General features: G+C 39.3%; 2 protein-coding genes across 3 annotated transcripts; both read left to right on the top strand.

The window, feature by feature from the left end:
- The first annotated feature begins 23441 nt into the window (after positions 1 to 23441).
- Positions 23442 to 32192, top strand: nfil3 (nuclear factor, interleukin 3 regulated). Its single transcript, XM_049604089.1, has 2 exons — positions 23442 to 23633; positions 29594 to 32192. The coding sequence occupies exon 2, from the start codon at positions 29709 to 29711 to the stop codon at positions 31083 to 31085; it is 1377 nt and encodes a 458-aa protein (XP_049460046.1). The 5' UTR covers positions 23442 to 23633; positions 29594 to 29708; the 3' UTR covers positions 31086 to 32192.
- A 5424-nt stretch (positions 32193 to 37616) lies between these two features.
- Positions 37617 to 52866, top strand: auh (AU RNA binding protein/enoyl-CoA hydratase). Of its 2 annotated transcripts, XM_049604109.1 has the most exons (10): positions 37617 to 37882; positions 40052 to 40119; positions 40497 to 40584; positions 41640 to 41726; positions 42718 to 42810; positions 45106 to 45162; positions 45855 to 46042; positions 48241 to 48291; positions 50459 to 50506; positions 52289 to 52866. In XM_049604109.1, exons 1-10 carry the CDS (start codon positions 37651 to 37653, stop codon positions 52364 to 52366), a joined length of 990 nt encoding a protein of 329 aa, XP_049460066.1. In that variant the 5' UTR covers positions 37617 to 37650; the 3' UTR covers positions 52367 to 52866. The 2 variants fall into 2 exon arrangements, with proteins under 2 accessions (XP_049460066.1, XP_049460067.1); XM_049604110.1 differs by lacking the exons at positions 50459 to 50506; positions 52289 to 52866 and adding an exon at positions 50257 to 50436.
- The last annotated feature ends 19223 nt before the right edge of the window (positions 52867 to 72089 follow it).

Raw genomic sequence — 72089 nt, 5'->3', positions numbered from 1 at the left:
GGCGCTTTTCCTCCTGATGATATATCTCCCCAACAATGGCAGCAGTAGCACCGAATTCCATTTTGAGGATTCAGCCTCTCTTCTCGCCCGCTCAGCATCCAACACATGGAGTTCCTCATCTGTATGCTCCAGCTCAAACAGGTATGGCTCTGGGTCTGTGTCCGCTACAAGAAACTCTTCAAAATCGCGTTCAAAGTCGTCCATTGCAGCAACTATAGTCCGGAGATATCGCTAGGCTAAATAAACAGCTGAGTTTTGTGTACAGGCTACGCTGTCAGTCAGTGTGCGGGCTGGAGATTGGTGGAGCAGAGAGGGGAGGGGGTCCCCACTGGGTACTGTAAGCGAATACATGTGTATGAAGTGTGTGTCTTACGCTAGAAGAGTCAGAGTTTGGGACGGAGTCTTTTACAAGCTACCCCCTGGAGTGTTACCGGAGTTTTTGGAGTGCTTAAATAAACTGGCCTTTTTCCTGAACGCTCCTCTGGTCTCCTGCTCGTGAGGGATTCATTACAATATCGTAACATGGTTTAGATTTCTAAATAAATATTCACCTCGTCGCTAGATAGACCTAGTCCTGAAAAACTCGTGTCTGTGCAAGGCTTTTTGTCCCTATGAGGCCACCGTCATTTACCCGACGGGAGGGGTTGACCACTGATTTCACTGTTTTCAACTGTTTTCAACCCATTTTACACACTGGCTCTTTAATGTAGAAACAGAAGAGGAACAGGATGTATAGCCTATATTCAAATATTATCTTTTTAACTTTGAACACAGACTCTCTCCTGAAATAGGCTATGTTTTCTTTTGCAATAAAGAAATTTGTGCATTTTTCTGGTCAGCCAGTATGGATTTATTTTTGATTGATAAAGCAGATTAATGATTTATGCAGGTATGGTGTAACATTGCTGATAGGCTACCTTTAATGTTCTGTGTGCCCTGAACACATCCAAAAACACAAACTAGAGATGTCAATGGACCTGAAAATTACAACCCGACCCAACCTGGCCTGTGGAATTTTAAGCCCAGACCCGACGCAGCCGACACACCAGCATTAGCCTAATTGTCTGCCCAAAAAAAAGGAAGCCCGAGGCCCGACCCAGCCCGAGTCATTTGCATATTTTTTCGGCCCGAACCCAGCCCGACACGTCTGGGATGATAGGGCCATGTAGGCAGTGCTTGCTAACCGCACATATCCCCCCTTAATATGCAAAATATTAGATGGACCCAGTCTGACGTTCCACTCTGTGCCACTGCCACCTGCGGCTGCGAGGGCAGGCTACTGCTCTCAACCACGGCTGGAACAGAACCGGCCGTTCGGGAATACTCCCGAACCTCCCTATGGCCAGCCCGCCCCTGTATGCAACCCTCCTTCACTCCAGTCACCTCCACTCTCCATTACAGCCAGCAAATAGAGGTCTTTCAGCTGACCCCCGTCGGAAGTCACACCCATCCAGATTGGTGGTGGTCATCCCATGACCAATGTCTAGACTCCATCAGGGGGATATTACTGTACCAATCTGGAAATCCATTGGTAAAAAAATAAATAAATAAATAAATACATTTCTTCCTTTACCTCTGGAGGCACTGCCCGGTAGTTTTTGACTAACCGAAGTGCAGGGGCCTTGGGGATCGCTCACCCCCTTCACTACCGGTGGTGCCCCCAATGTTACACTCCTACCTGCAACTCAAACCAAACGGCGGTAAAAACGTTGCCGCTAATGCCCTTTTTTTTCTGTCGTGAGGAGTGGAAGGTGTGCTGGTGGATGCACAACGCTTGTAAGTTGTGCTGTTGTTCATGTTTTTCACATTGACAAGATGGCGTTTTGGGTGGAGCGGTCGCCATGGACACGGAGCTTGCTGTTTGTGTAGGTACACATTTCCTGGGGACATCTGCACGTCTTGGCCCCGCCCCCTCCATTGTGATTGGCTTAAGTGCAGCATCCTTCAACCTCAAAGCCCCACCCTCCCCCCCTCTGTAGTTGTCTTTCACACAGGGCTGCCGACAGATTCTACAATGTAAACTGCAGAATCTGTCTTGAGAGATTATTACTGTACAGCTCATGGCATCATTACCTTACAGTGATAACGTCACTCTGCCTTCATGTATTTTCAACTTTCCTATTGTGCACTATGTCATACATTTATTTATTTATCATAAAGCCTCTTTTCAATCAGTTAAATCAGTCTCTCCTGATTGAAATGATACACCAGACTAAGTACAACTCCAGTTCACTGTGTCACAACTTCCTCCAGACGTTAGTGTTTTGTGTTTGTCTTGTTATTTCCTGTTTTATTTTGGTATTATCCCTCCTGTGTCATGTCTGGTGTCTTTACTTCCTCCTGCGTGATTGCCTCCCTCCTCCCTAATGTGTTTCACCTGTGTCTCGTTAACCTGCCTCCCTGCAGTATATATGCCCTGTGTTCCCCTGTCTCCGTTGCCAGTTTGTTATCGATTCCAGAGAGAGAGATACTTACTAGCGTTTTCTGCCTGCCGTCCTGTGAGAGATCTGTTTGTGACCCGTTTCCTGAGACCTGCCTATTCCCTGTCGGTACCGTTGCCAGTTCCCTGTTCATCCTGTGAATGATCCTTCCTGCTCTCACCTCTGTACCTCTGCATTACTCTCTGGATTCCTGGTTCTGACTCTGCCTGCCTGACCAACATCTCTCGTCTGACCCCTCCCTTTGGATCCCCAGCCTGTTTCCTTCGGGCCTGCCAGCTCCCCAGGAACCCCTATTCAGTATTTTTGAAGTGTTAAATAAACTGTGTGTGTTAACTTTGAACGTGTCTATCTGGCCGTGCTTTTGGGTCCAACCTCCTGTGCTCAGTTCTGACACACTAAGAGGCTGTTTACACGTACACGGTAATTTTGATTAACGGAGACATCTTCCTTCGTTTGTGCCCTTTGTTTATACACAAACGGGCGGCTGTGGCTCAGAGGTAGAGCGGGTCATCCACCAATCGAAAGATCAGCGGTTCGATCCCAGGCTCCTCCAGGCTGCATGTCGAAGTATCCTTGAGCAAGATACTGAACCCCAAATTGCTCCCGATGGCTGTTCCATCGGTGTGTGAGTGTGTTAAAAACTGAGTAGCAGGTGGCACCTTGTATGGTAGCCTCGGCCACCAGTGTATGAATGTGTGTGTGAATGGGTGAACGTGACTCGTAGTGTAAAAAGCGCTTTGAGTGGTCACTAGATGACTAGAAAGGCGCTATACAAATGCAGGTCCATTTACCATTACAAACGGAGATTTCTCCTCTGAAAACGAGTCTTTCTAAAAACTCCGGCCAGAGTGGAGATTTTGGAAAACTCCGGTTCCGCGTTTGCATGTAAACTGAGATAAACGGAAATAACAGAGTTATAGGCAGCCGATGTCACAGTATGCATCGGAACTTGCGCCTGTGTAAAAAATGCGACCTATGTTGCTATGGTGACAATGGATACATGGAAGGCTTGAGCTTCTCGTTACACTGCCACTTACAGGTTTGGCATGCTCTTGTGTGTATATATACACAGGTAAGTCTGAACGAAGATCTTTTTGAAAACGGAGACGGTGAAATGTCCGTTTATGAAAATAGCCAGCAACGTGTAAACAGCCTCTAAGGACCAGGGCATGTGATGAAAAAAGCTTAACTGAACCATGATTTCCCAAATGGCGCCTTATGTTATTTATCTTGGTTACACCACGGCATGTCATTTCTGTCTCTACATGGTCGCCCTTTACAAATCTCTTCTACTCTCTGTATCTCGCACGGCGGAGTTCTGCCCCAGTGCGCACACACACACACACACACAGACACACGCACGCACTTACAGGTGAGCACACTAGAACGCGGCTCGGGCCGCATTTTCCTGACTGAACCCTCCCAAGTCTGACGCAGTTTGTTACCTGACATAGTTATTGTTACAGACAGTGTGTAACATGGTGCTCACACAACAGCACAGCACAGCACTGGACACACACACACTCAATTGGAGCAGAGCCTGTGTTGCGTTAAGGCGTTGTCATGTAAAATAACAAATTCCAGCACTTGAATAGGCCAGAGCAGCTCCTGCCGCCCCCCACACGTTGTGAAAGTGCTGCCCTGAGCAAATGCCCATTCAGCCCATATCAAGATCCGCTACTGTGCCCGACAACCATCCGACACGTAGCAGAGGCTGTTAAAAAGTGATAATGAACATCTCAAAGGGCATTTCAATCAGGAGATGGCTCACCATACCCTGGACAGTCTTTGGTGATAAGACCCCATAGGGATGGTATGGTTTAAGGAGGGTGATGAATCCATAGTCGAATAGGGAACCCCCTTTCAAAGTTTGATTGGAAAACTAAAGGAGTGGACACCCACAGTCAGCTGATTAGAGGAAGCAGTAGGGAGAGAATTATGAATGGATGAGCACAAAGAAAGTCTTCTTGATTGAACTTACGTTGAGCTTTATTATCCCACTTATACCATGGTCACTTACCAAAGAAACAAAAAGTAAAAATATTCTTTCATATTTTTATGCTTCCTGCTGTCAAAATCTGAGATTTTTCACAAGCCATAACCAGGTTTCCTTGGTAACGCCTGAGGGTTTACCTAATACCTGGAGCAATCATTGCTGCCCTGTAAGGTTCTTATTCAATGGAAACATTATTCACTACTCCAGTTAATAGGGAGAACCTTGGGTATGACATAGCAATGGGAGATATTCTAGTCCGCCCAGCTCATGGAACCCTTTGGTCCAGCTATTAGCCAGTAAGCTGACATTACATTAGCAAGATTCAAAATCAATAAAACTGCATACAGTTGACAAACAGCAAATATAATCTGACAGTATGGCTAGCTATCATGGTCTCTCTGTGTCATATGGATTACTGTTAATTTATTATGCTGATCTGTTCTGTACGACATCTATTGCACGTCTGTCCGTCCTGGAAGAGGGATCCCTCCTCAGTTGCTCTTCCTGAGGTTTCTACCGTTTTTTTTCCCCGTTAAAGGGTTTTTTTTGGGGAGTTTTTCCTTATCCGCTGTGAGGGTCTTAAGGACAGAGGGATGTCGTATGCTGTAAAGCCCTGTGAGGCAAATTGTGATTTGTGATATTGGGCTTTATAAATAAAATTGATTGATTGATTGATCAGCCATGTCTCTGGGCTCTAGTTTCCTGGCGCAGCGCAGGGTGGCGCAGGGTGGTGAACCCCGCGCAGAGCTAGTTTTGAGCAGCACAACCCGAGGTGCGCTCGGTTTGGTAGTTTGGCAGACCAAGGTGCGCTGAGATGGGTGTGGCGGCGCAGCAGGGGGAGGTGTCGACAGATCCAGCTTGGCGCAGTGACAGTTTTGTGCCAAAAGGCTTCGCCGAAGGTGCGCTAAAAGCTCGCCAGCTGAAAGCAAGTCTACTGTCAGCGCAGGCGGAGCGCAGCCGTTTGGCTGACCGGTGGACAGTGCGCACACGTCACCAAAACCTCACAGGTAGGTTTCCAGAATATCAGGCACATTAATAATGCAATAAATACCCATCATCAGCCAGTGGAGGTCTGCTCGCAGTTCCGTATATTTGGACACTGCGAGCTTGGACCTCCCGGACCAAAACATCAGTTTCCTCCTGGGAGAAGTTTGGCCATCTGACGCTGCTGCTCTCTTCTGCCATGGCGAACTGTGTAAACTCTCATTAGGCCTTTGCGCAGCGCATTTAAGGGCGAGGAGAGGGGCTCATTTGATTGGTGTGATGTGAATTGGCTGTGTAAAACCCACTCCACGCCTTCTCTCCTCCCTCTTTCCGACTTGCGCAGGTAGGAGGGACGGAGGTGGGAAAGAGGAGTAGCTGCGCCAGGCGCACGGTGTGCCAAACTTGCAAAATCTGCCTGGCCACACCCAGTTGGTGAAATGCAGGTGTGTTGCGCCCCCGCCTCGCCCGGTCTGCGAAACTAGAGCCCATTGTCTCCAAATCAGTATCAAGATTTTCCCAAACAAACATTACCATGTGCAGCATGTATAATGTTACTGTCGGCCGCAGCCTGAAGAAGCAAGTTGAATAGTGGACAGGATGTGAAATGACATTGGTATAATGTAAAATTATCTTTTCAGTCTGCTATTACCAAGGTCAAGGATAATCTTTAATGATACAGGAGACTGGGGCTATGAAGGGATTGAAATACCATCCCAGATATCCATAATTTAATTCTGAATATCCAAAATACATTTTGACATGTAAAAATGTCATTATGGATATCCACAATTGTCCTTATGACTGGTAAAAATGCAGTTTTAGATATCTGTAATTAGAATAATGACAGGGAACAATGCAATTGCAGATATCCACAAATGTATTGTCAATGATAGAAAGAATGTCATTGTGGATATGCGCAATCTTCTTTTTGACCAGGAAGAATTGAATTTGGGATATCTAAATGTCCAGTCTAGTTATTAAGTCTAAAAATGGCCACTTATACTTCTCAAGTATTTACTTATATCTAAAATGTAGTTTTTACAAGTACAACCAAAGTTTTAGACATCTTGAATTACCATTTATACCATTCTGCCTAAAATGACAGCTGACAGCAGCAGAGGAGAGAGCATATTTAAAATTTTGAAATAATGTGTTGTGGATATCTTTAATTGCCATTCTGACCATTGAGAATACAATATTAATTAGGAAAAATGCTATTATGGATATCTAAAATGTAATTGCAGATAGGAGCGTGGTTAAAATTTTTAAAAACTCAAACCCTCACCCTGATGGATTTTTTCCCCCAAAATTATTATTAAGAGTTTTAAAGAAATCAGATGGGTGCTTATTCTTTTAGGGTGATTGCAATGAGCTGTCAAAAATCGAGAGCCCTTAATATTAAAGGACATATTGATTGAAGGTTGTTTATTTCTCAAAATATCAACTGTGCATTCATTTGGAAACACTGGTTTATCTCCTGATTTCAATACACGGTGTATGACCGGAGAGACATAAAAAACAGCACGATGTTGGCTTGCTATGTTGAACAGAAGAATGAATATTCTCTACCAGACACACGGTGAATGTCAAGTTTGTTTAAAAAGTAACAGACAAAGCAGAAAAAACTCAAACATGGCAAATTGTATATAGATAATGAAACATAACATGAGGTCATCAGAGTATTTCAACTGCAGAAAGAATCTTTGGCTCATGTCTCCCAGGCGTAGAGTCTCTATGTGTATACCAACCACTGCAGGAACTAAGTACACACTCGTGGCTCGATACCAAATACAGGCATCACAAAGCAGAGAGACTCACAACCCACTGAAGTAGATTCAGTGGAAGTGCCCTCTACAATCACTGCCAAGGACATTCAGGCTGTAGAAAGACAGGGCCTCCTCTAAACCCATGGCTCACCTTAAGTCACCCCACCCTCTAAACACTGGGAACAGCACTCTCACTGATTTCTGACCCCTCTAACCCATCCCCATTCTCCCACACACATTATTATACAGTCTATGATTTCACAGTGAGATACTGCAAACAGGGTTTTACACTTACAGACTCACTAAACATGTTTTTTTCTGAACATTTCTTATAAAAAAGTAAAGTGCATAACTTGTAAGCATTTATCTTTCTTTCCTTTTTAACAACTCCGACAACAATATTGTCAACTGTAGGTTGTCATATTGTTTTATGATTTATAATATGTACTGTATGCCAAATAATATAGCATTGTTGTGTCCACCTCAGAGAAGAGAATCAGCCCTTGTGGGCAATACTGTGGAATCAGCTGATATCTATTTTTAACTTAAATGCATAAAACAAACATTTTTATCATTTCCCCCGAATTTTGTAATAAACAGCTGCGACCAAGATATGTAGTAGGTAGGACATCTAACAGTCTGAAAAATAAACTTGTCAGTGCTCCTTGGTAGAGACACTGTATCTGAATTACATACCTTTCAGTACTAACATGTCATGTCACTTATCTACAATAAGCTGAAATTGGCATATAGCTAACACTGCTGTATCAGTTGACTAAAAAGAAGACCAGATATTTTACTGTTTAAAACATTTAAACTGTGAAGTGACAAGGTGGCAAGATCATCTAGTCAGGGTCATTTTGATGTTCAGCGACAACCAAATACACTTTGTAGCCAGAGATACATACTGTATATCAGTCAGTCTAATTACCTCATTACATTATGGAGAGTTTTTATTAGGAATAACTCTTTGAAATGTACCATTTCATTTTCAAGGGGGTCCTAAACAAAAATCATACAACATAAACATAAATATTAAAAAATATATTTAACAGAAAATTATAAGTGAGCAATACCAGATATGACCAAAACAGTCAACAATGCCAAAAAACCCCAAAAAGCAACAACAACAAAAGACAAAACAGTAAATATCAAGTAATAAGACATACACAATCAGGAGAACATACTGTAAACAGAGCATTAAATGGATCATTCAATGTGAGATAATAGAAAAGTGTTGTTGTCAGTGATATCATTAGGTGATAGAGTTATAAAACTTAATTTATAAAAAAAATATATAGAGAGGTGTTATTATGGACATGTATAACTGATCCTATAGTTAGAAGACAGGGTATTTTTGAACAAGTGGAAAGATGATATGAATACTAAGGGTAATTAAAATGTATGAATTTGAAAATAAGTTGCAGCCAATGAAAGGCACTCTTGCGCTTCAGCCAAAAATAAAACTGGATCGGTGCTCACAGTACAGGACAAAATAGTAGACACTGCATCAAGCGGGCCACTTCAAAAAATGACTGAACCCAAATGAAAGGAGGCTGGAGCACTCGATAAAATTGCAGAGCTTTTAATAAGGTGCAAACAGACTGACGTTTCGACGCTACTGTGTCTTCTTCAGAGTCAAACAGGTAATGATAGAACAATGGCAGTTTAATACACACATCCTGAAACCCAAACGAAACCCAGTTCGGAAAATTGCAAAAACTTTAAATGTGTCCCCAAGTGGAGTCACAAAAACCATCAAGCGCTACAACGAAACTGGCACACATGAGGACCGACCCAGGAAAGGAAGACCAAGAGTCACCTCTGCTTCTGAGGATAAGTTCATCCGAGTCACCAGCCTCAGAAATCGCAAGTTAACAGCAGCTCAGATCAGAGACCAGATGAATGCCACACAGAGTTCTAGCAGCAGACCCATCTCTAGAACAACTGTTAAGAGGAGACTGCGTGAATCAGGCCTTCATGGTCAAATAGCTGCTAGGAAACCACTGCTAAGGAGAGGCAACAAGCAGAAGAGATTTGTTTGGGCCAAGAAACACAAGGAATGGACATTAGACCAGTGGAAATCTGTGCTTTGGTCTGATGAGTCCAAATTTGAGATCTTTGGTTCCAACCGCCGTGTCTTTGTGAGATGCAGAAAAGGTGAACGGATGGATTCCACATGCCTGGTTCCCACTTTGAAGCATGGAGGAGGAGGTGTGATGGTGTGGGGGTGTTTTGCTGGTGACACTGTTGGGGATTTATTCAAAATTGAAGGCACACTGAACCAGCATGGCTACCACAGCATCCTGCAGCGACATGCCATCCCATCCGCTTTGCGTTTAGTTGGACGATCATTTATTTTTCAACAGGACAATGACTCCAAACACACCTCCAGGCTGTGTAAGGGCTATCAAGAAGGAGAGTGATGGAGTGCTGCGGCAGATGACCTGGCCTCCACAGTCACCGGACCTGAACCCAATGGAGATGGTTTGGGGTGAGCTGGACCACAGAGTGAAGGCAAAGGGGCCAACAAGTGCTAAACACCTCTGGGAACTCCTTCAAGACTGTTGGAAAACCATTTCAGGTGACTACCTCTTGAAGTTCATCGAGAGAATGCCAAGAGTGTGCAAAGCAGTAATCAGAGCAAAGGGTGGCTATTTTGAAGAAACTAGAATATAAAACATGTTTTCAGTTATTTCACCTTTTTTTGTTAAGTACATAACTCCACATGTGTTCATTCATAGTTTTGATGCCTTCAGTGAGAATCTACAATGTAAATAGTCATGAAAATAAAGAAAACGCATTGAATGAGAAGGTGCGTCCAAACTTTTGGCCTGTACTGTATATATATATATATATAAAATAAAATTAATAATAACCCGATGTTTTACAGAAAACATGAAAAATTCAATTCTTCATTCAGTCCATGCGTTTCAACAGTGTTCAGTGTGTAAATCCAATAAGCTTCTCTTCTGAGGAGTTTGGTGACAATATCTCCACCTCTCTGTGGGGGGGGGGAGACTTTTTCGATGCAGTAGAAGCGGAGAGAAGCACAAGAACCATGATTAGCTTTAACATAATGGTGTGCTATTGCATAATCAATGTTATGATTGCGAATAGCAGCCTTATGTTCAGCTATCCTGGCTTTAAGAGGGCGTTTAGTCTGTCCCACATAAACCTTACCGCGTGGACATTTCAGAATGTAAATAACATGGGTAGTGCTGCAGTTGATAAATGAATTCATTGTGTACTTTTTCCCCGTACGCAGATGACAGAAATATTTAGAGTCAGTTGAGCTGGAGCAGTGGGTACAGTGACCACATCTATAAAAACCTAGAGGTGGGGAGGGCAACCACGTAGTCCTGGGAGAGGACCCTCAAGACCGTATGGACCAGTCTGTTGTCTTCTTATTGTGGGAGAGAGCAAATTCAGAGTTTCATACATTGTACAATGATGAGTTGTTGCAGGACAACCACCGCACCACCCAGCTTAGTCTTGGCAAAGTGCTGGAAACATCAGTGAGTCCAGACTGGTAGAAAAGATCACCACACATTTACATCTATGCAGTGTTTCACATTATTGTTGAGATAAAGGTAATCAATCTCAGTCTAATCACTGGCAGTATGCAATACACATGTACACAACCCTGCTGGTAGAAGCTCCACCTCCTGGGAACTGTAGTTCTTAAGTACTGAATGGAGCACTGTGAGGGATACAAATGGAAGCTATACTTATCATACAACACCAAAATACAAACAGGAGTGCACCACAGTGAATACCGAAAAACATACAATATCACAAAGCACCTTATAAAAGCATCACACAATTACAATTCCATCACATAGTAAATGAGGCTTTGAGAGGAATCGGGCCGAAGCCATCGTTATTCAGAGATCCCCGAATCTATAAAACACACATCCCAAAACAAAAGTACAACAAATGGCTGTGAAGGGGTATCAGGTGAGATCCATCAAGAATCATAAACCCCAAATTCTACGAAAAATGGAAAAACATCTGGGATCACAGCATAACACTCACATCAAATCTTCATTAAGGCCTGTAGGCTGAAGTGCATCTAAAATGTCAATCCAAAGAAAGCTCCCTTTGGCATATAATTTTTTCCATATCTCCCCCTCTCAGCAATTCAATGTGTTCAATGCCCTGGAGTCGCAGAGAGGAGACAGGGTGTGAAAATTCATTGAAATGGCAGGCAACAGGATAGTTTGCATCACTGCATCTGATTGAGCTCTTGTGCTCACTAATCCATTGTTTTAGCATGTGTGTAGTTTTACCCATTATACATTTGTCACATGGACATTTTAGTGGATAAATGATATTCTCTGTGCTGCGTGTGATAAAACCCTTAACATGAAAGCTTTTGCTTGATCTTAGATGTCTAAAAACAGGAGTTTTCCATGTGTTGTGACATTGGGCACAATTGCCACATGGATATTTCCCATCTTTTAAAATAGCTAAAATAGTCTGTTTTGGGTCTGCGTTAATGCTGGCCCTAACCAGATTAGTGTGTAAATTAGGACCTCTTCTATAGACAAAGAGGAGAGGATCCCTAAAATGCCAGGCTAATCCTTCTTCTAAACTTTTTGTAGGTTAGCTGAGCAAGAAACCCACTCAATGTTTCTCTAATTTCAGTTTAGTTTAGTTTATTTCAATTAGCATTCAGAAAAACACCCTCAACAAAATACATAGAAGATTTACCCCAACCACAAACATAATACAACAAGGGATGAAGCTAATCAAAAAGGTGTAGGCTGAAGCTCATGCTTATTATGCCTATTTACAAAAAACAACTTCTGCAAGGCAAGTCTTTAACTTCATGATCTGAGTTAGACTATAAAGCTCCAGAACAAACAAGCTTTCAACATCCAACAGAAATAAATAAAATTCCATAACAAAAATCCAAGCAAATACAACCAAGAGTTTCAGTATTTTCATAGCTGATTTTTATATTTTTTTAGGACTTTAGTTTTAAACATATTTTTAAATGTGGAAAGTGAACTACACATTTTTAATTCATCTTCACATCTATTCCACAAGTTGACACCTCTGACAGAAACACATCTCTGCTTTATACTTGTTCTTATCTTGATTTTTTTTGAAAAACCCTGTTCCCCTGAGATCATAGCGACTCTCTCTGATTTCAAACAGCCTCTGAGTACTGCAGCACAGTAAACCATTATGTACTTTACACATTATCTGTGCCATTTTAAATTCAACTAAATCATAAAATTTAAGGGTTTTTAAATCAATAAACAATTCATTAGTTGGTTCATTGTAGTTTGATCGATTTATAATTCGTATAGCTCTTTTTTGTAACTTAAAAAATAGGATGAGTGTTAGTTTAGTATGCGTTACCCCATATCTCCACACAGTAAGTCATAGATGGAAGTAACAGAGAACAGTAAAGCGTGTATAATGACTTTTTGTTAAGGACATCCTTTGTTTTATAAAGTATAGCAATGGTTTTTGACATTTTAGTTTTCACATTATTTATATGTGGCTTCCAGCAAAGTTTATTATCACAACAAGAATTTTTTTTATACACTCTTTCAATTTCACTGCAATTTACCTTGATTTTAACCTGGTTTTTAATTTTAAAAAATTATAAACTTTGTTTTGTTTAGGTTCAGTGATAACTTATTAATGTCAAACCAGTTTTTCAGTACATTTAATTTCTTTTCAGGTGTACTCAGAAGCTGTTCTAGATTTTTACCAGGGATGTAGAGAGTAGTGTCATCAGCAAATAAACCACATTTTAACAGTTTGGAAACATTGCAAATGTCATTGATATATTATGAATAATTTAGGGCCTAACACAGACTCTTGAGGGACCCCACAAGTGACCTTCAATTGATCTGATTTTACAGTGTGTGCACATATTTATATCTGTCATCCAAGTAACTTTTCATCCACATGTATGCTAACATGTGTAATTTTTTTATTAATATATCATGATCAATAGTATCAAACACCTTTTTTTAAGTCTATAAAAACACCAACAGTATATTCCTTGTTATCTATTGCAGTAGATATCCCTTCCACAAGTTCCATCACTGCCATAGAGGTGGACCCTTTTGCTCTAAAGCCATATTGGCTGTCACTTAAAAGATTGTGTTTCTCAATAAATGTATCAAGTCTATGGATAAATAATCTTTCTAAAATTTTTGAGAATTGTGGGAGTAGGGATATTGGTCTGTAGTTAGTAAATTGATGTTTTTCTCCACTTTTATAGATAGGAATGACTTTTGCTGTTTTCATGTTTGAAGGACACGTACCAGTTTGAAAGGACAGATTACAGATGTATGTAAATGGTTGCACTATATATTCTATAATATGTTTTACTAATACCATGTCAATATCAAAACAATCAGTGGACTTTTTATTCTTAAGTGTTTTCACAATATCAAGTATTTCTCTATCATTTACAGCATTAATAAACATAGAAGAGGAGTTTCTGGTAATATGTTTATCTATTTCATTGTTCAATTTTTTGGCTCAGGAATTTCTTTTGCTAGGTTATAACCAACCTGTACAAAGAAAGCATTGAATTCATTCGCTATTTCTTCAATTTTATCAATGATAATATTTTCATCTTTTATAAAGTATTCTGGATAATCAATTTTTTTTAGAGTCCTTTCTAATTATACTATTTAATACTCTCCATATTTCTTGTGTATTGCTCCTGTTTTGCTCCAATAATAAATGATAATAATCTTTCTTACTTGTTCTTATAATATTTACTAATTTATTTTTATATGACTTATACTTTATTTCAGCCTCGTTTGTCCTCTGTTTTATAAATCTCTTATATAAAATATTTTTGTTTTTACATGCATCCTGTATCCCCTTTGTGATCCATGGCTTATTTAAACACTGGTGCTTCCTGGTTACTTTCATTAAAGGACAATGTTTCTCATATAACGAAACTAAAGTTGACAAGAATGCACTGTACGCATTATTAGGATCTTCATTTACATAAACCTCATTCCAGTTTTGTTCCCCTAGATCCACCTTTAGGGCAGCAATGGCTCTTGATGTTCTATGTCTTATCATTTCAAATGTATAGGTCTTTTGTTTAGTTTTTAACCCAAAATAATTTTGAAAAATTGCAAAAACAGGAAGATGATCACTTATGTCATTTATGAGAAGTCCACCTACTATTTTACTGTCAATTTTATTTGTGACTATATTATCTATTAATGTAGCTGTGTCTAATGTTATTCTGCTTGGTTTTATATTTACTGAGAAAAGGCAGTGACTATACATTCTATGTATCAAGTCTGTTGTTTTTTTGGTGTCCATTTGGGTTTAACAAATCTATATTAAAATCACCACAAATTATTTGCACTTTTTTATCATTTGTATTGCTAAATATGGCAGCTAGTTTTTCATTGAATGTGTCAAGGCATGATCCTGGTGTTCTATAAATGCAACTTATGATTATATTATTAGCTTTTTTAATATGAATTTCAATTGTTAAACATTCCAATACATTATCAATAGTGTATGACATACATTCAATCTGGCTGCATCTCAAAGCTCTATCCACATATAAGGCAACCCCACCCCTTTTTTTTTGCCCTGTTCATTGTAAATAATTCATATCCTTCTAGTCCCATATCACTGACTTTCTCATTATCAAGCCATGTTTCTGAAATTGCAATTATGTTGAACTTGTTAAGTTTACCCAAGTATTCTTTAATTTTAGAAAATTTTTTATAAAGGCTTCTGCTATTGAAATGTATGGCTGATAATGCCTTTTCCATTTTAATATTCATATTGAATTGGTCATTTGTGTAGTACTCACAAGTATTGTTGTTGTTGTTGTTGTTGTTGTTGTAGAAATGATTGTCTGGGTCAAGATTACTTTCAGGATCATACATCTTGTGCTCTGCATAGTCAAAGGTTTTAAAGTTCATTTTTTCAACGTGTGCTCTCGATAACTCAGTCATGATGAACTTTTGGCTGTACAAGAACTTTAGCAAGACTCTATAAGTCTTGCTTATTATAAGATCTGTCAACAAAGGGGGTGCTATAGTTTTCAGAGCATGCCAGACTACAAAGAAGAGGCCGACCGGCAATTAACTGATAAACATTTTTACAGAAAACTGAAGGCTAACCCCACACTTGACTTCCAAATAATAATCTCAGATGTCACAGGCCAAGCTCTTGAACTGAATTGGATTCCAAAGAACGGATATGGACATGAATTTCCAAAATGTAAACATCTTGTCACTCTGGTGTTCTATATGCTGCCCAAAATCCATAAAAGCTTGGTTAACCCCAAAGGCAGACCTATTATAGCCAGCAATGGTTCTCTACTAGAAACATTATCTATGCTGATTATTTCCTTAAACCATTTGTTCAGAAGCTTCCATCATATATCAAAGACTCTACTGACTCATTCAACAAATATCAACATTAAAAGAGTTACCTAATGATATAATTCTGGCCACATTTGCGGAAAGCTTCCATACATGACAGAGGCCTTGAGGCTCTTGAGTACTACTGTAAAGACCGCACTGAGGAAGCACTCCACCCAACACAGTTATTTGCGAGCTGGCTGCTTTGATCCTTAAATTGAACTACTTTTCCTTCACTGGACATTTCTTTTTACAGCTTAAAGGTATATCAATGAGTTCTATTGCTCCAGATGCTATGCTAATATATATGTGGGTTTCTAGATGATGTCTTTTGAATTTTCCAAGGGACTAGTAATGATTTGAAAGACTGTGTTAATCTCCTCAATAGTATGAATCCTGACCTTAAGTTCTCAGTTAAATGTGATCATGTCTTTTTTGGATATGTAGATTGAATTATGCAATGGCAGCCTCATCACTACCTTATATAAAAAAAAGATAGGAATACATTCCTCCTACCCAGCAGTGTTCATCCTAGAGCTCGTCAGTATGGTCTACCTAAGAGTCAGTTGTACAGGCTCAGATGCTGAGGGATTTATTGATAAAGCTGCTGCCATGAAAAAACACTTTCTGGAGAGAGGCTACTGTTTACAGTGTGTTGATGAGGCCTACCAAGTTTCACTCTCTAAAGCCAACTCTGATCTTTTACAAAGTGTCAAAAAAGTTAAAAGCTATTCTGTCTTCTTTATCACCACTTACACTCCTCAGGCCTGTATCCTTAAGAACACCATTCTATTTCAGCCTCTGATCAAGGATTAACCCAGCTTTTTAGAGATCTCCCCTCTTTGTCTATAGAAGAGGTTGTAATTTATGCACTAATCTGCTGAGGGCCAACATTAAGGCACCAAACAGACTCTTTTTGCTCTTTTAAAAGATGGGAATTATCCATGTGGCAATTGAGAATGCAGCACAAAGAATGTCATTTATCCACTAAAATGACCATGCGATAAAATTTATCTAGGTAAAATTACACACATGCTAAAACAATGGATTAGTGAGCACAAGAGCTCAATCAGATTCAGTGATGCAAACTATCCTGTTGCCTGCCATTTCAATGAATTTTCACACCCTGTCTCCTCTCTACGACTCCAGGGCATTGAACACATTGAATTGCTGAGAGGGGGAGATACGGAAAGAAAGATATGCCAAAGGTAGCTTTTCTCGTTTTACTGTACATTTTAGATGCACTTCAGCCTACAGGCCTTAATGAAAATTTGATGTGAGTGTTTTGTAATCCCAGATGTTTTTCTATTTTTTTATAGAGTTTGGGGTTTTGATGGATCTCACCTGATACCCCTTCACAGCCCTTTGTTGTACTTTTGTTTTGAGATGTGTGTTTTATAGATTCGGGGATCTCTGAATAACGATGGCTTCGGCCTGATTCCTCTCAAAGCCTCATTTACTATGTGATGGAATTGTAATTGTTTGATGCTGTTATAAGGTGCTTTGTGATTTAATATGTTTTTCAGTATTCACTGTGTTGCACTCCTGTTTGTATTTTGGTGATGTATGACAAGTATGGCTTTCATTTGTATGTCTTTCAGTGCTCCATCAGTATTTAAGAACTGCATTTCCCAGGAGGTGGAGCTTCTACCAGCAGGGGTGTACACAGGTGTGCTGCATACTGCCAGTGAAAAGACTGAAATTGGTTACCCTTATCTGCCTGTCTGCTGTTGACTCGTGTGCTCTGATGAAGGTCGAATAGACCGAAATCTCAACAATAATGTCAAACACTATATAGATGTAAGTGTGTGGAAATCGTTCCACCAGTTTGGACACAATAATGAATTGTAGAAGTACAGCCCAAATCTGCATAGTTTGTACATCTGCATTACAGTAAATTACACAGTGGGTGAGGCCTCTGCCCTCTTTGCTCAGACTGCCTTTTTCTGATAAAATCAAGATGTCTGTCTAGTGCACACCAGTGGGACACTATGGTTTATTTTTGCTTGATCAAGCGGGAGGCTGATAAGCCTGAGTACCTCCGCCTCTCTGGTTGTGACCATTGGGCCAAGCTGAACTGTTACCAAAGCTAGTGATTTCAACTTATTGTACTGTAAGATGAATTTGGGGGACATGCCATTTCATCAATGGTGTAACTCTGGGACATAGTACTGTCAAGGAACGTGTCTGTGGCTCGAATATGGAACTTTTAGCAGAGGCTCTTCATCTCTACTATCTGCTCAGGGAATTATCATATAATGCTATAGCTGTTAATAGCCCCTTTTCCACCAATACTTCCAGGAACTTTTATTACCAGGAATTTGTTTACCTGGTGTGGCAGCGGGGTGTGGTTGAGTTGCCGGCTGCTGGAGGAGGGAGGAGGAGTGTCTCAGCCAGCGATCGGACAGCTGGACAGAATCAGGTAATCACAGTCAAACCATAAAAGCATGCTGGTAACCTGGTTCTCGTTTCTCTCTTGCAGTACACTGGGTCCGGAAGAGAGCGGGCGGTAGGGCACGAGAGCGAGAGAGAGAGGGCGAAAGCCTGAGCCGGCTCGTGTGTATGTGTGCGTTGTATACGAGCCACAATATAGATTGTTTAGCATTACGACTGCCTTCCATCTGTACCGTGCATGTGAGTGTGTGTGACCTCACACCTGGTTAAAATAATTCCTGGTTATCTGTTTGGTTTGCATTTCCACCTCACCTCAAGTTCGGAAAAATTATTCAAATTAGCGTGATGATGTAGATGATTAGGCGTGTGCCCTGTATTTTGCTCCGCCAGCTTGGCTGGTTACATACTGGTAGAGAGTTGGGGCTGTTTGTCTCAGCCAGCAGCTAAGTTTAAAAGTATTTTAAGATAGGCTAAGTGTCAAACTAAGTTGGTCTACATACAGACAGCTGTCATTTGAGCTTATTAGTAACAATTCGCTATCAGCTGAACTAGCGTGCTGTCCTTGTGTAAGACATAACGTTCATGTCGGTGGACGAGAGACTGTGGACGGAGCATATTGAATATTGCTGTACATGTTTACATGTTCATGCTTGCTGAACACATGTAGCTATTGATAAATTATTGGCTTCTTACCCCCTAAAATTTAATGTCACTTTCAGTAACGAGTGTAGCTGCTGTCAAGCTGCCGTCGAGTCATTTTCAAGTTCTCTTCACTTTGTTTCCACCACGGCTGCTCGGCTGTTCACTGGTTACCGTGTCACATCAGTGTGTGTGTAGAGGAGATCAGCGTCGGCACAAAAGAACCGATACTGTTAGCTCTTATCAGTACTAGGCTATGGTCTTTAATAATTTTGCCCGGGATTCTGTACCCAAACACAAACAAAGTGAAGCTTGTAGAAATGAAATAGAGTGCCGAAGTCACGCCCCTTCCGGTGAAGCTCATGGGACCTTAGATCAGAAAAAATATGAATATGTCGTTAATGAATTTAAAACATAATTTATATTTTAAATTTGTTAACGACATATTTGGAGTTCATGTCATAACTCAAACGGGACCAAAAGATAATATTTCTCTCCTCATTCACTGCCATTCATTTTTTTTCCAATTTAAGGTCCCACGAGCTTCGCTGGAAGGGGCGTGACTTCGGCACTCTATAAAGTTTTCAGCGGCTGCCCGTGCCAGGAAATGCGGTACGCTGCGTGTGTGTTCCACCGATAAGCGTTCTTCGGCACACAGCCCCGCCCCTCCAGGTAATCTGAAAAGTCCTACGCCCCTACTAGGTACTTTTACAGGGTAAATTTGGCGTTGAGGGAAAGTTTTTTTACCTGGGTAATTTGGGTGGAAACGTGCTTAGGTTTTTCAAATTTCCGGGTAGCCTAATTAATAAAAGCTTCTGCAATGTTAATGGGGCTAATGTTTACATTTTGCCCTGGAAACCCCAATTCACTCACAGAACTTTATTTTTTCTTTTCTTTTTTTGTGGAAACAGCTTGCACACACAACTTTTAGTTTAGCACAATACAGTAACATAAAAGTTCTGAGTATGCCAGACACAAAATAAATGTGTTACATGACTCTTGCCTGTAAGGAATCTTATGTCACTTTAGCATTAGTTTTTCATTGTTGTTTAAGCATTTAATTCTATGTCAAATGAACATAAAAATATTGTGTGTACAAATGACATCTTCTCAGATGATGTATTTCAGAAAACCCAAGTTCAACAATCAGGGTCAATTACTCTGGAAGTAGTCTTATTAGTCCCACCCTCAGCTCCATTATTTTTGACAAAATTCTATTGCCTTATACAGGCAGGTCACTCAACTCATGGTGCAAAATGTCTTTTACCACAACATTAACTGTAACCTGTTGGAACCATTGTGAAATTCATAAACATTAATCACTGTGTAATGGGTTACATGAGTGATTTAAAACATATTTAAACACATTTTTCTTCGGCTTATGATCTTAAACACTTTGTCTCACGACATGCTGGGAAACTCCACCCATTTAGCCCCAGCACATCACAATATGTAAGTGTACAGTGACAGTGTTGTTTATTGGCCTTAAACTAATTAGGTGAAATTGGCTCAATACATTTTAGTCAAATTAACTGAAAACTCAAAAATTGTTGACTTGTCATAAATAAATGATGTCAAGCTAACAAGGGACGAATTTTTATGTAAGTGAACATATGATTTTGATGTCATTTTGACAATCCAGGGTAATTGTGTAGACTTTACATTAAAATTTTGCGTCATGGGCATTTGGGTTTACAGTGTAGGTCAACAGTTCCTCACAGTACGCAGCCTGGCCCAACCAAAGCATAACCAACCCACCAGTACCTACCAATCAGACAGTTATTATAACCATATGTAATGTATGCCTAATGCAGTGCTGCTCAGACACACATTTTGTGGAGGTACTAAATTTAACAAAATACCACATAGGCCTACATGAAACAGCATTGTGGTAAAATTCATTCAGTTATTCTTTTTTTTTTTTTTTCAACTCAAAAATACACTGAGGTAGAGACCTCATTCACAATATAGCCAATGGAAACAAATAAACAAAAGATCATAGGCACAAAGAACACAAATTAGAAACTAAGATAGAAATGGCAATAAAAACTAATCACGGAGTAATAAGCCAAACTAGTAAAACAATAAAACCTTAAGACTAAATACAACAATTTAACCCCCAAGTGGATGAATAATTTAAAACAAGAACAGCTGAAAGTAAAACAAGATGGAATAAAAACACTAAAATGCCATAAAGTTAGAAGTGAGGCAAGCTTTAGGTTTTTCTGAATGTTTTTCGAAGTCAACATGTGAAATGTGTACTATTTTTTCCATTTGACTGCAGGGTGCAACCACTAAATAGGCAACATGATATATTATGAGTTTGAATGATTTATATGAAGCTGCAGTGAAGTGTTAGGACAATGATGTAGTATTTGTCCTGTAGTATTATAGTGTTTTCTCTCTGTTGTTTTGTTTTCCTGATATGGTTGGAAACGTTTAAGGGGGAAAACGATCATGAACAGGGTTCAGTCCACTGTTAATACTTCTATAAGAGCTCCTTTAATGTCCCATGTGAGTAGGTCATTGCAGGAGCAGTGATACAACGGACGGCCTCACAAACTGCGCTCACATTCAAACAAGTATGTGAACCTCACGGGAACACATATTTGAGCTGGGACTCATGTGCAGCAGCCATCTTAACTCTGAACTTCCAGGTACAAACGCTACTCAAATTTACACCAGTTATCCAACAGTGACCCCTAGAGCTCTTTGACAGTATGAACAAACAGTGCTGAAACACTACAGTTCTCGATAGTAACGGGACCCCAAGACATTTGTATTGCTCCATCTGGGTTGCACACATGCACAAATAGATAAATAGATAAATAAAAAATAAATAAAAAATATTATTTTTTATTATTCTAGTATGCAGAGTATTTTGCAATGGATCTAAGTGTAACTTCTGTAAATTATTATTTTCCTAATGTTCTTTTATTGAGCACAGTAATGCCAATGTATCCAAATTCATGTAAATCTGAAATTTCAAGCTATAATATATTTTGCTTATAATAATTATGGACATTATCATAAGTAAAATTTTGAATAGAACTTTCACTTATATTGAAATATTTCTACACTGTGGTAGGCTATTGCTAATTTGGATTGATGAAGACTCTGAAAGTGTCCTCCACCACTTCATATTTGTACAACATTATGAAGGTTGTGCAGTTCCTGGTGGTTTAATTGTGGTATCTTGCCAAGAATTGTATTTACATCTTCATTTAACAATACTTAAATAATACCTTTTACTATCCTTGTTATTCTTATTGTTATTGTTAATAGTAATAGCATTAGTAACAGATATGGAGCTGTTGCATAGGGCATAAGTTTATTCTTTATAAGTCACATATAGTTTTACATTCTGGCTGGTAGAGCACCATCATGTAGGCTAATTTAACACAGTGGTTCAACAACATTTGATATATTTGATATAAATGATATAACTAGATTGGGCTGACTACATATAAAACAGTCTGACTATATTACAAGCAGAGTTGGGGAGTAACTAGTTACATGTAACCATGAGCCGTGTGTAACTGTGTGAATGCATGTTTTTTTCTGTGAATTGATATTTTTCCTATGCTGTCGTCTTTGTTCACAGAACAATTTCACACTGCACTAGGTCCCAAGACTATTGTTAATGATTGTTTTGTTGTTCAGAAAATCATGATGTTAAGACAGAGACCAGGAAACTGGCTCTTAAACAGTATGCACTACACAAGTGGAATAATCTGCAGAAGCTTATAAAATTAGATAAAATAATTCATTTTAATCAATCAAAAAAAATCTTACTTGGAGCAGTGTGAATGCATGTGTTTTTCTGTGAATTTATGGTTTTTCCCATACTGATGTCTTTGTCCATACATATTGTAACCTTTATATTATTCGATTGTTTTATAACTTGTTGATGTATTCTGTTATTTTTGTGTGCTTTTATTGTTTTTGATGTACTGTAATCAGGGTGTCCTTGCAAAAGAGAGCTTGCTCTCAATGGTCTTCCCTGTTTCAATAAAGGTTAGGCTAATAATAAATAATAATGATAACTAGCTACATATAATTGTAATCAGATAATGACAAAAAAATTATAATGCTTAATTAAACTACAGCCACTAATCAAAATGTTGGTGATCACAAATAGGTTACATCTGAAAATATACTCTTCGGTAAAGAGCTTATACGTAGAATATAACATTCATTTTGTTGTTTTGCAGCTTTTTCACCGTGCAGGAATGCCTTCTTTTGGCATAGCTTATTTCTGGACATTTTTCACATTCATTGCCTAGTTTAAAACATTTGTTAGAAAAATAATCAAAAAGTAGACAAATTAAATGTAGGCTTAGATTATTTTGATGGAGTAATTAAAATGGTTACTTAGTGCGTTTTTAACAGAGTGACTACTAATCTGTATCCTGTGACATTTCAAAAGTAACTTTCCCAACACTAATACAAGCCTTCAGTCAGATTACTGTACTGTAGATAGGGCCTTCTTATCATAACCTACTACCAGATTATTGTATAGAAGTTAAACAGTGCCCATTTTGAAGCGCTTTGCAACCTTATTTAGAAAGGTGCACTTAGATGTATTAACAGTAATAATAACATTAGATAAACCTGTAAGATGAGGCTACCTATAATCATGAAAACCCATGTAGTGTGATGAATTGACGCACGTAAAAGCCCCACGCGCTTTGTGGATGACGACATACATTTTATATGAGATTTGAGCTCTCTGTTGAGGCCAGAAGTCATTGGCTAAAATTGGAAAATGCTGCGTTCTGATTGGCTGCGATGACTGTCATTCAATCTCACGCTGCCAATACACTTAACCACTGACCTACTAACACAGATCCATGAGTCAGTAGCCACCTTGAGAGGAAAAAGCCAAGGGAGGAGAGCCATGTACTTCACAACTCGTAGGATTTCATCGACAGTTATTTCCTTATTGACCAATGGGAAAGCCAAACTTCTTTTCTGTGCCTAATACGCAGTGGAAAAGCCAGACCAAAGCCTCCAACCAGGTGGAAAAAAGGTATCGTTTTTTTAAGTTAACATTAAAGCAACCTTATTCTTACTTGTTGTGTTGGACGATTTCTGCGGGATGGTGGAGAAGGTCCCAGAATCACAGCAGCTGGTAGCTAGCTTATAATTCTGTGTCATTTGGCTAACCACTGTGTTTTCTTGCTTCAAATACACTTTAAATTTAGAATAGCCACGTTACCGTTCACATTAAAGGTGAAACTAAGCTCAAGTTGAAGGTAATGTTTATTATCTCGGTTGGCTGTTATTAGTTAGACTTTACTGTAGTAATAGCCGATACAAGCAGGACAATGGCCGGTAAATAAGACATGTATTGATCAGTTCTCAGGCTCGTACTGTAGGCCTAACGTTAGCAGGACTTTACGGATTGCGACACGGTGTTGTGACCCAGAATATGAGGTAGCTAGCAGCAACGTTATCAAAGTCTTGTGGCTGCTGTTGTTGTCTGACTGTTATGAGTCAGTGAGTTATTGATCCAAACAGTGTCTTCCGTACTGTACTCAGTGTTCACATTACAGGCGCTGACTTTTTAGGGCGTAGATAGACCCCACGCTTCAGCCGCCAGTGTCATGAGTAAGCAAGGCAATGATGTCAACACAGTGAATGCCCACATTGTCTCAGTACAGCCTGTTAACGTTACACACAGCGTTTAATATCTGACACAGATGTATTAATGGTTGATAATTTGGAGTTATTTAAACTCATACGCACATACATAGCAGAACAAACACTGGCCCTTATTGTTATTGCCACACAGACAAACATTGCATAATGTCTGCAGCCGTAGAATATACTGGCAGTCGGAGGCCGGGGGTGGGGTGAGGGTGGGGTGTGGGGTTGCTATACGGACACAATGAAGGAATCTGGGACAATAGGACGTGCTGACGGCCCGCTGCGGTCGGGCCGGGCCGTTCCCTCAGTACATGTACCCGGCGGCCTGTCGCGGCTCAACCGACGGTGAACTCCCGCGTCGCCACCCCCCTCCAAATCAAGCTCACGTTGCGGTAATATTACCACCCATTTTAATCACGTGTGATCCAAATTTAGTCTTGATGTCATATGTTGCCTCGTTAGAAAAGACAAGGGGGTAGTCATCCCGACATAACCTCAGCAGCGGTGTTGTGTCAAATCTCAACATCTGTAAGGGACTGTTCGTTACTTATGCAAAAAGGGGGCGGTATGTCAAGTAATTCATTATGCACTGGTTAGGGACTCATTTTTTTTTTGCTTAGGGAAGGGGCATACAAATGTAAAGGTTGTAATTATTTTACAATAGATTTTAAAACAAACAAACAAACAAACAAAAAAAAAACATGCTGGCATGTTTTCTTTAAAAATTGCCAAAATTACACCATTTATCATAGCCAGAAATTGTAAAAACAGAATTTATCATTTCATTTTTTAAGATTTGCGACAGTCCTTAAATACACCATGTGCGACAAATACTTAAATAAAAGCATGACCAAATCTGAGCTTAAAAAAAGAGTGCCCCGAATGAGTCCTATAAACCAGAAATGAGTCAGCATTTTTGCACTCCTGGTTCCCTCATCTTGAAGTCAGTGAGTTTTTGAATGGGTTTTTGGTTGGATGCCTGAGAAAAGGCATGTGTCGCCAACAAGTGTCTAAATGGGACTGCAGAATGTCATCACACTGATCATGGTTTTTCAGTGTCGTGGTCACGTTAGGCCACACATCTGTAGTGTAGTTTATTTATAATTTAAGATTAGTTTTTTACTTTTGGTGATTGCATTTAGGCTTAAATAATCATGAAAGTGATCTATATTTGTGTGCAGTGCCAACTTCTGTGTTGACCTACAGAAAAAATGTCATCCCTGGGGCACTCTGTAGTTATATTTAATCAAACTCATTTTATTCTACACTTCTCATTTAGCCTAGAATTTGGTCAAAAATAAACCATATGCACTGACTAACCAGCATGCATGACAAGAGTGAAAAACCAAGGCTTTTTCCAATTCCAGGAAAAAAAAATATAAAAAATTAAATAACTAATTTATGGTGGAGAGAGGGTCATGCATTTTCCACCAGAGTAGATTAGTTGCCTGTGGCTGTTTTTCCAAATGGTAAAATTAGGCATGGACTATTTCACAGGATTGCAGGTTGCTTTGTAGAGTATGAATGAATTGACATTGGGCTTGTGTGGTATCATATTAAATCTCAATAAGCCAAAATTTCATTCCATAGGAAAGGTAGCCGCATATTATTTGTCATTTCTTAATCATGTTTCTCTCTTAATCATTTACATCCTAAATGTAGATTCATTACAAAGACAAAATGAGGACACAAAGTCAGAGGAGACATATATTTTGGTATGTTACCACACCCCTAACCTTTATTTCTATTTCTATTAAGCAACATCTTTCTGTAGCAGTCATAATAATTAACATTAGATATGAATAAGTGTGTTAGGTTGATTGTGTGCTGCATAAGCTTCGGGTTACAGGCCGTGTGTTTCTGTGTTTGAGCTTCTGTTTGGCCACGTGTTAAGATTACAGCTGTCTGTAGTTCTTTGTTCCTTCTCCTCTGGATGTATGGGAGCTTGGAAGCCCAAAACAAGCTAAATTGCCTTTTTGAGTAGCATTCCACTCAGAACCGTTATTTTAAACCTAGGAGCAGAGATTATCAATAAACTGTAAATATCATCTTCAAGGTAATAATGGGCTAATGCATTATTACTTAATTACTAATACTTAATACTGAACTGAGTGCTTAACTGTAACTTTAAGAAACATAAAAGAAACGACTTGTATGTGGAGATGCTGTTAACTCCTAATACGTTTGACACATTTAGGGCTGCAACTGTTATTTTTATTTTTGCCTGTCACATTTAAGACATCTTGTAATAGTTTTTTTAAATTCCATTTCCTGAAAGGTAAGACAAGGAAAAGCTATGAATTAAATGATGATCAAAATAGTTGCCAATTTATTTTCTGTCAATCGGTCAATTAACTTTTTGTGTCAGCATATAATAATACAGCATTTACAGTGCATTCAGAAAGTATACAGACCCTTTCAGGTTTCTCACATTATGTTGCAGCTTTATACGAAAAGTTTTTCATCAGTGTGATTGATGGTTGATTGGGCTCTGAATCCCTGACAACCGGACTCCCCCCTCACCAAAGAAAATCTTGTAATGTTCTTTTGGTTATGCCACTCTCTTCATCTGCTGGCCCTGTGGTGTTTCCCTGGTGGAGCAGGGCTGCTATTATGACTAGTGACCTGTTGCACACTTTGGTATGTTTTTATGCTTTTACTCTCACTTCTGTTTTATTTGTGATTGTGACAGTTTCATTTGCACTACTGTGTGTTATTTGCACTATCTATGCTACTGTTTTTATTGCACTTGTAATTATTATCTCCTGGGCTAGTGCAACCTGAAGGAGCTTTTATTCTTTTAGCCTTACTTATTATGACAAAGTTGATGTATTTATTTTGCCCAGTAGTCATAATTGTACAATCATGTTATTCAAATGAGTGTTCTTGCTGTACTACATGGTTGTCTACTGTGTGTCTTCATTGTATATGATGGCTGTATCTAGGGCTGCACGATATATTGTTTGAACATTGCCATGCGATGTGCTCGTGCAATAGTCACATCGCAGGACATGCGATGTTTTCTCTTTTTTTAGAACATGTAAATTTTTGTTTTGCTTCAGAAAAGCAGCTCTGAAGAGAGCTCCGCTTGTCTCTATGAGCACTCAGCAGTTTGAAATGACAGTGCAATGCATTAACTTTATCAAGGCAACGGGCGCAGATAAAAAGTAAAAATATAAAGATACAGAGGGATTAATAAATAAGGGCCCATTTATAATGTAGTCTGTTTCAAATGAAGCTGGTAGCCTCTGCAGTTGTGGTCAGTAAAAGCCCCGCCACTATTTTTTAATTTTCTTAGTTTAAGTCATCTGGTGAAAATTCTTGTATTTTTTAATAACGCAATATATATTGCAAAAAAAAGAAAAAAAAAAGTCGCAATGTCAGTTTTTTCCAATATTGTGCAGCCCCAGTTGTATCTGCTATGCAGCTCTGTCGCGCTATGTGCCCAAAACACATTTCCCGTTTGGGACAATAAAGTTTATCTTATCTTATCTTAAGTCCCCTTATGGTAAATTCAACTGATTCGACATTACTGGGAAAAGCACACACCTGTCTATTTAAGGTCAATCAATATTAACAGGTATCTGCATGTCTGGCCTCAGTTCTTATTAGTGTCATGTCTGGAGGAAACCAGGCACCGCTAATTCCAGCACAGTATCATCCCAGTGGTGAAACACAGTGGTGGCAGCATCATACTGTGGGGGTGTTTTTCAGTGGCGAGGTCTGGGATTCTGGTCAGGGTTGAGAGAGAGCTCAGTGGTGCAAAGTGCAGAGATATCTTTAATGAAAACCTGGTCAGCAGTGTTCAGATTCACTTTCCAACAGGAAAATCCCCAACTTGAGGTGTGCAAAGCTTGTCACTTTATACCCATATTATCAAGACTGTAATCACTGTCAAACGTGCTTTAACTAAGAACTGAGTAAAGGGTCTTTTTCTCTTTAATACATTTGAAAAAAAATCTAAGATCCTGCCAAATAAGAAAAAAATATGAATTAAAAAGATTTTAGGATAAGGCTGCAACATAACAGAAAAGTGAAAATGTCTGAATACTTTCTAAATTAACTCCATCAGTCACATGAGTTTTTGTACAGGCATTCAAACAGGACAAAAACATAATCAAAGCACATATTGATCAAGAGCAGGGGTTGACTAATATATGGCTTTTAAAGGGAAATAACTGCATAAATATTTAAATCTGGAAATGAACATCAAAATAAACTGGAAAAAATCCAGATGGGAGCGAGGTGAGTTTTTCCCTCAAAGTCACTCTGAGATTCTCAGGTACACAATGACATCACTTTGAACTGGTGATCAGAGATTAGCAATATTTCTGTTGTATTAGAAACATGTATTTTATTAATTTTGAATATTTTCTATTTGGTAAAAATTAATCTGTAACAAGATAAACATAGTGACACCAGTAAATGATGCACCATTTATTTTCCAGCATGGCTTTTTAAAAAATGAAATTGGTCATTGTTCTAGGATATGAAACTCAACAAAACAATTTTCACTCATTTGCTCTGCACCAGATTAAAGTTAAATGTGTCCTTTTCAAAAAAAAATCTTGTTTTTTAAACCCTTGACTAAAAAAAAGAGATTTTTACATAACTCTGTAAAGATATGAAGAGACCATGCTTTCTTCAAAATAGAACTCATTCTGTCATGTTTCATAACATTTTAAGTTCCCTTTGAACTAGTGATTAAATGTCCATATATACATATATATATATATATATATATATATATCTTTTTCAAGAGCAGCCTGGCCAATTTGAGGAGCAGTCTCATTGACCAAGTGTGCTATTTTCTCTATCCTGATACACCGACCTTAAAGGACAACTTCGGTATTTTTCAACCTGGGCCCTATTTCCCCATGTGTATGTGTGCGTATGATTCATGAGTACAACTCGTTCTAAAATTGGTTCAGTATTGAGGGAGGCTCACTTACAATACCCAGTGGGGCAGCCCTCCCCCTCTCTGCTCCAACACTGACTGACAGCTGACTCCACTCATAGCACTGGCGATCTGAACCGGTCAGTGGCGAAAAAAGGACTTTTAATGCGCAAACTTATATGGGACGTATTTGCCCCCGTTACTGTTTTAGCTCGTTTCGCGGCTCCGGTTGCATCCACGTCCCTCAATACTGAACCAATTTTAGAACGAGTTGTACCCATGAATCATACGCACACATACACATGGGGAAATAGGGCCCAGGTTGAAAAATACCGAAGTTGTCCTTTAATGGAAATACATGACTTAAGATTACTGTTAACTTGAACTTTGTTTCAACTTGACACTGACATGTAGAACCTCTCTCATTGTCTGTTGTTCCACAGATTCCCTCAACTCAAGAGGATTAAGCCAATGTGGCAGTTCCTGTTGCTGCACTGAAGCATTATGGTGTACAGTTAATGACCTGTGAGCATACTGACAGTAGCCAACGGTGATAACATGCAATCAATCAAGCAAGAGGTGGACTCCAGTGAGTCCTACAGTGGAGAGGATGCTCTGGTCCTGGCTGTGGCTTTACAAGGGGCTAACAGAGATGTGATAGGCCACAAAATCTCTACAATTCCTTTCAAGGCTAAAACTACCTGTCGCAGGAAAAGAGAGTTTATCCCAGAGGAGAAGAAAGACACCCTTTACTGGGAGAGGCGTCGCAAAAACAACGAGGCGGCCAAACGCTCCAGGGAGAAGCGGCGCATAAACGACATGGTGCTTGAGAACAAGCTGGTGGCCCTTGGAGAGGAAAATGCCTCCCTCAAGGCTGAGCTGCTGTCGTTAAAGCTGAAGTTTGGCCTGGTGAGCTTGGCAGCATATGCCCAAGAAGTCCAGAAGTTATCCAGCTCCAATGCGATCAACCTTTACCAGGAGATTGCTCCATCCAATGCTGGCCAGAGTTCTTCCAGCAGGGTTTTGGAGCCTCTTCACTTGCACAGAAGCTGCGTATCAGTCATCAAGCATTCACCTCATGCACCCGAGACATGTGCTGCTACTCAGGGCAACTTTGATATCTGCAGGACTGCAGAGGTTAAGCAGGAACCAGCAGAGAGTGGCAGTTATGCACAAGAGAGAAGTAGTCCCTACGAACTCTATAGAAACTACATGGCCAGCCCTTTGCCAGGAGTCTACTCCCAGCCTGCCTCATTCCTGCAGCTCACCAGGTCATCTAGTAACTCCCCCAGGAGCTCAGATGATGGTGCTGTAAGCAAATCATCAGACGGTGAGGATGAGCAGCAGGTCCCCAAAGGGTTGATGCCATCTGTAGCTGACCTGAGAAGTGTCATTGTCTCCACACACAAAGTGCCAGATGCCAGTTCTTCAGCTTTGCCCCACAAACTGCGGATCAAAGCCAGAACCATTCAAATCAAAGTGGAGGCCATCGACCCTGAATATGAGCCTTCTGGAAAGTCCTCCTCTCCTGTTAGAGTTTCAGAAGGAGGATGCTACCAGACCACTCAGGACTCTTCAGAGTTTACTCAGTCCTCACTGTGCCCTCTGTCATTACAGGTCAGCAACATGCAAGACTGGACCCACCAGTCTGAGCCGTGGCATAAAAGCAGCACAGGGACGCTGCAGAGTGGCTGCCAAAGTAGCAGGCTAACCACGAGCCCCACCTCAAATCAAACCTTTGTTGGTGTACAAGAACGTTCCTATGCACACTCAGATGCTGAGGACATCTATCTAAAACAGGGCCCTGCTGAGCTGTCCGCAAACATGGCCTCTCTGAAAAGACTGATCACAGCGCAGCAAGGGTCTGTGATAGAGTCAACCCAAAGCACCATTGGTCATCACAAGTCATTTTCAGAAGGATGTTCCTCTGCATGACCTTTTGTATTTTTTTTGCATTTCCACTGTATTTGCTGTTGCACTGTGTGGTTGGGGTTAAACAACGTTTTGATTACTGTAAATTTTCAAATAAAAGGTGTCTTAATAATAGCTATTGGAGCATGAACAAAGGCTGTCCGCTAATATAGACGGATTAAAAACATTGAGGGGGGTGAAATTACCTCTACTGTAACAGTTTACATGGTACATTCAGTGTAATGTACAATGTCACAGCACTTATTTCATCAGTATAACAACAGAGTTGTGTCATACTCATCACTCTGCTCCTCAGTGTTTCTCCTCATTAACACAAATACTGTTTCCATTAGCTGTTTAATTTCATTTGCTTTTACTCTGGTGCAGCAACTTACAGCCAATGAAACTAAACACTTCCTGCATTTTTTACATTAAATCTACTAGTAACAGTTGGGAATAGGAGTATATAAAGCAGGGATACTCAACTTGCTTTCCCTGGGGGCCACTTTTGAAAAATAACAGGAAGTCTGGGATCAGTCAGCAGCCCTGCACATGTATGCAAGGGCGCCTCTAGGAATTGACGACAATCGGGGCTTAGCCCAGACCTCTGTCAGGGGTTCCAGGGGAACCTTCCTGGCAATTTTTTTGTTATACAAGCTCTGTTTTGATGCTTTGTTATGCATTTACAGCTGCTTTCAAACCGCCTGTAGCAGCTCCTTCGCCCATACCTGTAAAGCTCAGTACCAGAACCCACCCGTTACCCGTCATTATGTCTAAGTCAAAGCTCGATGCCGGGATGGCAGAAACATTCTGCGCAATCATTGCCAGGTTAGGAAGCATTTTAGCATACTCCTTTCACAACCAGAAAACCTCAAAAGGATCCTCCATGGATGTCTTGAACTTGATGTGGGCTGCCACCTCATCCTTGGGCTGCAAAGTTTTATCGCCTGAGTCCTCCATGATGGTGACAAATGTGATGATGGGGTGAAAAGTTTAACTTGTGTCATTGTCTCTCAAAATGAATCGAATTGCAGCTTGATAATAGTGATTTAGATGTCAAAATATTTCACATATACTGCACATTTTTCATTTATTTTATTCTGAAAAATAAAAAATATATTTTTGTTCTCATCCGCTGCCCGCGCTGATATATAGGTACCAGTGGATACCCGATAGATAATTCACAAAAAGGTGTTTAACAGTTCTCTCTCTCTCTCTCTCTCTCTCTCTCTCTCTCTCTCTATATATATATGTGTGTGTATGTGTATGTATGTATATGTGTGTGTGTGTGTGTGTGTGTGTATATATATATATATATATATATATATATATATATACACACACACATATACTCTCTCTCTCTTCATATATATGTGTATATATATATATATATATATATATATATATATGGGGGCATTGATTATCAGGAAACTGATAATGTTGGTATCTGAATACCCATTGTACAACATGGTACTTGCAACTTACAAGGCCAGCAATAGCATGTCCACCAAACTTCAGATGACTGCTAAATTGTCCAAATATACAATACAATACAAATTTATTTATATAGTACATTTATAAACAACAGTGTTGACCAAAGTGCTGTACAAAAAATAAGCATGACAAAAATACAAAGCACAAAAAGTTTGTTAACACAAATTAAGAACACAAAATTCAGTCCACAAAGCAACCCGCATTCACACAGAGACTGAGAAGGCCTGAGAAAACAAATGGGTTTTTAAATGAGACTTAAAAACAGGCATAGTAGGTTCGAGTCTAATCTGGAGGGGCAGCTTGTTCCAAAGTTTGGGGGCCACAACAGCAAAGGCTCTGTCACCCCTCTGCTTTAGCTGTGTTTTCGAGACAGCCAGGAGCGATCTGTCAGCAAACCTCAATGCTCGAGAGGAAACACAGGGGTGCAGGAGACTAGACAAGTAAGAGGGGGCCAACCCATTAAGAGCCTTAAAAGTAAACAATAAGATCTTAAAATTAATCCTAAAAGATACAGGAAGCCAGTGTGGGGACTGTAATATCAGGGAAATGTGCTCTTGCCTGCGTGCTCCAGTTAAAGGTCGAGCAGCTGCATTCTGAACTAATTGGAGTCATGAGAGAGAAGTCTGAGAGACACCAACAAGGAGGGCATTTCAATAGTCAAGTCTTGAAGAGACAAAAGCGTTGATAACCCTCTCAAAATAATTGAAAGAAAGGAAGGGCATAACCTTTGATGTGATCCTTAACTGGAAAAAGCTGGATTTTACAACAGTTTATCTGCTGATCTATTTTAAGACTGTAGTCAATTTTGACCCCAAGATTTGTCACAGTAGGTTTAAGATACCGAGCAAAAGAAACCAGGTCAAGAGGGGCTTTAGAGGTACTAGTGGATCACATTATAACATTATAACCTCTGTCTTGCTTTCATTAAAATTTAGAAAATTACAGGCCAACCATGCTTTAATATCAATAAGACATTTTAACAAAGGCTCTAAGCAACTTGGGTCACTGGCTTTCAGGGGCATGTAGATTTGGCTATCATCAGCATAAAAGTGAAATGAGATATTGCATTTCCTAATAATAGCCGGAGTAAATAGATGGAAAAGAGGATAGGCCCGAGAATGGACCCTTGGGGCACTCCCTTGGGGCAATATGTAGAAATCTTTGTTAATTTCAGTGATTTCTGTTGTCTTGCTGCAGTATGCAGTTTTTTACACAGCGCCATCTAGCTTTTACTTCCCAACAGTCACAGAAGCACCTGCCCATTATCACAGTCCTTGACCATAGTGACAGCAGCCACTATGAGAGGTATGCGGTTGTGAGAGTGGTTGTTCTGTGCTGGTATGAAAACATCTTAATGTATGTTTCCTAAAGAAAGAAATCTTAATGTGAATTAATTTATTTGTCCTGTGAAAAAATGTTCACTCTGCGCCCTATCAGGGGCCTGATATGGCCTGCAGGCCATAAGGTGAATATTGCTGGTCCAAAGGCTTTAGATGCAAAAAAATCTGTTGGCAACTCAGTGAGCAGCAGAGTGATGTGATACATTTCTCTTTAACTGATCAAGTTAGTGCTGAAATGTTACACTAAATGTTACAACTACTAATGTACTGAATGTAATCAGTATAATGTCCAGTGTTATGTGCCTCCATGTTCAACAGCTAAACATGCATCAACAGCAACATAAAACAGGAGCAGATCACAAAACAACATTTTTCAATAAAACGATCATATGTAGTCATAAAAAAAGGGGGAATTAGAAACAATGGATTTCCGGGCACTATTTGGGAAATTACAGTAAAGTGGTAATCAGTGATGTGGGATGGACATCATTATTGTGTAAGATACTGTTTTGTGTGGAGCTTTTATTTTTTTTCTTATACCAAATTATTCATGACTGCTGTCACTGGTTTCTGCCCTGCAGTATACACCTACTGTCACTGAATACTTATCTGCTTTGATTTAGTGGAGCAGCAAAAAGCCCCAATTATCAGAACAGCTGCCACTTTATTTACCTGTTGGGCTGGGGGCACTTTGGCAGATGTTGCCAAAGGTTTGCAGTCTGGTTATTTTTTGCTTTAAAGCTGTAGTCTGTTTTTAACTAATGTAGTATGGTTATTGCAACCATGTGTGTGTTGGTGTGGTGACAGGTTTACAGTGGAGACACGGTCCATACCTCTGCTTCAGAGGAATGTTCTGTACTGCTTTATTTTATAGATTTGTAATTTCGGAGACTTTTTTTAGACATTTCCTGGAAAGACGGTTTTAATTTGGTACAAATTATGGGAGGAATTGACAATCATTAATTTTTTCCCCAGAATTAATATCTACTGACATACTTCTAATTGAAATATTGAAAATAACCTTTCTAATTGGGGTGAACTATTAGACTCGGCCAACCTGCTTCTTCTTATTTTGCACAATAAATGAGTATTAAATACATTGAAAAGCATTCTACTTAATGTCTTCATCTATGGTGGGCCATCACGACAAGAGTATGCATGCATAATATAATGTTAATTCCACTACAGAAGAGACTTTATGATCACTAAAATTAGCTGGTGAAAAAAGTGAATGTATCAGCATTGGTTAACAGCCAAAAAAGTTGTTATATATTGGCATATCAGGTATCTGGGAAAAAATCCAATATTTTGCATTCCCACTTTCTAAGACCTGTAAAATAAAGCATTTCTGTTCTCTCTTGTCCTGGTTGATGTAAATGCTGCTTACCTTCATCTTTTCAGTAATGATACTCTACTCTTGGACATGTTGCATTCAATGATAATGTCACTGCATTACAGCAACACACTTCACCAACGTCGTCTCTGTGGTAGGTTTACATTGCATATAGTTACAGATTTTGGCTTTAAACTAAGTTTAGCTAAACTTTTGAATAGGCTCTGCTGCACTGGTTCACTGTTTACCAAATAGCCATTGCTTCTCTTGTTTTTAGTGGATTTTTGTTGATTCTTTAAACCTTCCAGGCCACTGGTTAAACTGAGAATGTGCCTGACACTGACTTTCATCTGATGGAACTGACAAGAGTGTAACTGGATTTTATAAAGCCCTCCGATGTATATTCTGACACAATCTATCCTCAAATGTTAGCAATTTATGGAAAATCAGCAGTTGTATTTTGAAAAAGTCTCCAGAGATTCAGCATTATGTCCGTACAGTTCTTGTAATTGTATTATTAACTGTCATGGAATTCAGAACTTTAAGGGTTTCATCAAATGGCTTATTTGTTAATTTCTTATAGACATTTGGGGTGTTTATCATCACACTCCCTGACCTGACCTGCAGTCAGTTTCAAACTGCTGACTTCAGCCAACCCTTGTTGATATCCAGGTGCACTGCCTAGTTCATTCTTAAAGAATGGTGTGTGCATTTGTTGTCATGGTTTGGAATATCTCAGTGATGATGATGATGATGGTAATGATGGTGGTGATAACTCCATTTGCCCAGCAGCTACCTGTATCTGAACACTTTTCTCAAGTTTTATTGTAATGGTGAGTTTTTGTTTATAATAAATATCTTGTCACTGAACCATATTGTACTGTATGTTTTATTTCTGTGTGTTTAATTTGTTTCTTTTTTTAGATTAGGTAACTACAAGTTATTTCTACAAAAAGACATAAAAAACAAAAACAGTACAAAATAACTACAGAAACATTGCTTTCCCAAAAAGTAGAAGGTCAGATGTTGATGGTTACATGTATAGCCTGACAGATATCATGATTTCAAGGCTGATAGTAATATTAATATTTGAAAGTTTAAAAAAATCTGATGATGTTGTCAGGCAGGAGAGTCTCAGGTAAGTCTGATCTCACAACAGCCAGCCGTGGGTCTCAAGTTCTTATTTTCAGTCTGACCCAGTGGTGTATTGGAGGGCATATTCAGGTATATGGGGTATACCCACTTTTTTTCTATCCAGTGACAGTATACCCACCTATCAGCAAAACAGCCATTGTAATAGGAGAGTATGCCCACTTCCTCATCGGTAACCTACCTATCTACCTAGTAGTACACCCACCTCATCAACTACCACTACACCGCTGGTCTGACCTAAGTCCAAGTCCGACTTCTGTTCGGATATTTCCCATTTGTTTAAAACAACTGAAAGAGACATGAGACCTGAGGATTGTAAACACTTAAATCAAGCAGCCATCTTTAATGTGTTTAGTTCCACATTTGCTTTTCCTTCTGTGATAAATGTCTTGTACTTAAGAAACATTCTAAATAAAGTTGTAGTTGGTGCTCTGTAGGCTACATTAAAAAAAAAAATGCATTTGAACATATGACATTTTTCTTTCAGGACTAAGGCTACAAGATGTCATTTCTTTATTTAAGATCTATAAAAATTATGGAATCCAAACAGCACATCATGGTAATTTTAGGGACTGTTTGTTACTTATGAGGGAGGTTATGGGGTGGGTGCAAAAAGGGGGCATGTTAGAAATTTCAGATTTCAAATGTCAAACTTTATAAGCACTGAGGAGGGACTTATGTTTTTATTTTGGCTTAGTGGAAGGGTATGCAAATTTCTGTCTTTTTTTTAATCACCAAAAAACACCATTTATCCTAGCCAGAAACTGTAAAAACAGAAATTATCATTGGATTTACAAACTTCCAGTGATCCAGTGATGCACGAGAAGAGTGAAAAACCATGGCAACTTCAGGGTTCCATCTTCCACTTTTAAGTTTTAACTTTAAAACATAAAAATGCAAGTTTTGAAAAACTTTTAACTAATTTATGGTAGATGAAGTGTCAAGTAATTTCTGCCAGTCAGAGAGGCTAAAGGGAAAATATTTGTAGTTACAAATATTTAACTATAAAAATTTTAAAAATAAGTCTGCTTTTCAGTCAGTCTTTTACTTAATTAAAACCAAACACTGCAGAAAACACTGTTTTATTTTCTATAGTTTTCACATCCGAAATAACAATTTTCGATCAAAGGCTACTATTAATACTACTACTACTAATACTATTTGTCAAATGTCTCCCAACGCCATTACAGCAGACTGCAAGTAAATCACGTGATAACAACACGTGATTGGGTTCAAAGTTGAAAGTCAAGCAACACTGCAACTCCCCAGCATGGCGGTCCAAGTGGGACACAGAGCCCTGCTGCAAGCCCTCCGAGTGCAGGCATCGGGCCGAGACAGCGCGTGCAGGCTGGCAGCAGCCTGGTCCTGCTCCAGACACTATGCTCTCTCCGGTAAACTCTCGTCTTCCTCTCTCCTGAACGGTCACGGAGCAGTGACACGACACTACAGCTCGGACTCCAAGGAGGACCTCCGCGTCAGACACCTGGACGGAGAGGACGCCGGTAAGTCCTGCTCTCAGTCTTTGTCCATTCAAAGACACGTTTGTCCATGGCAACACTGTATTTGTCCAAACCAAAGTCCCGTTTAAACAAGACACTGACCATTAAAACAGGATTTAAAGACACAGTCCGCTGTTATGGTGCAAATAAAAATTAGAGTGTACGCCTTGACGTCACCCGTTACGTGATATCAAAAGCCGACCCCTACGCCATAAACAAACCTATAACAGTAGTAGTATCTCTCCATGGAGGTAGTTTTAAATGATCTGTCTATGGCAAGCCATTTTAACATTTAATCGCTAGACTGGATATTCATTACTGATATCTGCAACATAATTTTGCCTAGTCAAAACTCTGATTCAAGATATCCCTAATTAGATTTTGCCTAGTCAAAACTCTAATTACAGATATCTGTAATTCAGTTTTGACTAGTAAGATTCAAACTATTTTTGCCATTCATGTGTATGGGGTTTGTCATTATAGATATCTCCAATGTAGTTGCGGATATCTGAAATTGTTATTTCGGATATCTGCAACTTAATTGTAGATATCTGTAATTCCAGTTTGAGATATCTACAATTTAATTTTGACTAGTCATAATTCAAGTTCAAGATATCTTTAATTATCGTCAACTGAAGATATCTACATTGTCCTTTCTAGATATCTTGAATTGAGTTTCAGATAGTCAGAATGACGTTGTAGATATCTGTAACTGAATTATGACTAGTCAAAATGACGTTGTAGATATCTACAACTGAATTATGACTAGTCAAAATGACGTTGTAGATATCTCAAACTGGAATTATAGATAGTCATAATGTAATTGTAGATATCTATAATGACAAACCCCATACACATGAATAGCAAAAATAGTTTGAATCTTACTAGTCAAAACTGAATTACAGATATCTGTAACTGTAGTTTTGACTAGTCAGAATGACGTTATAGATATCTGTAATTCAGTTTTGACTAGTCGAAATGATGTCATAGATATCTGTAATTCAGTTTTGACTAGTCAGAATGACGTTATAGATATCTGCAATTCAGTTTTGACTAGTCAGAATGACGTTACAGATATCTTAAATTAAAATTCATACTAGTCATAATGACATTACTACTAGTCAAAATGACGTTATAGATATCTATAATGGTAATTCCGGATAGTCAAACTTAGCGATTAAATGTTAAAACGGCTTGCCATATCTGTCTCCAAGGTGGAGGCATAAAACAGTATGACGAGTGTACGCAAAAATGCTTACATTTAGTCAGACAGATATGCAATGTAATTGTCCTTTCTATTCCCAGCTTCAAAATCTGCTATTTCTAGAGCAGAGAGCAGGCCCTTGCTAGTGATTCAACTTGCCACCCCAGAAATACGTTTGTGGTCCAAGACCACACATTAAACTACAAATGCTGTCATCTGATATGCCCTGGAGAGGGCACACCCATCTCCATAAATGTTTCTTGTTTTTTCTTTTGAGAAATAGATGCAGTCTATTACAAAATGATATGTTTATTTTACAGAAAGTATAAAAACCACAAATAGATTATAAAAACCCTCAAAAATGAATAATTTTGTCATTTTAGTTGATATTTTTGTCATATACAGATTTGCAGTGATGATTGGATATATGTATGTGATGCTGTCCAACGTCAAGTCTGTATCTGATTGACCGTATTATGGTAGCTGTTTTGACTAGAGATGCACAATAATATTGGCACGTCATTGATATCAGCCAATATCGGCTTTAAAATGAACTATCAGAATCAGCCAGCATGCTTTTTCTTATTTTGCACTATGAATGAATATTACATACATTGAAAAGCAATGTATTTCATGTCTCCATCTGCTGGTGGGCCATCATGCATGCATAATATGATGTCAATTCCACTACAGAAGAGACTTGATGATCACTAAAATAATGTAGGGAAAAAAGTGGATATATTGATATTGGTGTTGGCTATCAACCAAATGATTTTTTATATATTGGCATATCAGATATCGGCAGAAAAATCCAATATCGTGCATCCCTAATGTGATCTTGGTTGAAGATGTTTTTTTTCCAGGTGTGACATCATCACGTCATGAGATGTGAAACCTGCTGCTCTGCAGTAATGTCCTTGTTACCTGTGCGCCATCATTAATCAGCATTATGTAACTTTGTCTTTCAGGTATTGTTGTTGTTGGGATAAATCGACCAAAAGCAAAAAATGCCATCAGCAAAAATCTGGTCAAAATGGTATGTACTGCTGTTGACCTTGTATTTATTTTTACATTGTAAAGATGACTAAGCCAGTGTTAACACAGGTCATGCTGGAATTGTGCTTCTCTGGGCTGCATGTAGGCTTATGTGCATGGGGATTAATCAGAGACATTTGTGTGGCTATTTCAGTAGATCTTTAAAAATCACTGACGCTCCTCTTACCTGGCTCAGGTTTAGTTTTTTGTGATGTCTTGTATAGTTTTTAAGGTTTTTTTTTAAATATGCTGCAGTTTATTAATATTTTTTATAAATACAAAATGAGTTTTACACTAAAATCATGATCCATTTTGAGAACATTTTATTCTATTTATTTTTTTGAAAAAAAAAAAACAAACATAAAAATTGTGTTTCAGATGTTTGAGGCTGTGGAGGATATCAAGAAGAATAACAAAGTGCGCAGTGTTATCATATGCAGTTTGGTTCCTGGGATCTTCTGTGCAGGTAAACTGGAGGGATTTTTGACAGAGTGGCTACTGTTACATGATGGCTTCTCATTCAGAATGAAATGAATCTGAATGAAATCATTCAGAATTAAAGTCTTTCCAGGTAGTTTACATGGGAAATATTAATTCCGAATGAGGGTTTACATGGGAGATCAGTTCAATCGCCTTTATTCAGGTCTGCGCAAGGTTTGGGGCAGGGAAGGTTTCTGATTGGATAGGGGGCGGGGCGGATGTTACGTGTTTACGTTTACCGGAAGAAAACACTGTAGTCCTCGCTCCGGATAACAAGATGCTTGACGACGCCGTTATTAGTGCCTTTTTTGGGCGTGTTTTGCTTATATTCTTGAAGCAGCAGTACGACAACAACCTTGTTCTGCTAATGCTTCATCTGTTGAGCAGGAGAAGAGAGGTAGAAGACCGTGCTGTGGCGAATGGAAACCGGTGAGTGCAACGAGTCTGACTGCTCTAGCTCAGCCCGTTGCTATGCAGCCCGTTGCTATGTGCGCTATATACGTCATCGCACCAGAAGGGCAAGGAAACGAGCATGCGCAGAAAGACCGGAATGAACTTAAAGAGGAATGAGTGTATACATGCACACAAAATTCTTTCATTCGGAATGACAAACGGAATAAACCACCCCCTTTAATCGGATTTAATTTTCAATCGGAATGACCATTTTTCAATCGGAATGACCGTTTACATGACCACTTTTAATCGGAATGGCCGTTCATTCCGATTAAAAGTGGAATTAAACTGTCCATGTAAACGTACTGTTTGTAAAGTCTTTCCATTTCACTCTTTGTTCATCAGGTGTAGACATTTTGCCAACCTAATCTTTATGCATTATTTTGTAAGTAAAATTTCATAATGAGATCTTGATGGTGGAATGCTGAGCAGGTTTGGATCTAGTTGAGAGAATTCTGCGTTCAGCTTTAGATTCAGAATCCTAGATACTGAAGTTCAGAGTGATGGACCACACTGCACTCTTCTGCTTCATGTTTCAGGAAGCCACGGGCCTCTGGCTTGATGCTGATGCTCTGTCTCTTTGTGCAGGTGCAGACCTGAAGGAGAGGGCCAAGATGCACCAGAGTGAAGTGGGCCCGTTTGTGTCCAAAGCAAGAGCGCTCATCACAGAGCTGGGTACAAGACTGTAAACAGTGATGAAATTCACTGACTGTTCAGGAATTCATTGTAGATTCCTTGTATGTATTCAACACAGTAGACATCACAGTAGACTGTGATGTCTACTGTGCTGGTTATGGTTGTTTAGTACCCACATTCATGTCTCATTTTCTTTTTTCGTAATAATGAAAGATATTTAACTTTCAAAGTCATCATATGGCTGCACTTTTTAGTCTACACAACTTTCTGTCCCTTGTAATGAGAAGTGTTGAAGTCGTGGTTATCACACTACATGACTGACAGGTGATAGCGGGTCACACACTACAAGATCTGTCATCGGGACAAATCCCCAATGAGTATGTTATATGATGCGCAGGTCACACCACAGTGCAGTGTCTTGGGTGCTTACTAAGAAATGTTTAAGTCAAAGAGTGACAAAGCAGCATTCTGAGTAAGTAATTAGGCTGATAACTTTTGTCGGGGAGCTCCAAAAACTGATAGTAACAATCAGGACTAAAGTCGTGTAGTGTGAACCAGGCATCTATAGCAGGCAGGCATTTTTAATCTCCTCACCTGGCAAAAACTGGGGACACCTCACAGTTAATAATGTTGGGATTTTAGGGGTTTGGATGGATTAATAACCAGGAAACATGAGTCTGATGTGTAATGTTAGTTTCACTTGTAGATGGTTTTGGGGAATATTTTGATGGAATATTCATAGTGACACAACTATGCCTTGATGAAACCATAGTTAGGTTCACAATATGTCTGTGGGTAATTTAATAGTTTCTCCAGTTCATTCTTTTCTGAATAAAAATAGCAGCATAGCCTGGACTCAGGGAATCTTATTGTGTGGCTCTGTCAGAAGTGAAGGAAATTTATTTTCCACCAGTGCAGTTGGATTTGTAATCAAGTAGTGGTAGTTGTCTGATGTAGTTGGTTTTAATGTGTATATTTTTAATACATATAGTGTCTCTTGATGGGTAAATTGTTGTCATTTCATTTACAGGTAACCTGCCGGTACCAACCATTGCTGCCATTGATGGAGCTGCCTTAGGAGGAGGCCTGGAAATGGCTCTTGCTTGTGACATCAGAATTGCCTGTAAGTTCCTCCAGCCTGGCACCGCCAGATCAGTTTGCAAATGGAAGTTAGTCTGGAACCTCTTAGTTCATTTTCAGTCTCAAATAGCTGTAGATCAAAATGCCTCTGAATTCAACTGGATAGACCTATGACCAATTAGAGCAAAGGAACCTGGCAAAGGGGCCATACACATGCGGTGTCTTTAACTGCCTGCCTGGAAAATGCAAGGTTAAGCGCTGGGCGCTACTCTGTACCAACTTTCAAGGGCGCAGATGCCGGTTGCATCTGTGGGTACTAAGCAACCGAAACCAGCACTGTATCATAGCCTATGTACTTCTTCCAGGTGTTGTTTTGTAAGTGTGTATTAGGCCAAAAATATTGTCTGTGTGATAGATGTGAAGCTCTGAGTAGCCCTGCACTAAAATGATAAACTTCTCCTCCATATTTAACACAGACTGATATTTACAGATGAAGGGGTAGATATCTGTTGGCTTTGATTGCTGTGTTCCCAATCGCATTATCTGGGTGTGTCAGTCCGAAATTTGATTTAGAACAATTTCAGTCAGACTAACATGTTCACGTATATTTTTTAAAAGTCTGGTTTTAGTCGGACAAACAATAAATAGATTTCCTCTAATGTCATGTAAACGTACTGACTGCGTTTGGTAGTTGAATTACTCCTGCAAGTTTACAGTCAATCAAACCCAAACTGGCCTAGGTGCTCTGTGCGTGCTCCACAGTTTCCGCACCGGCCTTTGATCCAGAAGTCAAAGAATAGCATTTAATGCGTAACAGAAAAAGAAGCTGGTAACAACAGGGAAAAATCTACATCCAAAGCTGTGCATTTTTAAATGGACAAGGAGACATAGTTCATGCTTTGTCAGCTAAAAGAGTTAAATATTTTGAAATACATGGATGGGAGGAAAACATGGAATGGCGAGTGTTTGGTCTGTGATGTAATAGGTCAACAGGAAAAAGGTCCAATAGTAACAAGCTGGAGGGGGGCATATCACCAGCTATCGTAGCAGAGTTGGACATACTTCTGTCAATAAATTGAGAATAATGGTCCAATTTAATGATCTATAACCTTATTTTCACTTAACTGTGCATGAAAACGTATTGCTAACAGACTAAAATGGTGAAGCTATTTAAAAAAAAAAATGCGTGTGTGGGTTCTCTGTGTGAACTGAGACACTACTGATACCATGAGTCTTCATCGCAGCTAAACATGCCAGTGTTTTCCCTACCATTAATATCAGTGGGCTGACTGCTGTCATAAAAACAACACAAGAACACCATGATTCTTGTGTTTGTGTCGATAATTTGTTGCTAAACTTGCCACTGTTACAACTTGTATTTCCAGATGCATTACAGATTGTGTCTGACTGTTGATTAATTATTTTTGTGTTGTGAGAGCCTTACAAAGTGTGCTTAGAAATGGCATTACTGATGCAGGAAGTAAACAAAGAGGATACACAAACTTTTTTGATCCTCTAGTCCAACTAAAATGTACCCTTGTAGAAAGTAAACTTAATGTTTTTAAAGGCGCTGTATGTAAGAATGTGGCCAAAACAGTTACTGCACTCAAATTCAAAATACTGCCGCGAGTCGTGTCCACTCCCCACTCCCCTACAGATTCGAGGTTGCTGGACAGTGGCACGTTGGAGACTGATTTGTTTGCCCACAGACGGCTGCCGTGGCAGGGCCATGTCGCCGCGTCCTTGATCTTCGGTTTTCCAGCGGAACGTTCGAGCAAGTCCGGCTTCTCTGCTGCTAACGCTGCTGCCAGGATACAGCTGAGGAGCTGGCTACTAATGCTATGTACTGGGACACTGTTAATGCTGCTTGCCGTGCTGCTGTAGCTGAGTTGTAACTGTAACTGATGCTGAGACTCTACTGACTGCGTGACTGGTAGACGGCGGTGGGTGGCGCAACAGGCCAAAACACAAATTCAAAACATAAACATGATTTGCGGAACGTAAAATATTTTTTTAAATGTGAATATTCTGGCTGTACTGTTGTTGTCGGTGAGATCAGTATGTTATATAAACATTTTTCCTTAGTCTCTGTGACATATTAGGAGGATTTTATGACTATTTGCTTTATATTTCTTACATATAGCTCCTTTAAATATTTTTGTAGTAGTTGTGTTTCTCTGTCACTGAGTAGCGACTCAGTTAGTAGTAACTGTGTTACTACTAACTTTGAATATTCAATAATTAATCCAATAATTATTTTGTTTATTGTACCACATAATATTTGAATTAGTGTAAGTATTTCTGTGAAAGTAGTAATACTGTTCATTGATCTCTCTAGCTGACACTGCCAAAATGGGACTAGTTGAGACCAAACTAGCTATTATTCCTGGAGCAGGTAAGGCTGTATTCTTTTCATTTCTTCATTTCCAGTGAAAATCTTCATATTATCTACACACATCTTCACTTCAAGGGACTGCCACAGGTTGAGGAGATTATTTAAAATACAGTCAGATTATGAAAGGTTTTGCAAAAACTTCCTGCCAGCAGCTAGTCTGATTAACAAACATACAGGAACTCCTGTTTGTCGTATTTTCATTGAAAAAAACCAAACAAACACATTCATAGTAGAATTCACAATAATATGGGCAAAAACGTATAGACATGGATGCATCTCACCTAAAGAACACATCTGTGTTTATATGTTTTTGCCCATATTAAATAAGTGAATTCTGCTATGAATGTAGGTTTTCTATATGTTCTTCGATCTTTGCCAGTATGATGCACCTCTTTTATATTATCTTAGATTTTTGAAGTTGTGCACACAGCTATTTTCATTATATTTCATTTATATAACCCCAGGCCAGTGGTTCTCAACCCCTGGGCTGCAGACTGGCACCAGGCCTCAAAACATTTGCTAGCAGGCTGTGAGGACACCAGATGGTTTAGGAAAAAACCTGAACAATCATAATATACATTATTTTTGTAAGTTGTTAAAGGCTGTTTTTACAGCAGTTAATTTGGGACAGCCTGTTCAGTGTCTGTGGTTGAGGCCAATTTCCATCCTGGTTTCTCATCACTTCTGTGCAGGTGGTACACAGCGTCTGCCCAGGGTGATTGGTGTCTCTCATGCAAAGGAGCTCATCTTTGCTGCGCGGGTGGTGGATGGAACAGAGGCGTGTCGCCTGGGTCTTGTCAGTCATTCTGTGGAGCAGAATAAGAGTGGAGATGCTGCCTACCTGCGAGCTCTGGAGCTCGCCCGCGAGATCAACCCTCAGGTAACAAAACCATTTCACTGACGAACAGACCTCTTAATTAAAGGAATACTTCACCTGCACAGTGATCATTTTTGTAACAGTTACTTACCCTGTATTGCCTTTAGTTTGCAGTATAATCCAAGTCTCTCATTTATCCAGTTGTATGCTCAGTACTTTGGTAGAGGCAAAGCAGTGTTTAGAGGCGGTGGTGGCTCAGGAGGCAGAGCCAGTCATCCATTGATTGAAAGATAAGTGGTTTGATCCTCAGCTCCTCCACTCATTTACCATTCACCATTCCCAAACACATACATTTTTCACTGGAGCATTACGATTTAAAGCACATCAATACAGTCTCATGCACTCTGCTTTGAGGGTCCGAAGGACAGAGGGATGTCGTATGCTGTAAAGCCCTCTGAGGCAAATTGTGATTTGTGATATTGGGCTTTATAAATAAAATTGATTGATTGATTGATTGATTGATGCACAGCCAAGTACTGTGCCTATGCACATGCCTGTGTTTGATCTCTGCTCATGCAGGTGTGTGCTCAGGCATACTCAGAGCGTGCTACCCGTAAGTGGAAGATTTTTATGTTGTAACATTTAAGCAAAAATGCATGTGTTTTGGAAGTACTGAGCATACAAGCGGATAAAAAAACTTTTTTCTTAACATATTAAGTGAGTAACTGATATACAAATAGTCAGTGGTCGAATTGTTAATTTTTAACAAGGGGGATGCAAAGTAGCTTTGATTTTTTTTGCATGCACACATCATCAAATATGACAGCACAGATGTGCAAAATTAATCAAGATAAAGAAAAATGGCATGACCTATACCTGCTGCCTTTAAAAACACAAATAATGCAGTAGTATTGTTATTGCAATACAGACAAAAAACATTTTAGAGTATAAATAAGGGTAGTTCTGAAATAGCTGTGAAAATTAATCTTAGAGTCACTCTTATCCTATAGACATTTCCTTAGCCAGTTATAATTTCTCCTTACCGGTGAAGCCTTGGGCTGATAATTGGTGCTGCTGTCAGGTCCCTGTCCTGATACCTGCCTGGTTTCTCCCTGTCCCTCTTCTATCTATTGCAATGATATAGATAATAAATATGCAAAGCAAAATTTAGAAAAAGAATTAAGGATAGTAGTGGTGACATAGCCATGGAAATTAATCGCACAGTCAATTTTGTGCTCTAGATATTTTCTCTCAGCCAGTTATAATCTCTCCTCACCTATGAGAACCCTGCGTGATCATCCTTGCTGGCCTCTGGTCCACTGTCTCCTCCCTGACCCTGCTCTTTATATCGTGGCAATAAAGATTAAAAAAATATGTGCAAAGCAATAGTGAGCACAAATTTTTATTTAGGAGGAGTGGGTTTATTCCTAGCATGAAACTAGCTAGCAAGCGATTTAAGATAGGTAACAATAACATTAGTATTCTTGTTAACTATCTTAACTTGATGTATTGGCATCTATTAATTAGTCATCATTTAGCTAACGTTATCTACATGCAACAGCATTACTCAACCTACACGGTTTGTTTGGAAGAAACTGTGCAAGGTTTTTTGCTTCTTGCTGGCTGGTTTGCTGAACATAGTTAACACAGAGGCACTGCCCAGCAGCACACTTCTGGTCTGTGTGCGATTGATTCAGATCACAACATGACAGAATGTGTATGCCGCCTGTTGACACCTACTCATGGAGCGTTTAAAGACAGCTCGGAAAAACACATTACCACATGTTAAAAACAAATTGAATGGTGGTAACAGCTGTAAAAAGTGCGGGGGGGGGGGGGGGGCGGAGGGCACAGATACAGGAAGTGCGGGGGGACATGTCCCCTGTGCCCCCCCCCTTAAATTACGTCTGTGCCTGCACACACAGATTCTAGATTAACAAGGGGGATGCTTTTTGGTCAATTTTCTAACAAAGGGGATGGCATCCCCTCTCATCCCCCCTCAATTCGACCACTGCAAATAGTCATTTCGCAGGTGAAGTATTTTAAGGGAGCAGTACCCTGAGGGAAAAACAAAATGGTGATTTGATAATGAATGTCATGACTGAAAACAGCTTTTATTCATTTTAGACATTGAATGATTGCATTATGATATTGAACTTATTTAAAACGATCAACAAAAGAAATTTATATCACACACAGTAATTTATGAAACCTTGTAACCTCTAAAAAGGCAGTCACTCTTTGATTTTTTGGCTCCACAGGGTCCAATTGCAGTAAGGATGGCAAAACTGGCGATCAATCAGGGGATAGAGGTAAGTGTTAGAGGTCAGGGCAGGACTGCTTTTTCTGTGTTTTACATCTGTTTTGGATCAGTTCAGTGTTTAATTTTGCAAAACCCTTAAAAAATTTTTGAATCTTTTGGAGCGTCTCCTCCACCTCTGGCATTGCTGGGTGATGATGTCATCACATGCCTCATCCATGACCTGATGGATGGTTGCCTGCTCATACGGATGCCTCTCAAGCCCAGTTCAGACCACTGATTTGTGGCATTGCAGTGGTGTGAACTGGCCGGTCTGAGCTCGACTGAAGCCCCGTGATTAAACGCACACAGGCTACAGTCACTCACAATAAACTGAGTTCTCCGTTCATGATAAAGTACAAATCCAGCAGAGGAAAAGTCACTTTCACTGGCTGCGCTCAATGCTGGGATAGCAAAAATATTTAATCACTACCAGGTTAGCAGTCATTTTAGCATGCTCCTTCCACCACCATAAAACTTAAGAAGGATTCTTGCGGCCACCTCATCCTTGGGCTGCAAAGTTTTATTGCTGGAGTCCTCAACTTGTGTCATTTACTTTTAAAATAAAGTGAATTGCGCCTTGATAATAGTGATTTAGATGTCAAAATAGTACACACATATTGCACATCTTTTAATTTGTTTTATTCTGAAAAATAGAAAAATATATTTTTGTTCTCACCCACTGCCTGTCTCTATGCGCAAATTTATATTTTTACCCATTACACTGCTTATGTGGGTTACCCGTCAAGGACCCACAGGTACCTGACCCCGTGGAGGACTCTGCCCCAGACCACTATTTACTCTTTCCTTTCAAATTAGAGAAAAGACGACTCCGCCCTACACTTGCTGTACAAAACAAAAAAAAGTCACATCAGCAGTACCTTCCTGTAATGTATCACAGTCAACGAAATCATAGGGATATGTACTGTACTCAAAAGACCACGTTACAAGCACAGGTTGAATACATTTTGTGATCAGTATGGGGTGGCTGTAGCTCAGAGGTAGAGCGAGTTCAATCCCCAGCTCCAGCCTGCATGTCGAAGCATCCTTGAGCAGATGGCTGTTCCATCGGTGTGTGAGTGTGTTAAAACTGAGTAGCAGGTGGCACCCTGCATGGTAGCCTCGGCTCCTGTATAGTAGCCTCAGTGTGAGTGGGTGAATGTGACTCCTAGTTTAAAAAGCGCTTTGGGTGGTCGGATGACTGGAAAGGCGCAATACACTTGTATTGCAAGGCCATTTACCATCTAGTATAGCAAGTGTACACTGTGCTGTATTTAGTGAGTTGAACATGTGATTATCAGCTTTGCAGTTAGTAGGGATGCATGATTTTGGATTTTTTGACCATATATAACATTTGGTCAATAACTGATACCAATATCAGTATATTCATATATTATGCAACTTTCCTCCCTGGATCCTCTGACTGAATATGCCTCTTTATCTGTACACTTGTACCCCTGTTTATGTTTATTTTATATATATTTTCATGTATGTTGGCCTACTTGTGTAATACCTCGCTTTGAGACCATGTATTTGTGTTTGCATTGTGTTGTACTGTTATTTCATCGTCTGATTTATATGCATTTCTGAATAACAAACATCTTTCTGTATCTTTAAGATATGATGTTTTACTACCTGTCTTGTATCATTTATCAGATTTTTTTTTGTACATGTTGACTTTCTCAATTGAAAAAAAAATCTGTTTCACATATAGGCAGAAATTGGTATGTTGGCTAATTTCAATATTTCATTTTAAAGCCAATATTGGCTGATACCAATGCTGTGCCGATATTTTTGTGCATTACTATCAGTCAGTAGTAATGTATAGCCATTTGTGTTTAAAAGTAAGAACTTGGGGAGGGAGTTTGGCTCTTTGCATGAATAGTTTTGCACATTGAAGCTCTGTTGTTAAAATGAAGTCTTTGGAAAATGTAGTAAATGCTACAGAAGTTTTGACCTCCCCTACCTTTACCTACAGATGTACCATGTTACTCCCACCTTCTCCTGCAGACACACAGATCACTCCCCCCAGCAACACTGTTGGCCCACCCCACAGGAAAAATGAAACACCTCTAGTCCTTATAGATTTTGATGAAGTCCAACTGAGATGACGAGATTCACCTATTTATTGCAGTCAGAACTCCAGAACATTCACGAAGAGATGCCACATTGTCTTTCAGGTGGATTTATCAACAGGTCTGGCAATAGAAGAAGCATGCTATGCCCAGGTAAGTAATAAAACTGTTGAATTTTATATCTTATGTACTGTGCTGTTTGAATTATTCATTTAATTGGCAGGTTATTAGGTCAGCCTAGCTAATACCTGTGCTGCATTCATGTCATGTTTGCCTAATAAGAAGAGCAAGGAAATTTCAAGTTATTCTGACCCTCCGATGGTTGCCCCTGCTGTTAGCCTTGGGGTCACACCATTTACATTAAATGTATTTAGCTGATGCTTTAATCCAAAGCAACTCAAAATAAGTACATTCAACCATGCAGATACAACCCCAGAATTTCAAGTATTTTGCAAGTATATCAACTTCAGCAGATGTGGTGACTAGCTGGTCATCCAGTGTCACACCTACAAAATTTTTAATGGTAATGGGGAGGTCATGGATGGGAGCTGCTTTCCATGGATGGAACCGCAGCTCAGTCTTGTCAAGGTTGAGCTTTCAGTGGTGTTGTAAGGTTTTGATGGTGGTGAACCCCTATAATCAGGATGAGAACCAGCGGTATTGAGGTGTAAAGCATGTGGAAGGAATGATCAACACCAGACGAGCAGGGATTTTCCAGAGCTCTGATATTTTTTACTTGAGTCCATAAGCAAGGTTACAAAAAGATTCCACAATTCCTCACCAGACATTCAGCAGACTGGTGGATAACAGAGACAGTCTTTTCAGGAACAGCAGATTCCAGCAGTAGAGGTAACACTCAACCTGACCCTTGTCTCTCCAACACTCCCCACTGCTCTTACACCTAGTATATATACATCTGGCCCCTACTAACACCATTAAATTCTGAAGGGCCCATAGACACCCCCCACAATAACATTAAAGCATACATTTACAAGTTAACTTGAACATCATTCCAGTATTCAATATACAATTGACTGTCAAAATACAGGATACATAAAATAGACTAAAGAAATAACAACAAAAGCAAAACCTAACCAAAATCTAGTTGTGGTAGGAAAAGCTGTGCGTGTGAATAACAGAGCCAAGTGACTAAAGACCATTTCCACCAAAAACTTCTGGGATAGTAAATTTAGAACCAAAAGTAAACCGTACGAAGATTTACATAACCATACCTAACATGTGGCACAATACAGTCTAATCTAACTGCCCTGTAGTAAGTTGTCCCTTTTATTAAAGGTAGGGTCTGGAGGATTTTCCAGTTCCTGTTTGTAAACACACATTCAAATTTGGCCCCTCCTATCAGGCTCAACTCTCCCGGGTGTACGGAGCCCGGAAGTACGGAAGAAGGCTTCACAGAAGAGGTGCAGGCAAGGCTCGCGCTGGTGCACGCTCGGACACGCTCGGGCACGGCACCTGTGCTCTCTCATTGGCTAGGGAAATCTCCGCCCAGAAGCGGTCCAAGCTCACAAAAACATCAAAATACAGTTAAAGGGCAGGAGCTCGGCAAACAGAGTCACCACCACACATGAGTAGAAGCCCATAGGTGATGATTAAGCAGGATTTCATTTGTATATGTCTATATTTTGTTTTGTTTGAAAATCCTCCAGATCCTACCTTTAAGGTTCTAATGTTCAGCTTTTGTTCAAACTCTTTCAGAGAGCTGTTTATTCAATTTGTCCTGCCACTGAATTTTATTATATTATACTGAGAGGTTTTTTTATGTTTACTCCACCCTCATCAATATAAAATGAGTGGACAAAATATTAGAAGCACATCAGAGTTCAGGGTCTTCCTCTGGAAACTGGTTAATAAAGACAGGCTTCAGATAAAGAGCTGCATCATTGATAGTGCTGACACATCTGTGTTGTTTTTAAGGTGATACCAACTAAAGATCGATTGGAGGGTTTGGCTGCATTCAAGGAGAAGAGGCGTCCCCACTTCAAGGGGGAGTGAAGCCACACTGCTTCCAGAAACATATCAGAGCTCTGCCTTCAACTACAGTTCCACTGCTTCTGACATAGTTTCTGGTGAAACTGTACACGTCCACACATTAACCTGTACAGTACCCAGAGGACGTCTGTTTGACTGCAGGACATTGGGGTCGCTCCTGGCGGGTGTTTTTGACAGTGACTTGGGTGTTCAAGTGTAAAGCACTGGCTGGGTGTGTCACCTACCACCAAGCAAACTAACCAGTCATTGACCACTGCTTACAATATGTAACACTTATTAATCTAACTTCAAACTGTGGTCTAAAACATGAATTACTTCAAACAGTTATTGCTCTTTGCAGTATGATTGACAGTTTGTCACTAACCTCCCTGACTAATGACATTTCTGTGACGGCTTCACTTGAGTGATGCATCAGAAAGTTTTTTTTTTTTTTTATTTGGTAAAAATGTACTCCTGTATTTACAACACTGAATAATGCCAGAGGTGTCTGCATGAAATCATGACTCAGGCTGGGTTTCTGTTTTGTTTTTTTTTTTAATAATCCAGGGGGGGGAATTTCCAATTTGAGACTTATTGCCACTGTATGTAGGATTTGACGATTTCTGACTTTGGCGCATCCGCCTCTCTGTTGTGGCATCACAAGACACTGTAAACCAAGATGAATTGGCTGAAAACAACAGAGTCTAAATCAAGGAGAATTGTTTAATTTCTCTGCAAATCAACGCTCATGCTATCAGAACAATTTGAACATGCTATGATGAAAGAAAAACATAGTGGCTCAAAGGACCACAAAGCATTTTCCACCAAAGGTTCTGAGGCCCTTATCACATAGAAAGTGTTTTAGCAGCTGGACACATCATTTTGTAAATGTTTTTAATGAGAATGAAGCTTTTTGCTCGCTGTTTTTGTGTTGCTACACGCCTCGCGTTTCTGCACTCTAAGCTCCTGGCGTTTTTGTCGGAGCGCTCTGAACTCGAGTTGAAAAAAAACTTCAACTCAGAGTGGAAAAGTGCCACATGTCATTTCCGCTTTTTTCCCATTGTCCAATCAGATGATTTGAGAGGTGGGCCTTCTTGTCACGTCAACAAGTTTACAGTTTGTAAACAATGGAGGAGAAACTGGTAGTAGGGGTTGCTGGATACCCAGAGCTATACAACTTTACAAATTGCCTCTGAATCATCCTAAAATATGCCTGGAAACATCCAGCATGGAGGCGAAGCTCCTGGACCAACTGGTGGTACTCCCCGTGATCCAGCCCTTTTTTTAGGGTCTCATGTGCCCACATAGATCTCTGTTTCCCTGTGCCCAACAAACTATTTGCCGACAGCCTCTCACCCTCAACCAGAGCTACAGCAAGTACCCTCTGCCTGTCCATTTTAGGAACTAGATACTGATTACTGTGAAATAAATAGATTTAAAAAATAATAATAATATATGGTAGACTGATTACACGGGAGGGTTAGAGTGAGGAGGTGATGGGGAGGTTGCCTAGCAATGACAAAAAGGTGCAACAAGCTTTTTTTAACCAGTGGCATTCAATTAGGAAAAAAAAAGCAGTGTGGTGCACCTTGCATTTTGCAACCTGCAAAACACTTTCTCTGTGATCAGGGCCTAACTCTGCCTCAAAAATATAAACTTAACAGCTGTCTGACTGTACTGACATATTTGCCTAGTCTGTAGTGTTTAAGTCTGGGTTCAAACGGTCATGGAAAACCTGGAAAAGTCAAAGAATTTCACGATCACATTATCCAGGCCCGCAAAAGTCAAGACAGCAGTAAAATTTACTTTTAAGTTTTGCAAAAGTCATGGAAGTTTGGTGTGTGTAATAAAATTGTTAATCTTCCATGGATAACCTTCCACATGATCTTACATAACAGAAAATTTCTTTCTGAAACCTTTGACATAGCATAGCTCTTATAATCGTCGATGTGACATTTTGTTTACCATCAGATATGTTTCTTTATTTTCTCCCAGCATTCTCTCTCTCCCTCTATGTATGCCAGCTAACTGAAATTCTGTTTGAATCTGACATGTTTGAAAAATGCCAGGCAAATTGGGCAAGACATTTTTTATCATGTGTCCTTGAAAAGTCATGGAAAAGTTTTGAATTTTGTCCATGAAAATGTGTGGGAACCTTGTTAATTAGTAGGTTAGAAATTATTCATATGATTGGTTAACTGACCAACAATAAAAATGACATCGCTGCCACTGAGAGTAAAACACATTAGAAACACTTCAGAAGATACTTGAGAAATGTGGATTACCCCTGTAAGTTTATTATATAAATGATCTGGTCATATTACAAAAACACACCATTTTCAGCATCAAAGTTTGTTTTCAGCTTTGGAAAAAGTATTTAGACTAAAGAACCACTTACTAACTTTGTTTGGTTGGTTGGTACTTGGTTGGTAGTTCCCTCACACTGAGAGATGTTCATCGGCTGATACAAATCACTGAATTTGGTTGATAGCCCTGAAGAAAGGGTGCAAGTGGACCTTGAGTTTTTTCCCCAGACATACTTGAAATTCATCTTTTAGAAACATCTTTTCTTCAGAGACCTCAGCATACTTTTTTTCTTTTAACACACTCACACATCAGACTGCTTTTATGAATCAGCCAGAGTGAGGATGATGATGATGATATTGTGTTATCTTACTGTGTGAAGTGAGCCTGTGAGTCTCGGTGTGAGTGGGACAGCCCACACAGCAGCAGACTGTATCACACAGTCATGAAAAAAATAAAGCTTGCGTCACACTGAAATGTTTCTTCCCCTACAACATTTCTACTGTTGGAATGCACATAACTTGATGACAAGACGTTGCCACAGTCCACCTGCTCAGCTCTGGTGGCTGAGATACATTCTGTTGAGACATACTGTTCATAAATGAGGATTGGAACCCCTCACATGCAGTACGCTCAGGTACAGGTAGAGGCTGGTGGAAAATGATAACTGAGCTCTGTGCATGTATTGCTGGAAATGGGCCAGAGCACTCTATAGTGAAATAAAGGAAATAAACATAGAATGTTTTTGGAGAATTGGTTTTGATTGATTATTTAAGTAGTTCTCAATTCAAAGCAGTAGAGATAAATGTCTGTCAGCTCAGAGTGCAGGCACTAGCTCCATAAGCTCCACTAGCTCCCGTTCATGCAATCAGATCCACACGCACAAAAACATAGAGGTGCAAACTGTCACCAAATAGAATAACAGACACCATTCTGAAAATGCAGGCCTAAAGAAAAAAACCTTTCTGTAGTATGCTGGAAACCACAACTGACAATTAAGAATCGCTGATTAAAGTCATCCTACACACAACATGTCAGGCTTTCACCAGCTTACAATATCATCATCATTAAAGTCAGATCAGAACACACACTTGGACTTAAGGACAGTGGAATCTTGTGCTGTTTCTACGCACCAACCGTTCTGATTATGTTCAACTAACCTTTACTTCACAGATTCACCACATGGCAACATGTACACAGGAGTAGAAAGTTGTTTCTGGCACAACTTCACCGATTCACAAGGTGCATGGAGAGTGAGAGAACACTGGAAAATATCAAAAGAGCTCCAGCAACACTTGTGGTATGAAAAACAACTTTATTGACTGACGTGTGTCAGCTTGTGGTCTTCATCAGGGTCATCAGTTCATACCACAAGTGTTGCTGAACATGTACACAGGAGCCAGGGAACACTTCTATAGATTTCAATGACACATCTAATAGTATAATACAAATGTAATTATTTACCGTGCCATCCACTTCCATTATACTGAAGAGAAGGCAGACATCTCTACAGCCAATATCTCTCACACTCGGCAACTCAAAAATAAGATTAGTAAATAGCACTACAGGTACGAGGAAAAATATGTATTTTTTTAATTTTGGAGTAACTGTTCCTTTAATAGCCTACTATCTGATTCAGGTAAGATACATTTATTCTTGCTAAACTCTTGGTTAGTTTTAGTCAGTAGCACAGTTTCATATGTAAAGTGTAACAACTAATGTAACTCCAGCCGCTAGATGATCTAGTCAAAACAGGAGTATGGCATGTTTCTCTTACTGTAGGAATGTAAAACTGTTCTTCAGTCCTACTCTGTCAGTATAATCAACCTTTGAACAGAATGTATGTGTGTATAATGTCAAGAATATTGATTTATCGATACATATTGACTACCTTTTTATTATTGAGTATTTGAAACGGTTTCAGTGCTCATTTTCTGCAGTTTTTTTTTTTTTTTTTTAAATTATTTTTTGGGCTTTTTGCCTTTAATGAACAGGACAGAGTGAAATGGGGCGAGAGAGAGAGAGAGAGAGAGAGAGTGGGGGTTGACATGCAGCAAAGGGTCACAAGCCAGAGTCGAACCCGTGACCACTGCGGCGAGGCATCACCTCTATACATGGGGCGCCAGCACTATCCACTACGTCATCGACGCCCCATTTTCTGCAGTATTGACGGTGCCGTACACAGGGCAGGTGCTCAAGTGGAAAAAGGGTATCCCTCCCACATCTTTTTTTTTTCTCAAGAAGTGCTGGTGCAAAAGACAAAAAGAAATGCACATGCAAAGTGCACCCTGCTGGAAGGTTTCTATTTACCAGCACCTTGAGGCCTAAGTATACATACAGTACAGTTGTGCACAGTAATGAGCAGAGAAATGTCTGTCTAACTTACATAAAAGGTGTCTAAATATCTACACCATAAACACCTTGCAGCTGCTACAATTTATCATTTATTTGTAACAGAACAGAGTAAATAACCTTGAATCAACAAATCTTTACACAGCATTAAAAAAAATGCTGTTCTTTGAATAAACAAATTAATAAACCAACAATTTACCCATGTTCAGTTGAAACAATCAGGCCCTCTTCTCTCCTCTCCTCTCTGCTCTGATTATTCTCAACTCCTTTGCTTTTGTTTTCTCAATTTGTTCTCCTCCTGACATCAAGAGTCCCAGAAAACAGACACATACAGCTCTTAAGGCACCGCAGCTTCAAACTGCATGTCATTTTTGTTTAGAGGACTTACTGGAGAGGCACGCAAACATTATATCAAATTGAGTTTTGGCTGAGAGTTGGTGGGAGACAGTGTGGTTTTATGCCGGACTATTTTACTTGTTGTCAAACTTGATGGTAGATTATCACCTAAATTAGACTGGCTGTATGGAAATGTTTTAATAGTTGTTAAATTTCACAAAAGTGACAAACAATGCCGAGGCTTAGGGCAAACACTATCATGACCTGAGTGCCCATGAAGGCAGCTGAGGGAAACATGATGCTGCTCTGCAGGGCGTTCAATTTGCGTGCGGCTGCCACAAGGGAAGTTGCAGATGGAGGGACAGGGCCTCAATTCAAATGCAGTTGTCAGACAAACAGCAACAATAATTTTATGCCCTCAATGTAATTTTTCCCCGTGGTATCACAAATGGTACTAAATAGTAATATTTTTCAAGATATTGTATCATAATTAGAAACTCCAATATCATGACAACACTAGTGTGTAACCCCCTTCTATGTGTTGCAACACAGCTATCTGAAGTCAAAACGTTTTTTCAGCTTTCATTTGTGCATCAAACATTAAAAACTTCCATATATCTTGATTAGTTGTTATGAAATACTATGATAAAATGTTTTTTCCTTCAGAAATGAAAATATGTCTGAAAAAACACATTAACATGAATCCAACATCTCGTTAGCAATGATACATCTGCCCAAAAAAACCCAATCCATTTAATTTACACATGACAACACTGATGATAGGCTATCTATTAATCACAAATCCTTGTCAAACAGATCCATGATGTATAAATAGTTATTAATTTATTAATAGTAACTAAGTATAGTATACACAGTATGAAAGTATGTTTATACATTTCAGCTGCCAAACTCAGTTGTAATAATATAAAACATGTATTATGAAAAAATAGAATTGTTGACAAATTCTGTACATTAATACACACTTATGCCCTTATATCTGCTCACAACACAATGTGTATAAGCCATTTATTTAATGGTTATATAATGATTATGAATGATAAATAGGGGGAATTAAAGTAAAGTTTTCTCAACAAAGCAAACAGTTCCTTTAATGAGGCTTGATTTTGTTGTCATATGTAATTGTAAAAATAGGAAGTAAAGTACTACTTATGGTCCTTTGTAAATCCTCTGGCTGCTGATAAAACACAATACACAACAAATGAAAACAAAAACATAAATAATAGCTGTCATAAGAACTATTTTTTCTTGAGAAAATTACAATTGTTTGATGTGCCATCGTGCAAATACATGTCAACAGTGGTGGAGAAAGTATTCAGTTCTTTTACTTAAGTAAACGTATTAACATATTGTGAAAATACTGTTAAAAATAAGTAAAGGTTCTGCCTTAAAAAGGTTATGTAAAGGTCATGACGTATAAAAAGTAAAAGTACCCAATGCAGAAAAATCTATAAATGAAAAATAAAAAAAAGAAATCCACCCCCCAAAACTCACAATTATTTGAAAAACAAAATACAAAAATAATGATAATAATAATAATAATAATAATAATAATAATAAACTATATAAACACTAATTTATTTTTTCTTTTTATTGTCATTGTATGATGTTTTAAACTGTATATTTTATAACAACATTTACATGTCAAAGCCCAACTGGGGACAAGAGTTGAAAATTAGCATTAGCTATTAACTGTCTGTGCAGCACATCAGTCCCATACTCTGTATTGGAACTATGTTAAATTGCATTGTCCCTCTCAAATAAAATGAAATAAATGAGAAAATGACTTAAAATGTTTATTTATCTAATTGATTAATTGCCTAATTGTTTCAGCTGTTAATTTATAACAAAACATCACATTTTATAAACTTATGTTTTTTTTAAGATATTTTTTGGGCATTTTTAAGCCTTTAATTGATAGGACAGACAAGTGTGAAAGGGGGAGAGAGAGAGAGGGAGTGACATGCAGCAAAGGGCCACAGGCTGGATTCGAACCTGGGCTGCTGCGGCAACAGCTTTGTACATGGGGTGCCTGCTCTACTACCAAGCCACTGACGCCCCTTATGTTTTGTTTTTTTTTAATGCAAAAATCTGTCTCAATATTTCCCTTTGAAATGTAGTGGAGTAAAAGTAGAAAGTGGCGTGACAAGAAAATACCCAGGTAGAGAACAAGTACGTCAAATTTGTACTCAAGTACAGTGCCTGAGTAAATGTTCTTAGTTACATTCCATCACTGCATATCAATAAATAAATACTAACCTAAAGTTCACTTGTTGCTTTTTGTGGAGCTTTGTCTCATTCCATATTAGCTGATAAGCAGGTGAGGTATGAGGGCCAAAAGCTCTGGTTAAAGCCAATGAGTGAACCTTGAGTTTAGAGTAATTGATCACAAAATGTTTAGTTTGTTTATTCTGTTGATATAACGTGCTGATTTCATGTTTCAGTGTGTATATGTGTATCAGTATCTGCATGTGTGTATACTATGTATGTATATATACATGAGTGCATGTATGTACGTATACATGTGTGTATGAGCGCATATACACATATATGCATGTGTGTATGTAGCCTATACATAGTAATATACTCTGTGTATGGAGTAAATACTGTATACACATACATATACCTACATTTATGTCTGTATTGGTGTACTAAATATGTATTTGCATAACTGACATTTTTGTTGTTAAGAATTTATTTAAATTTTGTGTTGTGAGTTGGAGTGATGTGTTGTGGCTTTAGCAGCACCTGTATAGTTATTGCTATAATCTCTTTTTGATATTAATTTATCAATTCAGGTCTTACGTTGCATTTTCAGTTTTTATAATTATCATTGTTATCTCAAAACTCAAATAAAGGTTGATGGACCAGTCCAGTGTATACAATATGAACGATGGCAGTGAGTGGTAAACCAAACTCACAGAGAATACAGCCATGTTTTTCTACACTCTGTGATTAGGATTTAGTGTTGAGGGTATAATCAGGCTCCTGTTGGGGGTTAGACATGCAGTCCTAATGGTAGGGTCAGGGCTATCATGAGGATATAAGTAGAAGGTGTGTGTGCGAACCTGTGAACAGACTGTTGAGGCCCCGGCCAGCGGTTGCGTGCAGGCATGCCCTGTGGCTTCATGCTGCTGCTGCACAGAACCTGACATCAGGCTGCACATCCCCACTGTGGCTTGCCTCCTTCCGGCAGATGTCCCAGCACTAAGCCGGGGGGAATCCCACCACAAGTCAAGGTTGCGTAAAGAAAGACCCGTTCCCCAATACTGGAGGCCTGCACCCCAGCTGCCTCTCATGGGAAACGTCGAAGGTGTAGCTGTAACGGCATCCTTGACAGCATTTAGTTTGTCCTTTTTAGGGTTTTTTTTTTAATTCAACAGTTTTGTTACCGCAGGTCAGCCCAGTCCTCCCTGGCCTTCACAGGGGTTGCTTCTGTTTTAGTCTTTCTCAACAGGTTGTTTTGGGCCTAAATGCTGTTGAAGTGTGTATATGTATAATTTGCAGTAAGCAGTTTCTAACTGTGTAAGATTGTTAAGTTCAAACATACAAACTATTTCTTTGGTAGAAAGTAGTGAGGTCTGTGCACTATTCTCAGTTACAGTGGCACCATTTGGACAAATGAATTTGTATCTGAATTCTCAGAGTTTTTATCCAGTTTAGTTCTTAAATCAGATAAAGTTATTATTGTAGGCGATTTTAACATTCATATCGACGTTGATAATGACTCCCTGGCTACCGCGTTTATCTCATTATTAGACTCCATTGGCTTCAGTCAGGGTGTACATGAACCCACTCACTGTTTTAACCATACCCTCGATCTAGTTCTGACGTATGGAATTGAAATTGATAACCTAAAAGTCTTTCCACAGAATCCCTCGCTATCCGATCATTATCTGATTACTTTTGATTTCTTTTTACTCGATCACACGCCACTCAGCAACAGTTACTATACTAGATGTTTATCAGATAGTGCTGTCGCAAAATTTAAGGAAAAGATTACTCCGTCGTTAAATTCAATACCAAGTCCCTCAGTAACAGAGGTTTCCTGTACCGACTTTGATCATTTTGTCGATAGCGCTGTAGGCTCGCTGCGAACAGCACTTGACTCTGTAGCTCATCTTAAAAAGAAGTTAACAAAGCAAAGAAAATTCGCTCCTTGGTATAACTCTCAAACCCGTAAGTTAAAACAAATATCGCGAAGGTTTGAAAGGAATTGGCAATTAACCAAACTGGAAGAATCTCGTTTAATCTGACAGTCTCAAAACTTATAAGAGGGGCCTCCGCAATGCCGGAGCAAACTATTACTCAGCATTAATAGAAGACAATAACAACAACCCCAGGTTTCTTTTCAGCACTGTAGCCAGGCTGACTGAGAGTCACAGCTCTATTGAGCCTTGTATTCCTTTAGCCCTTAGCAGTAATGATTTTATGAGCTTTTTTAATGACAAAATTCTAACTATTAGAGGCAAAATTCATGACCTCCTGCCCTCAGATAGTACCTATCTAACCTCAAACACAGCTGTAAAACCTAATATATATTTAGATTGCTTCTCCCCAATTTCTCTTCAAGAATTGACTGTAGTGATTTCTTCATCCAAATCATCAACGTGTCTCTTAGACCCCATCCCAACTAGGCTACTTAAGGAGGTCTTTCCTTTAGTTAACACTCATATATTAGATATGATCAATATATCCTTATTAACAGGCTATGTACCACAGTCTTTTAAGGTAGCTGTAATTAAACCTCTACTAAAAAGCCCACCCTGGATCCAGAGGTGTTAGCCAACTATAGACCAATATCTAATCTTCCCTTTATGTCAAAGATCCTTGAGAAAGTAGTCGCAGACCAGCTGTGTGATTTTCTCCATGATAATAATTTATTTGAGGAATTTCAGTCAGGATTTAGAGTGCATCATAGCACTGAGACAGCACTAGTTAAAATTACAAATGACCTTCTGATTGCTTCGGACAAAGGACTTGTCTCTGTACTTATTTTATTAGATCTTAGTGCGCGCTTTGACACAATTGACCATCAAATTCTACTGCAGAGACTGGATCACTTAATTGGCCTAAAAGGTTCTGCACTAAGCTGGTTTAAATCTTATTTATCTGATCATTTTCAGTTTGTTCACGTTCATAATGAATCGTCATTATGTACCAAAGTTTGTTTTGGAGTTCCGCAAGGTTCTGTGCTCGGACCAATCCTATTTACTCTATATATGCTTCCTTTAGGTAACATCATTAGAAATCACTCTATAAATTTCCATTGTTATGCGGATGATACTCAGTTGTATTTATCGATGAAGCCAGAAGAAAGTAATCAATTAACTAAACTCCATAATTGCCTTAAGGACATAAAAACTTGGATGAGCACCAATTTCCTGATGTTAAATTCAGACAAAACTGAAGTTATTGTTCTTGGCCCCAAACAACTCAGAGACTCTTTATCTGATGACATAGTTTCTTTTGATGGCATTGCTCTGGCCTCTAGCACTACCGTAAGAAACCTCGGAGTAATATTTGATCAAGATTTGTCTTTTAATTCTCATTTAAAACAAACCTCACGGACTGCATTTTTTCATCTGCGTAATATTGCGAAAATTAGGCCTATCCTGACCTGAAAAGATGCAGAAAAATTGGTCCACGCTTTTGTTACCTCTAGGCTGGATTACTGTAACCCTCTGTTATCAGGTAGCTCTAGTAAGTCCTTAAAAACTCTCTAGCTAATTCAGAATGCAGCAGCACGTGTACTAACAGGAACTAAGAAACGAGATCATATTTCTCCTGTTTTAGCTTCTCTGCACTGGCTCCCTGTAAAATCCAGAATTGAATTTAAAATCCTACTGTTAACTTATAAAGCTCTAAATGGTCAAGCTCCGAACACTGAGCTCCGAGAACGCAGGGTTACTCGTGGTCCCTAAAGTCTCCAAAAGTAGATCAGGAGCCAGAGCCTTTAGCTATCAGGCTCCTCTCCTGTGGAATCATCTTCCTGTTACGGTCCGGGAGGCAGACACCGTCTTCACATTTAAGACTAGACTTAAGACTTTCCTCTTTGATAAAGCTTATAGTTAGGGCTGGCTCAGGCTTGCCCTGTACCAGCCCCTAGTTAGGCTGACTTAGGCCTAGTCTGCCGGAGAACCCCCCTATAATACACCGGGCACCTTCTCTTCTTCTTCTCTCTCTCTCTCTCTCTCGTATTCTATTACTGCATCTTGCTAACTCGGCCATTCTGGATGTCACTAACTCGGCTTCTTCTCCGGAGCCTTTGTGCTCCACTGTCTCTCAGATTAACTCATATCGCAGCGGTGCCTGGACAGCGTGCCTCCTGCTGCTGCTGCTGCTGCGATCATTAGTCATTAGTCATACTTCTACAGTTATTATACACGACTATTGTCACACATGTATACTGCCAGATATTAATACATACTTTCAACATATTGTACCACAGCCAGAACTATAACTATAATATTATTACTTTCAGTAATGTTGTTGTAAGCTACTGTCATTACCTGCATCTCTCTCTCTCTCTCTCTCTCTCTCTCTCTGTCTCATTGTGTCATGTGGATTACTGTTAATTTGTTATGCTGATCTGTTCTGTACGACATCTATTGCACGTCTGTCCGTCCTGGAAGAGGGATCCCTCCTCAGTTGCTCTTCCTGAGGTTTCTACCGGTTTTTTTTTCACTGTTAAAGGGGTTTTTTTGGGGAGTTTTTCCTTATCCGCTGCGAGGGTCATAAGGACAGAGGGATGTCGTATGCTGTAAAGCCCTGTGAGGCAAATTGTGATTTGTGATATTGGGCTGTATAAATAAAATTGATTGATTGACAAATGCACGTCACATTCATTGCTATCAGCACCACAAACTAAATTCTAAAAGTGAAGCAGCTAAATGGAATTCAGCCTTAACTCATTTTATCATTTATACATGTGCTTCCTCACTGTGACATTTCAAAATGTCTTATGTGAAAAAGCTCTATTGTGTTGGGAAGGCAGAAATGTCAGAGACAGGTATGTCAAAACCCAGACAAATGAAACGCGGACTATCTGTACTGAGAGATTCCATCAGAGGGGAGTAAGACTTATTTTTCTTTTTTAATAGGGTTAACTGACTCTTTAAGGCTGCTGCACAAATGGTTCAAATATCCTCCTGCGATCCAAGCTCTTGTTTGGTATGCATTTTTATATTCATTTTTCTCCTAGCTACTTGAGATAAGTAGGACCTGATGAGTATAAAAAACAAATCAGACCAGTGAGTAGTTTTGAGGGGAAAAAAATGTCCTCATGTGGGGACGATGGGTTTAATTTTAATAGTCACAAATGTGTAATAGAGTATAAAACTGTTTATTTCATTGCCAGAATACGACAAATACAAATTTGCAAGTCATGCAAATACATTTACAAGCCTTGTAATTTGTTTGTTTTGTAACTCTGCATGAATTTTCTTGCTCTATATTCTAAATGAGCAATGTCTTTTTTGTCTGTAGGAACAGTCTATCTCACCTAATTGGCCTCTGTGAAATTCTGCAATACTATAATAATTGAGTCTCAATGTCCTCGAATGAGTACTTCCTATTTAACTGTGCCTTAGCTTGTTGCTCTTGCTAAAATTGTTTTGGGATCGGCTGTAGACTGCCCTACAAAAATGATGATTCATTGGAATTTAACAAGCAAAACTGGATACGACATCACTCTTGTGCTGATAAATAAGCTACATGTTAAAGCGGCTTATAATTTCAAATCTACCTCAAAGATAATCCTCATGCATGAATTGTGTGTATGCACAGATGTGATCTTAAATTGGTCCTTAAATTGGTCCCTTATACCACACAAAAGCTAAAATGGGTAACATTGGATAATCTGTGATTAATTTTTGATTTAAAAATGAAACACACCAAAATATAATGGCTCTCTTGTTTTTTTTTTTTGTTTGTTTTAAATCAAAAAGGAGGCATTTTTCCTTTTTTTGTTGCAGAATCATTCATTTTGAAGTGCTGTTTTGTGGTTTTGGAATTGTACTTATGTAGAACATTAATGGGGGCATCTGTAATATGCCTGTAAAATAATTATTTTGCCTACAGTAATGACCCCTCCTAAAATACTGCTGTGCTGCAAGATGAGTTATGTAACACTATTTCTTCTCTCTCTCTCTCTGTCTCTCATCTTTGTGTGTTCTGCTGCCTCTCTGAGCTACAGATCAAATAAAATGACTCATAATTGGCCTAATTTTTATACAAGTAATATTCATATTGTTCACACTAAATGAACAATGTGATTGTATTTCCCATATTTGCTGAGAAAGAGTTTTGTGTGAAAGGAACTGAAGCCCGTACCACAGAGACACCTGTCTCAAATGTATGTGGCTGAGTTCAGTGATCAAAGCAAATAAAAGCCCGAGCTGGTATATGTGGTTGTTGTGATCTGTAAATTCAGATTAAGATGACGTGAACTACTTGGTGTGATATGTCTCCTAGCTGTTATTATTGTATTTTAGTTTCCTAACAGTTTTGTATAAATACTTGCTATGTGTAATCTCAACCAGCAGAGGTCACCTAATACATACTGCTCAGGCACCCAGGAAGCGGCAATACAGCTGCCCTATACATTGAGCCAAAATTATGATATATACTAAAACACAGTGGCATAAGATTATACTTGAATATACATGTATCCTGCACTTGAAAGATGATGTGTTCCATAGAATATGGGAGCCTTTCATATATGTACAGTATATATATATATATATATATATATATATATATATATGTATATGTGTGTGTGTGTGTGTGTGTGTGTGTGTGTGTGTGATATGTGTGTGTATATATATGTGTTTTGTACATTTGGTTGAAGGCATTATATGTATTCCTAAATATAGAAAACCCTGTTGGGGACCACTAGAAAGGAAATGGAAGTGGAGTCTGCCATTTTTGTTTCAGACTACCCACAGCTATTTCCCCATGTGTATGTGTGCCTATGATTCATAGGTACAACTCATTTTAAAATTGGTTCAGTATTGAGGGAGGTGGATGCAGCCGGCAACTGCAAAATGAGCTAAAACGGTAACAGGGGCAAATGCGTCCCGTATAAGTTTGCGCAACGCAAGTGCTTTTTTTCGCCAGTTGTTGCCGGAAGAAAACAGAGGAGCTATGCTGAGCGCCGCACAGAGTGGCGCTGGTTGTCCCGGAGTACAGTTGAGAGTTTTACTGCATTGGTATCATGGCTGCATATTTACCCGATTTCGAGAATGAGGATGAGCCCTTTTATTACGATGGCTTATTTGAGCCCGAGTATACGGACGAGGAGCTCCTACAAACTGAAGAGCAGACAAAGATACAGAGGGGGGGCCAACGAGCAGACAAGGGTGAAGCAGCAGCTGCATGAATGCGAATCTCTGAGGACTGGTGGTGCTCCTGTGGTTGCTGTGACTCCATGCCCACAGAGGAAGAATGTCTGTGTTGCAAAGAGTGGGACCTGCTGCCCAGTATTCATGGTCTCGATGTGTCCTGGGATGATACAGAAACTACCAAACGCTGTGTAACTACGTTAGAGGATTTCCCCCCTCTGATCAACAGATCAGTGCTGGATACCTTTTTTCATGTGCCCAAAATAAATTGGAAGAGGCGGCCAAAACCACAGGGACCAAATGGTCAACTATCCATCGAGTAAGTATAACTAATATATCTTAATGCATGTAATACTCATACCTAGAATTGTCTCCGAGACGCACATTTACTGTTGCATAGTTTGCCTTTGTATATGTCATACCCTGTTTTCTTCCATCATCAAGCAAAGCTCTCGCGAGATGACGTCACAGCCAGGAAGAGGTGAGGGGTCAGGGAAACGCTTAGTATGCTATTTACAGAGATAGCACTGGCGATCTGAACCGGTCAGTGGTGAAAAAAAGCACTTTTAATGCGCAAACTTATACGGGACGCATTTGCCCCCATATCTACCTCACGGCTGCCGGCTCCCTCAATACTGAACCAATTTTAGAACAAGTTGTACCCATGAATCATACGCATACATACACATGGGGAAATAGAGCCCAGGTTGAAAAATACCGAAGTTGTCCTTTAATCCATAGAAGTTCATTCTGTCTAAGTGTTAAATTAGTGTTTTTCATTTCTTTTATATCAGACAGTTTAAGATTTGTTTTACCTTGACATGTTTCGATGACATGTTTCATCAGAAGTGTCACCAGATGTCATTGGTGACATGCCTTATATCAGCTGATGTTATGGAGGTGTAGTCGCCCTGTCAAATTTGACAGGACGACCACGGCTCCTGCTGTCAGGTCGCTCCTCAAGGATGGTGCTCCAGGTATGTGACAGCGTATATGCTCCCTTATCCTGCTTCATCGTCCTGTGTGCCCACTTCCTTATCTCCACTGCCTCCATGATCCAACGTTGGAAATGACTATCCTCTATGCGGATGACTCTGGCCTCCTCCCAGTTCATTATGTGGTTCTCTCTTTTGCAGTGATCGGAAATGGCTGATTTCAGGTTTTCTTGGTAGGCTTTTTCTTTTTCTGATCTTGTGTGTCTTTTTCTGTTTCTTTTTCAGACTCTTTCTGGTGTTCTTTTTTCTGTGTGTCAAAGCATCTGCCCGTTTCCCCAATCTAAGTTTTATTGCAGGAGTGACAAGGAATTTCATAGATGACATTGCGCTTATTGTCCGGTTTTACTTGTCCTTTGGGTATAGAAGTAGCTGTCTTAGTTTGATGTGTGGTTTGACCGGTGTGTCAATATGATATTTTTTCATTGTGCATTGGATGTGTTCTGTGATGCCTCTGATATATGGTAATGTGATGACTCCCCAGGTGTTTGTTTTGTTTGTGTTTATCCTTTTTTCTTTTCTGTTGTCCTTCTTTTTCATCTGTTGCTTCCCTTTGTTTATTGGCCACAGTGGATATTGACAGTTCTTTAGTGCTTCTTGTATGTGTTGCTCTTCCTGTTTGTTCTCTTTTTCCATACAGGCAATGACATCTGGTGACGCTTCTGAAGAAGATGGCAGACACTCGTCGAAACATGTCAAGGTAAAACAAACCTTATCTTGTCTGATATAAAAGAAAAGAAAAACACTACCCATAGGAATTGCTTCTGACTTGCTAAAATTGATTCTGTACCTGGAAAAGGCGCTGAACTTGTCAATCATCTTAATGAGGGCACAAGTGGATACCTCAGGTTTGGTCAAAAAGACCAGGACATCATCAGCATAGAGAGTAATCTTATGTTGTTTGTCTACTATGGTTAGGCCATGTGTGTCAGGGTTAGGGATGGGAATTGAGGTTCCAACTGGTTCAATTCATTGACAACATTAGCCTTTACGTTTAACGATTCCCTTATTGATTCTTTTCATTACGCTGAATCTTTACGTCGATGACGCACGTCACACTCGTCAGTCAGCAGCACGTTCACAACAGAGAAGACGTAATGGCGGAGAGACAGCAGTGGTTGAAAGCGTGGCTTCACTTTACCAAGAAAGATTCAAACAAATTATGCAACACTGTGATATCATGCAGGGGCGGAAACACCACCAACATGCTGAAGCATATGTCGACGCATGGCATTAAATATCAAGAGTGCCATGTATTCGACAATCTCTGGTCAACAAGTGCAGCTGCAGCAAAGTCTCAGCGGAGCAGTGCCAGTGACGGTACATATGTGCTGTGACTGTCCCATGTTAACGATAGCACAATGCATTCAGTGACAGATTCTGTAATGTAATTTGACGTAGATGAAAACAAATGCTGTACAAATATTCTTTCATTTGTTCCATTTTAGATGATAGCGGTGGACCCAGTACTACTGCTGCCTGCAGTGTCGCTCCCCCAGCTCCATGTTCCAGCCCCCCTCCCCCTCTGTTTAGCCAGCAAACCCCATTCACACTTGCTGCAAAGGGCAAAATGCCTCAGGACAAGATAGATGAGTGTCATCAAGCACTAACAAAATTTATTGTGAAAGGTTTGCACCCTCTTTCACTGTGGAGGAGCCAGCATTCTGGTAGGTTAAGGTTCATAATAAAATGTTATGAAAGCAGATGTCTTGGGTTACAAAAAACAGGAGGTGATATCATTAATTATTATCAAATGACAACCATGGCTCTTTGTTAATTAATATTGCAATATTGCAAAAAGAATGTCATGACTCATAATGACAATGTGATGAATATAGATGTTCAATATATCTATGCATGTTCCTATAGATGTTAAAGAAGTACAATGAATGATAAGTTGTATAATCTATTCTAATCAGTTTAACATTTTCTAGGGAGATGATAAAGAAACTATGCCCCAGATATAACCCCTCATCGAGAGACATGCTGTCCAACCACCTGATCCCTGCATGGTATAAAGTTGAAAAGGACAATTCAATAAGTGAACTTAAGGATGTTCCAAAGGCGGCAACAACAGCAGATGGATGTACAAGTCTTAACCAAAACCACTATCTGACTGTGACATTACATTACTTTAGGGAGGGTATAATCAAAGGCAGTGTCCTCAAAACAAAAGCTGTGTATGAAGCACAGACAGGAGCAGCAGTGGCAGAGGAAATTGGCAACATCCTAGATCAGTTTAAAGTCAGGGAGAAGGTTGTGGCAGCCACGGTTGACAATGCGGGGAACATGGACATGGCGGTGAAGATTTAGAATGTTCAAAAGATAGGGTGTTTTGCCCATACACTGAACCTTGCAGCGCAGAAGATCCAGAAATGCCAAACAGTGTCAAACTGGGTTGTAAGAGTCCGGGCAGTTGTGGTGTGGATGAAGAGGTCCCACATGGCCAAAGTTGTCCTCAAAGAGGAGCAGCAACTCCTCAGTAAGAACCATATTTCAATACTACTATTTCACTATATTATTCTAATAAAAAAATAACACATCATGGTGACATGCATAAATTGTGGCTAATATAAATTAGAAACCAATGACAAACCAGTGGTTATTATATAATGTTTATTATGTGTGTTTTTGTCTGTGATGTACATGTACTTATACAGGTGTGTGTGTTTTAACTTTGCTTTTTTTGTGCCCCAGCACACACTCCTCCTGGATGAGAAAACACGGTGGAAGTTGCTCTGTTTAATGGTGGAGAGATTTTTTGAGCAGTTCCCCACCATTCAGGCTGCAGTAATGGACCCATGGCTAAGGAAGCTGAGTAGCAAGGACAAGTAGGATGGGGTTATGTGCCTATTTCAGTATGGCTTATTGAATCATAATATTCCTATGCTAGGGAAGGATTGTGTTAATTATGAAATATAATTATCTACTATTACAGAGTGGTGGAGAAAATGGATGGTGATGGTGATGGTGATCTGTTTCTTTATTTCTGTGTTTAATTGTGTTTAATTGTTTAACAATTGTGTTTAATTGTTTAACAATTGGTGGAGCCATCTATTGGCCATGATCTGTTATTTCTCATGTTTCCATTGTCCTCCTACTTACCCAGGTGATTCCAATCATCCTATGTAAGGAGCTCCTCCTACCTACTCAGGTGTTTCCAATCATCCTATGTAAGGAGCATTAGTGCGCTGAGGGTTACACCCTGAGGAAGGCTTTTGTGCCGAAACGTGTAGGCTGTGACCCACTTTCATCATGTTTTAACTTTTTCTAAATGAAACAGCCATTTTTTGAATAAAGGGTTTCTATACATTTAAAGAAGAGTGCCTTGGATTTTCCTTTTTTTAAAGATTTTAATTTATTTTTATTTATTTATACGTCCAGAGATCTAGGATCCAGTGACCAATTTCATATTTGTTTACTTACACAAGCACTTATCTCTTGTTTAGAATAGAAACTCAATAAAATTTCTGTTGCTTGACACCGAAAACCTATAAGGTCTACTTTTTCTACTCAGAAAATTCACAGGAGGAATCCATGAAGAATCGGATCGATAAGCAGAATCGATAATGGCATTGATATAAATAAAATCCTATCAGTTCCCATTCCTAGTCAGGGCTTGTCCCAATCGCCTCAGCCAAAGGCTCGATAGCTAGGGCAAACAGGAAAGGTGAAGGAAAAGTTGGAAGATCGCAAACCATTAGTAAGCACTGCAGTGAGGGGATTATTATACAGTAACGTAATCCATTTAATAAACTGCTCACCTAAACCAAATGTATTTAATGAATGGAACAGAAAAGGCAGTGGCCCCATCTAGTGTGATTTGTATGTTTTAACCTACTCTAAAACAATATTGCTGACTCCATGGAAAAGGGACCTGCTTCACATCCAGATATGAACAGCTCATTCTAAGATAAAGAAAAAACACAACTATTCTTATTTTCAGGTGATTATAAACTAATGAAAACATAGTCATTAGTATTATATACCATTTCTGCCTATAGATGTCTCTAATTCTACACACTGGACCTTTAAAAAATCTCAAAGTGTCCAAAAACCTGGCACAGGACAAATGACCAGACAGGCAACATACCCTGTTAAAAAGTCAGAACCCGAAGAAAACAAAGAAGGCATCAACTCAGGTAGAAATCTCCAATAGTGTCCTGTTTAACACCATTCAGAGTCTCATAAGTTCGATACCCACAGTGACCACATCCAAGCTTTTGAATGGCAGCTCATGGTAAATGCTAAGGCAGTTGTCAAGAGTCAGTTGACACAAATACATCAGTCCTGAAAGAAATAATAGAAGACATGGATAAGCCAAAGAAACTGGAACATGCAGTACAAATGGAGATGGTATATGTATATATATATATATATATATATATATTGATTCATTGA

This window comes from Epinephelus fuscoguttatus, linkage group LG18 (assembly GCF_011397635.1).
Source record: "Epinephelus fuscoguttatus linkage group LG18, E.fuscoguttatus.final_Chr_v1".
In the NCBI taxonomy this organism is placed as follows: Eukaryota; Metazoa; Chordata; class Actinopteri; order Perciformes; family Serranidae; genus Epinephelus; species Epinephelus fuscoguttatus.
Note: the sequence above shows the minus strand (reverse complement) of the source record. Positions and strands in the feature narration are given on the sequence as shown.

What these genes read in the sequence shown, in the direction of transcription:
- nfil3 (XM_049604089.1), top strand. Translation starts at nt 29,709, where the DNA reads ATGCAATCAATCAAGCAAGAGGTGGACTCCAGTGAGTCCTACAGTGGA.
- auh (XM_049604109.1), top strand. Translation starts at nt 37,651, where the DNA reads ATGGCGGTCCAAGTGGGACACAGAGCCCTGCTGCAAGCCCTCCGAGTG. An exon ending in AGCTATTATTCCTGGAGCAG is followed by an intron (nt 45,163 to 45,854) that starts GTAAGGCTGTAT and finishes ACTTCTGTGCAG; the next exon opens with GTGGTACACAGCGTCTGCCC. An exon ending in CCCGCGAGATCAACCCTCAG is followed by an intron (nt 46,043 to 48,240) that starts GTAACAAAACCA and finishes TTGGCTCCACAG; the next exon opens with GGTCCAATTGCAGTAAGGAT.